Below are 72,089 nucleotides of genomic sequence, written 5' to 3'. Positions count from 1 at the left end.
TCTCCTATTCCAGTTTGTTCAGGCCAATGGTCGTGACTAATTTGCTGGCCTATAGCGTTATGGCTTTGCCTAAGCGGTACTACTTGTGGCACTGTCGCATCTCTCGACTTTGGTCAAGGGGGTGAGATTGGCGCGCTTATGCTAGAGAGATCCTTGATCTTGTCCTCTAAGATGGGCTTAGCATCTTTCAGGTGCCCTTGGGCCTTCTTTACCCACTTCTTCACCTTCTCGATGGCCTCTAGTTGGTGCTTCCAGTTGGGATACTCCCCGACCTTAGCACTTCCCTTCTCAGCCGTCTTTGGGGCTGACGTCTCTGCCTCAGTGTCAGTGACTTTCTTCCCAGCAAGTACCGTTGTGGCACTCTCAGTTTTGAGTGTGACTTTAGCATCGGGTCTCTTCTTCCTTTGACTATGGTTCTTCTTTCCTATCAAGGATGCGTCAAGATTGCTATGACCTAGCAATGATATGCCAGCCTGCTTCGTTTGTGCACGGGTCATGACATGCAACGGGATAGGTGTAGTCTCCCCATCGAGATTCTCGACACCGAACAATCCCAATGGGACAGATGGCATGTTAGCCAAACTCGAGGATGGTTTTCGCTTTGGACAGTCAACAAAGAGATGAGTGATTCCACACTCAAGGCATCTTAGGTCATCCTTGTCTCTATTTTGTTGCTCCCTTTCAGGATAGTGCGATGAGACGTGCCCTAGGTGATTGCAAGTCCAACACATGATTGGTTCTTGGGTCTGCCCTCCTAGGCCTCTACCTCATCCCCTACCTAATGCCATCACTGGTACTGGTCGATAGTCCATAAGGACTGCGTTGCCCTCATCATTGTGCAAGATGTAGAGGTATATGTAAGTCTCTTCCTCAGTTGGCTCTTCCACATAGTGGATTGGAGCATCGCTTGGTGGATGGGTCACATAGGGACCCGGCGATTTAGGTATTCCAGTAGGATTTATGTCCATTCTAGGAACAACCAGCTTAACGTCGTTTGGCACAGGAAGGTTCAATGGGGCTCTCCTTTCGAAGAATTGTTGTGCCTACTCGCTAGGTAAGGTTAACCGTATGGTTGTGAGTACGAAAGTCTTTTAGGTAGTCTACAATGCACAATGTCGTAACCAAACCTACTGCAATTATTGTAAGGTCGTGACCTGGGGTCTTGACACTTGACTGGTAAATGGTTTCCGCCATAGTACACACATTGAATGTGTGGGTGCATTGGTCATCTTAACATTTCCTGCATCTTGGCTATTTTCATTTTCATGTCAGCCAATTCCTAGTTAGTGTCTGCGGCCTTTGCCTTATCTTGGGTGCTTGTGCATGACTGCTTTGCTGGATGATGCTGAAGCTCTCTCCAAACTTCTAGAGTTGGTCTCTTCTTGGTTCGAGTTCCTATAACTCCTCTCCTTCAGCTAGTCATCTACTCGAATGGCTTCTTCGAACACCCTTGCTAGCACATCTCGCTGCAAGCTCAAGTTGCCTGCCAAGGCTTTATAAAGCTCCTCATTTCGTATTCCACTGAAGAATACCATCAATATTGCTCTTTCGTTTAGTCGTTCATCCATCGGGATTCTCTTGAAGAGACTCCTCACATGGGTTGCATAGTCACAAATGTCCTCTTTTTCTTTCTGCTTGACATTCATAAGTCGTACTAGCAGGTTGTCAAAGTATCCAAGCTCTGAAAATCTCTTGACAAAGAGGTTTTTGAGGCCATTGAAGTTTGCTCACTCTACAATATCTAAAATCGTGTACCAAGTCCGACCCTTGTCGCCTAAGCAAAGCCTAAATGTTTGAGAGCATTGAGTCAGGTCGATGAGACCGTTGGCCTCATAGACCTGCTTGAACTGCTCTATGAAACTGTATGGATTGTCGTGGGGCTGGTACTTATCAAGCTACTTAGCGACAACTAGTATCTTAGGCTGGCTCTTGGAGCCTTGGTTCACCCCCAACCCTGTTAGTAGTGACGTCGCTAATGTTGCAGTGCTCTGCTCTGTTGTTGTGTTGTCTAGCAATTGCTTCATGAGAAGCTCAATCAGCGTCAAGTCTTCTTCTAGTGCTCTCTCATGGTCAGTTTGATTCCTACCTGCTAGGTTCTCGCTGGATCTCTCACATCTCTATGTTCTACCTCAAGCTCCTAGTCAGCTGGTCTTGGTTGTATTCCACTATGCCGTGCAGTGCTTTGCAAGCTAGCTTCCTTTCCTCCTCTAGGTCAGTTATGATGGCTTCTGCTGTTCTACCGCGGTGCTCATACCAAGCATGAAAATCATAGTTGTTCACCAACTACTGGATCGCTTCTACGAACACTCCTAGTTCAAGTTTCTCGTTCTGCCTGTGGTCTAGGCTCTCTTTTGACATGGTTGCATTCTCGTGCTTCACCAAGCTGTCGATAAGGTTAAGCAGGTCAGGTAGATCCACATCTATGTCGCTGTTCACTTGGTCCTATTGGTGGGTTCCTTCAAGTTCTTTTATTTGAGTGAGTTCCTTAATTATTGCACACAATCCTCAAATTATCTCCACTCAGTGTGTGCATGTTCTTTTCCGTGCACTTGTGCTCAATCAGGCTTTTGGTTGTTCTTAAGTGTACTTTCAATTGCTGGAAGTCAATGTGAGTGTGAAGAACACGTGTCTAAGCAGCTTATGCACTCTCGTCTCGTCTTAGGCATGTTAGGCTTGTCCGATCAGTTTTTTGTCATCTTGATAGATTTTAGGGTTCCTTGCTATGTGGTCTTACTCATTTTAGGTTCGTTTCGGGGTCTACGACTCTACTACTGCTGTTAAGGTGTTGACTCTCTCAACAATCTACTCAAGCTATTAACTGGCTGCGTCTTGCGAATTTGCCCATTATTTGCGTCAAAATCGAGTTATGGGCGTCAAGATGGCTCACCAAGGTTTGCACGGTTGATATCTAGCTGGTCTAGTGCGATTTTCCAAAAATTTATAAAAATTTGACTCTGACCAACTCATCTGAATCGCAAGGGCCGAGTGATGGACTAGGACGGCCTGAGGGGCCTGAGGCCCCAATGGGAACAATGGTCGAATTTGCAGCTCAGATGATCGAATAGATGTGGCCGAGGGGGCGAAATATTAAGTTGGTTCGAATGGTTGACTCGGACAGGCCGAGTGATAATTGTTCGAATCATGTGGGCCGAGTGGGGGCTCAAACGGTGAGTCGAGGCGCGAGGGTCGAGGGCCAAATTTAAAGGTGTTGGCCGAGTTGTCCATTCGGATGGGCCAAGTGGTTGACTCGGATAGACCAAGCGATAACTATCCGAATCAGGTGGGTCGAGTGGGGGGTGTCCAAGTTGGGTGGGCCGAGGGCCAATTCTGGGACTCGGCCCAGAATCGCCATCACTTAAACGCACCGAGTGCGACACATTTTTCGTCGGACTCCACAGAATTCGTTGTGCCGAGCAATCAAGGTCTTCTTACTGGTCGAGCACCTCCAGATCCTAGCTACTCATGTAGGGCAAGTTGTAGAATTACCTGTAGTGGGCAAAGGACTCCTCAATGGCAAGATCGAATTGAATCACCAATGGAAGCTCCCTCTCTCTCTCTCTCTCTCTCTCTCTCTCTCTCTCTCTCTCTCTCTCTCTCTCTCTCTCTCTCTCTCTCTCTCTCTCTCTCTCTCTCTCTCTCTCTCTCTCTCTCTCTCTCTCTCTCTCTCTCTCTCTCTCTCTCTCTCTCTCTCTCTCAATGCTCGGGTGAAGAATGGGCTCTTCTATGGTCTCTTGGACCTTAAACCCCTTCCCGAGCGAGGTCTTGCTATCCCCAATCACTCACTTGCCAACATTAATCATCTCAACCACTCTTTTTTTTCGTTTATCTCGATTTGTGCCTTGTTTTTCCCTGTTTTACAGCAATAAACCCTACGCTTTTTCAATCCGATTTCTTAATCCTAACCTATGCTAAATGCAATAAGCATCGAAAGAAAATAACTAAAATGATTTCCCCTTCTTTTCCAATAATCAAACAACCAAAATCACCTAAATACTTACTTGTATCGAATATCAAAAACCCCAAACTGCCTACCTATCTCAAGCTCCATTTTGGGGATGAATCCCTTACTTCGATGCTCGATATGAGGCGCGCAAGTGCTCAAGCTTGAACCTGTGGTCCCGATAATGGAACCAAAATGTGGAGAGAGCTCACGCTCAACCACCAAGACCCATGGACTGCTTATTGCTTTAAGTGTTTCAACGAGCTCTAATGGCTATCTCTCACCTAGCCGATGCGCCTTCCAACCTACGAGTGTAGTGAGCTTACCTCGATGTCGAATTGAGTTGCCTCCTCCCTCGCACACGCTGGTAGCTCCACAATCCTAGATGCTAGCTCAAGCATCCTCAAGCCTCCTCCCTCGAGCTCCATCCGGCATAGCCGCACACGCACGAGAGAAGAGAAGAGAAGAGAATAAGAGAAGAGGAGACGGTGAAGAGCTTCACCCTCTTGATCCCTCACTCCCACACACTCATGTTGAGAAATGTACAATCACATCCACCATAGCCTCTTTGTATGGGACAAACAAGGCAAAGAAACAAACTGCAAATAAAGCCTTAGACTAGGTCATGTATGCACGGTTTATTAAAACCACGGTTGTTGAATACCATGGTCCCTTTTCACCTACCTTCACCTACCAATACCACCTACTGTAAGCCTATAAAAGGCACTCATCCCCACACTCATTCTATCAGTCATTATCAATCAGTTGTACTTGCATAATGCTTGGATGATATTAGTTGTTCTTCCTTGTCAATGCTTCTGCCTCATTATGATTGTCTATTTGCTCATCAGTGATCTTCCATAGCATGCATTCTCACACTCTCACACTCCCTCTCTCAAAAGCACACACACAAGCAAGGTGAAGAGAAGAAGAGAATAGAAGAAGAGAGGACTCTTGTTAGCCACACACCAAAGAATGAGCTTCCATTCACTTTTTGAACTTTATATACAAGCCCTAAAACCCCATGGGTACCCATCCCCTTTTTACATGATCGGTTGTTGTGGCAAGGTCCTTTTTTCTATTTCCCTCTTCTTGCCTCGTGTCTTAATCCTACACTCGCTTATTCTTTTACAATTGGCACAGGAGGGAGCCTGGTGCTCTTTTACAAGGGTTTTTAGAGTTTTTTGAGACACCTTCCATTTAGAATTGCGATTTTTGTCTCAGCTTAGCTTTAGGGGCCACCCCTGCGCCTTCTCTTTTTCTGTCCTTTTTTCGCTCTTTGCTTCATATTTCTGCCATCTCAAATTGAGGTTAACAGTGGATGTTGGCATATGAGTTGGGTATGGCACATCAAAGAAGTGTGTACTACTCTATTTCAAGTGGTTACAAAAATAGGAAAATCACTAACATATACTAAATAATGGATAGAATCAGAAGTGAAAAACCAAATAGACCATATGGACATCCATTTGACATGATAAAACTGAGAACTAGACCACCATAGCTCCAAGAGAAGATATCTACAAACAATAGGTAGCTTGCTATCTACTACACCCTACTTAGTAAAATTGGGATATCATTTGATGGGCATATCTAAAGCAAGTATGCTAGGAGTCAAAAGAAAACTCATTGGATGTACGTTCAGCCCATATATGTGTTGCTCCTCTGTAATCAAAGAAGAATTGAAATTGAGCCAGAATAGTAAATTGTCCACAAATTTTTTGTAGTAGAACAAGAGATAAAAATGACTAGTTTTCAACCAAATGAACCTCTAAAAGATAAAGATTTGAACCCAAATATGGGTGTTGGCCTAATGAAGGTGCAAAATCCTTCCCATAACCTCCTAGATCAAAAGGTATATCATCACGATAATGACCAAGAGGAGGAAAATTGTTATCCAACTCATAATCTTGGACCACCCTGGTCAAATGGGTAGAAAGAAAGATCCTCATAATCATAACCATAAGCATATCCATCATTCATCATATTATCATAGTGGCTAAAATGAATATCTTAGGCCTGAAAACTGGTTGTTCACCGTGTTAATTCCCCTAGGACCTAAAGAAATTAATCATCATTTATGAACCATTTTACCTAATGGATTGGTTTGATCCAAAAACTAAGAGAGCGGGTGTGTACCAAATAATTATTTGAAGGTTATTATTAGCCATCATGAAGATCATGTGCGTCCTCATTATCAGCATACCAATCATAACAAATCATACAAGTCTTCATAACCATAATCATATGCATCCCACTCATCTTCTAGTTGGTGTAGACCCTGATTGAGTCTGAGCTAATTCATTTCCTCAACTAATCCATCATAAGCATGATCAAAAACTTCAAAGTCTTCATTTTCAGCATGCTCATATTCTTTTGCAAATGGTTCATAAGGATGGTCACTTACCAAGTGATCTTCATACACATTGTCTTCTACTAGATGATCCTCTTGCTGATCACCTTGGTCTTCTTCATATGGTTGGTCTTCATGATCTTGAAGAAAAAAGAACTCAGCACTGCATTTGGTTGATTCCCATTGATTTGTTGTCTGAAATCTATGGAATAATCCTCTTCGTCATGGCTTTGTACAAGGTATACTTGCTATCCATGGTTTAATTTTGCAAATTTAGACATAAGACTAGCATCAAAATGTTCCAAAGGATTAATCACATCTTGTAGAGTAGGCTAAGCACTATCCTTGAAGTGATTGCACCAAATAGCAATCAATGCAAGCATTTTCTTTTTTCATGTAGCATGCTTCTTGCTTTCTATGGTTTAATTCTAGAAATTTAGACATAAGACTAGCATCAAAATGTTCCAAAGGAGTAATCGCATCTTGTAGAGTAGGCTAAGCACTATCCTTGAAGTGATTGCACCAAATAGCAATCAATGCAAGCATTTTCTTTTTCCATGCAGCATGCTTCTTATTGTCCATAGTTTAATTCTACAAATTTAGACATAAGACTAGCATCAAAATGTTTCAAAGGAGTAATCACATCTTGTAGAGTAGGCTGAGCACTATCCTTGAAGTGATTGCACCAAATAGCAATCAATGCAAGCATTTTCTTTTTCCATGCAGCATGCTTCAACAATAGATTTATAGCCATCTCTACACAATTGCGAAGATCCTCATGGTAGATACAAAGATGAATCAAGATGAAGGTAGCATATTCTTCTATCTTGGTAGAACATTTTCCAATAAGTTTGACCAATAAAAGCATACCAACATCCAAGATTTCCCATGTTAACTATCCCTCTAATGAAGCCCATGATTGCCTCCTAAACTAATGGAGGTTTACAAACCATTGTAGCCCATTGATTAGCATCAATCTCAACAAAGAGGGTGGAAAGCAATACCAATACATATTCTAACTGATAGTGAGATGATTGATTAAGCAATGATACTAACCAATGTAATACATCCCTACCTTGAAATGTAGTACCACTACTGTAAAAATAGTTCATTAATGCCCACAAATCAGCTTGAAACTCCAAAATTTCCATGGTTAGTAATCCCAACAACATTAGTTTAGCTTCAACATTACATATACATCCTTGTAAGACACTATTATCATAGAGATTGATAAGAGAATAAATTACACCTTGTTAAACCAATTGAGAAGTGTGTGGTCGCAACTAATGGATAAGTACTTGGTTAACGAAACTCACATCTATCAATTCCAATGCCATTTGAGAGTCATCCTAAGTCATGAAAGCACGTGCCAAGGTACCTATAATGTCTACCAAATGAATATCCATCCTATTAGAACCAACATCTCTAACTAGACCCATAATACTCAGTTTCCCTACCTATGGAAAGTGCAGTCTTGCATTGTCTATAGGTGCTAAATCAGTCATAACTTTTGATTGAAATCTATGATCGACAAATTTTTTTATTCAAACAGAAGCTAACACTTTTCTCTTCAAAGAAATCACTATTAAGTAAGTTTTGGAGTAGGTTAGAAAAAGATATGATAGCCCAAATTTTGCTAACTAAAACTATCCACAACCTACCTTGTTTGAATGAGCCTACAAGAGGTCTATAAATCCACTTTTGACAGTGTTGAGCCTTGCAGACTCACAAATAGAATTGAGGGAACTGTATAGGATACCAATACATCAATTTATTATCAACGAAAAGTAATCAAAGTCCCAGACCACCCATTTTAATGATTGCAATGAAGGAGTAATGTCCACCACTGCTAACAATAGCAAGACATTGTTGTAGGCATATCAACATAAGCATTTAAGTGTCTAATTGAAGATCCCATGCCACCACGAACATGTCATTAGCATAACCCATATACCAAGGAATGCTCTATCATCCAAGAGTTCAGAAAAGAGTAATGACTTTCCAGCTTGTTGCCATCAAAAGCCCCAAAATGTTGCTTGTAAATTGAAGCCCATAGCTCCATAATCTTCAATCTTACCAATTTTGAAGAGCCTTGTTGTAGATAGAATGCTTACTATTAGAGAAGCAAAAACCCTCTACTTTGAAGCAATTCTTGGTGAAAGATCAATGGTCCTACTGTTCATACTTGATTATAGAATATTGAAGCTCAAGAGATAGTATTTAGTCAAATCTTGACTTGAACAAATAGAATGAAGGATGTAAATGATCCTTAGTGACATTTAAGATGAAGAAGAGCTTTGAATCACTAAATTTGAAGAAATGTCTCACTGCTGGCCAAAATCCACCATAACTAGGGTTTATACTAGCTTCAAAATGGAAAGATTACTTGCCTTAGAGTAGAGTAGTGGAGTGTTGAAACTATAGCCATGGTTTGAGATGACATGTGACACTAGAAATAGTCTCTTAATGCTCCAAATGTTGTAAGAGAGAAGAGTATTTGATGCTGGCCTATTTTATTTAGCAAGAGAGATTCACTGATGATCTAATGGTAGAAGAATAACTTTCAATATGACTATAAGGATCTTTTCATATCCTTGTTTGAAGCTATTGACCGTTACCTCTTCAAATCATAAGCAACCAATAGACGTGGCTCCTTCAAACAGGCCAAGAAAAGAATGCAAAATGCATTGATTTCCCAACAGCCCACATGGCTTCAATATGGAGCATATTGGTGCTCATTAGCTTTCGTTTGACCTCAAGAATCCCAGGCAAGTGTCCATTGGCAGGATAGAAGTCAATAGGGCATGATAGAGGTCTTCCCCTTCATGGATATGGTGGAAACAAGCTTGAAGAGAAAAAGGGAAAAGTTATTTTGTTAAAGATAATAAGAACTTAGCCTTCCCTAAAGTCTATAACCATATTTACCTTAGGGTGCCTCCCAAAATGGCATAAATTTGACAAGGGCTTGCTATCTTTAAGTGCCATGCCTCTAACTTCTCCAAGGCTCCACCACGCTTTAAAGTACTTAAGTTACTTAAGTAGTGATGCATTAGTTCAAAAGATTAAGTAGCTACCCAATGGTGCTAGATGGAAAGACATTTAAAGCATTTTAGTATACCACATTAACAATAAATATAGAGCAAAAAGAGATGGATTATATCGGCCAATTTATACATAACCAACGGGTTGAAGGGACCAAACAATTTCCATTAGATCATAGAATAACCATTATTTCACATTAATTAGAAAGGGCTAAGCAAAGTGACCAAGAATATGGTCAATCCACTATCATTGCCCCTTGTTAACCAATGAAGGGTTATGAACTTGAGTTAATTAAGTAGCAACGCTTTAGATTAAGAGAATAAGTAGCAACCCAATGGTGCTACATGTAAAGAAAATTAAGCAGTGTTACAACATACCACATCTACAATAAATACTGAGCAAAAAGAGAAAGTGCCACAAGGACAAAAGAGAATCGTGAAAAAGAAACAATAATTTTACTAATAAGACTACATACGATCAAGAATTCCTATTACACAAGGCTAAGAGAGGCCAATTTATACATAACCCATGAGTTAAAGGACTAAACAATTGCTATCAAACCCAAAAATATATGTGATTTCTTCAAGGTACAAATACATTAATCAAAAGAGCTAAGTTGAGTGACCAAGAAGTTCATCAATCCGCTTTCATTTCCCCTTAGAACCAAAGAAGGGTTGTGAATTTAAAGGGGAGCATTATGAACAATTTTTGAAACATTTGAAAATAGATCAAGTATTGCAATTACTCCAAGTAAAGAGGGGTTAGAGCAACTTGTATAAAGAGAAGCATAATCATAGCAACCCCTCCAAAAGTGCCACAAGTACAAAAGAAAATCATGAAAAATAAACTATTATTTGACTAATAAGACTAGATATGATAAAGAATACATATTACACCAAGTTAAGAGGGGTTGAAATAGTGCAACAAATTACATATAACAATGCATAAGTTTTTATAAAAAGAATGCATAGAATCTACACAAAAATAAAGATTTAGTTGCAACAAATCAAATAGTATTTGCTTGCCTATTAATACTACTATTGAAATACCATTATTTTACAAACTAAAAATAGACAAGAGGGGATGGAGTTGAACAAAAATGATACAATCAACATAACCGAGTTATAAGAAATCAATTGGGGAGGTACTAGATTTTCCTCAACCACTCAAACTTACTGTATATGCAAAGAAAACCAAACCATGTCCAAAAATCAGGTGTGCAACCTACCATATACTAGGAAATGAAGGAGTTAAGTCAAAGATAGGTTACCATGACAAATGCACATATAAACATCACAAGAGAACCAAAACTCAACTAAAAAGAATGTGTAAAATGTGGGAAGAACCAAACACAAAAAAATAAGGGTTGAAACATATCAGCAAACCAAATCCAAGCCATAGAAGGCATACATATCTGGTTCATGATTGCAATCTAGCGCATTTCACACAGAGGTGTCTCCATAACCAAGTTGTCCTTTGTCAGGTGTCATGAGGCTACGGGTCATAAACAAAGAAAGGGAAAGCACCAATCAAATAGGTGGAAGACAAGCAAAGAATGAAGCTAAAGCGCAACCCTTACTAGCAATAGGAGTAGGAATGGGCATGTTACATTGCAGCCGAGGTCATCGTCCACACAACGAGAGAACCAAAGAGAGAAGGGAATTAAAAAATACCAAAGGGAAAGAATCTTAAAGTTGTAAGGAGCCTTTACACCAAGTCAAGTCCTACAATGAGAATCCAATGTTAGGGTAAAAAACAAAGGAGCCGAGTTACAAAACCACCCTAAGAAAGAAAGCTAATGTAAAATGGGCTAAAAGATAAAGAAGAGAAAATAGATGAAAGAGAGTGACCAAATTAGACAAATAAAGACCAAACATGAGATTAAGTCCTACAAGTTATATGATTAGTTTGCAAAGAGGACAGCATGCAAGTATACCAAGAGTAATTAATAAAATTCAAATCAAGAACTTGATAAAAGCATTTTAGAGCAAAATGTTGGCTATTATTAAAGGAAGATTAAGTGAAAAGGGACCTTTAAGAAACCATTAAATAATTGAATAAGGTATGAGCAATGCATATTGTTGTTGGAGTCAAGTCATAAAGCTAATAGAGATCAAATGCTTTACAAGATCAAATCTAGTTACTTAGATTAGGTAGACCGTTATGGTCTATCAAAAAAGCAAGTTTATAAATTCATGTTATGAGAGAAAGTTAAGTCAAAAATAACTAAAAAGGAGATCTTCAAGCCAAAAGGTATAGGATACACATTATCATAATGAGACTAACCTCAGAAGAGTAGATTACTATAACGAGTTACCAAGGAACAACCAAGTCAAGATGCAAGATAACACAAGGAGCTAATGATTTGATAACCACAAACCATATTTTATTTTCATAAGTGTTTTAAGCTTGAAAGAGTGCATCAGAGTGTATGTGTGTATATTTACATGTGTGTTCTCACTCTTTTTTGGTTTCCTTACGTTCACATATTGTTTTTGTGTGTCCATATATGTAGGACTAGAAAATATTGGATGTTTTGGTGCTAAGTATATTAATGGGGATCCAATGGAGCTTGCATGCTTAGAGTAGGCATGCAAGAACATATATAGGATATTGAATGTAAGTAATGGAGGGCCTATGAAAAAGTCACATTGTCAAGTTAGATGTGCTTTGCATGGCAATGACAAGTGCCTTAGTTGTTTTAGGTGCTTTAAACATCCTGAGAAAACTTACAAGTCCTTGGCCAAGGACTATGGAATCTTGAATCCATATGTGGAGACCATATTCAATATGTGGTCCTCTAAAGTCAGGTAGGAGGTAAAGGGGTTATGGGTCACAACTAGAGAAACCAATCGGTTTGCACATATCATCTTTGATTATTGGTGTACAACTATTGCCAAGGGAGGTTGTAGAGTTCAGGTTATTCATGGGGTATTTGATATATCTATTTTTGGCAATAATGAATAGTAAGTTGCACATGTCCACTACTGGGCATTAGGGGGTCCTTTGTTGGATGGTTGAACTATTTTATTACATTCTTTTGCTTGGATCTCCAATATTTGATATCAACTTTGTAGATTTTAAGAGTTTCATATTCTTCCTATTGTCATTTGCTTGATTTCACATGCATAAAGCACAATTCTATGTGTATGATATTGAGCATGAATTGGCAAATCGATTGCAAGCAATGCCTAGCTTGATTTAGAGCTTCAAGAGATGATACATGGTCATAATATCTATGCTTGGGATTTTCATTCTATTGGTGCACTTTGTTAGCAAAGTGATGCAATGGAGTTGAGGACGATGATTATATAAAGTCATTTGACATTGAGGCAATAGGCAGTGCTCATTGGAAATGAGGTTGTTGCAATCATGCTTGGGAATGGTGATGAGGATGAGCTTAGCCATCATGATCTCCATCTCTATACCCGGGAGGGCCAATGTGTGTCAAATTTACATTAGGTGTATATGCCAATGTTGTATGTATTGCTTTTTTTCAAGTGGAGAAAATGGATGGCATATAAGGATTCCATATAGTGATGTGGAGGACGATGTGCCTCTCAACCAATTAACAAATACAGTTTGTGTCATGTAGATGCAATTCTGTGCATACCATGCTCAAGTATGCAATGACTCAAATGCATGTCTACTAAGAGGAGGAAGGTTGTTACAACAATACATGGTGGATACATATTGCAATATTGACCAATGCAAGCTTGCATAATATCATTAGAATCAGTAAGCGTTGCATGCGAAACTTTACTAGGGTTTGGCTGATATGCTCCATAATATAGACAATGTAGATGTTCATGTCATTGGAGCAAATGTTGGTAAAAGAATTGTTCTTCCTTCCTCTTTCACTAGTGGCTCGAGGTTCACACATCGGCTATATTAGGACACAGTGGGAATTGTACATGCAAAGGGGAAGCCCAATCTTTTTATAACTTTTACATGCAACTCGAACTAGCCAGAGATTTGATAGCCATTGTCATGAGGGCAATCAACCCCATGACCACTGAAGAAAAAGTGTGGACATTAGGGGTAGTGTCATTGATAATCATTGGGTTGTACCCTATAATTCATACCTTTCAAATTAAAAAGCACACATCAACGTTGAGATATACTCCACCATTGCAACCATGAAATATCTTTACAAATACATTTACAAAGGCCATGATAGAGCTATAGTTAGACTTGCATCCACGTGACTATAAGGTGACAATACAAATGCTATGGTTCGAATGATTGATGAGATTGATAGATAAGTTGATGCTCGCTATGTCTCTACCTCCGAGACATGTTGGCATATTTGGATTTTTCCTTGCACAATGAGAAGCTTGACATTTAGAGGTTGTAGATCCATTTGCTAGGAGAGAACATAGTGCTTTTTGAAGATGGTGGCGATATGCAAGATGTGGTTGTTAATCATAATTTTAGGAAGAGTACTCTTACGGAGCGGTTTTCCTACAATCACCAATATTCAAAAGCAAGGATGCTGTTATATCAAGATTTCCCTTGCCAACGGGTTGGAATCTTAGGAAGGTCAATCATAAATATATGTATGTATTACGTGGGTTCAACATAAGGGGATTTTAAAATAGCATTTTTACACATTTTTTACGTGTATGAAGGATCCCATTTAAGGAGGTACTTACAGATTGAATAGAAAAGGGTTATGCTTTATTAAGGGAAAATTCACAGATAAGGATATTTATAAATAGGCCTTGAATGCACGTGATATAGAGGGTATACATATAGTGAATTATTTAACGTTGGAATGCAAGCAAAAGGGCTTGGATGAAAAGGAAAAAAGGTAATACCATTGGTTGGATGTATTTTGTGTCTCCAACATGTGATGAACAATACTATTTGCATGTGCTATTAATGGTTTGCAAGGGAAGCGCATCTTTTAAGGACTTGAGAATTGTTGGTTCTGTGTTGTATCCCACATGTAAAGGAGCTTGCACAACGATGGGTATGTTGGAGATGTGATGATGAGCAATGGGTAACTAGGTGTTGAGATATCGAGCTCCACTCGTGATACGCCAGGGTGACCATTGTGTATTTATGTCACCGACTTGTCAGTTGCAGACGCGGTTGGTACACCGCCCATGAATAATAGCTACATGATAGCTATCCTTATCTACTCTAGTTCGTGGCTCAGTTAGTATGCCACCTTAGTTAGTTGAGTTTGGTTTGAGACCCATATTTTAGGGTTCTTCTATTTCTTTGTAAAAGAGTTCTTTTGGCTTACACAACTAAGAAGAGGAAAACTGTTTTCAGCCTCCACCCTTGTGTGTATTCCCCCATTGTGCAAGCAAGAAAGCTTCAAGTGAGACTCCTTCCTTCTCTCCCACAATCTTGACATGGTATCAGAGCCTTGTTCGTGGTAAGGAGCTCAAGAAAGCAAGCCAAGCTCGCGGTGTTCTGGTAAGAGGAGCAGTGTTGCTTTCATTTTCTGTTTTGGGAGCAGATCTCTGCAGGTAGCACAGCCGAAAATTGCAAGAGTGCATTGTCTCAGGTTGAGACGCCCTTCGCGGTGAAGCAAGAGGGCAGTATATGCTGCGGGCGAGAGCTTTAGCTCTCGGCGACCCTGTTTTTTTGATTTGAGGCCATTTCGTGGCCTATTTTGAAGGCGGAAGTTTTCTGCACGCACTCAGAAAAAGGCCATGTTTTATGCTGTGCGACCACTGTTCTACAGGTCGGTGAAAAGTTACCACAGAGATTGCATCGTATGCTTGTGTGCAGAGACATTGGGAGTTACAGAATCATCCCTGTTGCCTGTTGATGCAAAATCGTCACTAGGAAGTGACTGTGTGGTCAAATACCACTTTCGTCAGTTTTGCAGATTTTCCCTTGTGAGGGTGAAGCTGTGGTTTTTGCAGTGACAAATTTTTTTGCAGTCTTCTGAAATGGCATCTGATTCTCTTTCACAGATTGTCACTGAAAAGCTTGACAAGAACAACTTCCAAGCATGGAAGTTTAGAATGACGAATTTCCTTATGGGAAAAGGATATTGGGAATTTGTTGCAGGAAATGAAGAAGAACCAGTTCTTCCTGATGTTCCCAATCAACAGCAAATGCAGGCATTTAAAGCATGGCATGAGAGAGCCAGGAAAGTTATGTATTGGCTGTCTATCAGCATTTCAGACTCTATGATTGTGCATATTCAGGATGCAAGTACGCCAAAGGAGGCATGGGATACTCTGTCAAAGATGTATAGCACAAATACGCAAGCCAGGAAAATGCAGCTCAAGCAAGAGTTGCACAATGTGCAAAGAGAAAATATGAGCATCAATGACTACCACATGAAGGTGAAGAAGATTGCAGATGCACTTGCTTCCATTGGGTCGCCAGTGGAAGATGATGATTTAGTTTCTGTGACCTTGAATGGTCTAGGAAAGGATTATGCACAGTTTCGGACATCCATTTCAGTCCGTGAAAGATTTCCTGATTTTGAGGAGTTGATTGCTCTTTTAATTTCTGAGAAACAGAGAAATGGTGGTGCATCTTCTTCATGAGGAACTTCAAAAGAAGCTGTCTTCTACTCAAATGCTAGAAGAGGTAGAGACAGAGGTAGAGGAGGCCGATTTGGAGGCCGTGGCAGAAATCAGAATATGCAGCAGACTCAAGAAAACCAGTCCTATGGAGGAGGACGTGGTAACTCTAGAGGCAGGGGGAGCCAAAGAGGTCGTGGTGGATGGCAAAGAGGCCAAAATGCAAACAGTAATGTTGAATGCTACTACTGTGGTAAAATGGGTCATATGGCTAAAGACTGCTATAAAAAGCAGAATGACATCATGAATGGAAAACTGTAACAAGGGAATTATGCATCTTCTAGTAGACAGGGTGATGACAGCAATGAGCACTTGTTTATGGTGCAGCACATGAACAATTCTGTGACAAGTGCAGAAGAAAGCAATGATGTATGGTATGTTGACTCAGGTGCATCAAACCACATGACAGGTCATGCAGAATGGATGGAGGATGCAAGGAAAATGGAAAAACCAGGATTTGTGGAGACTGGTGATGATACTGTACATCCTATTGTGCAGATTGGAAAAATTCCCTTGTCTATGCAGGATGGGAAAAAGAAATACCTGTCCGATGTATTTCATGTCCCGAATATCACCAAGAATCTAGTTTCTGTTGGTCAAATGGTTGAACAGAGCTTGCAGGTCAGATTTAATCCTCATGGATGCTTTGTTGAGGATATGAAAAATAAAGGTCGCTTGATAGCAAAAGGAAAGAAGAAGGGCAGAATGTTTACATTGGATGCAGACATGTCTGAATTGAGTGCAGCAATGTTTGCACATGGGACCGGTGTAGTTGCAGATATTGATATCTGGCATAAACGCATTGGTCATGTTAATGTACAGCGACTTAAATCAATGCAGGCCCAAAATATTGTTGCAGGTTTGCCGAAATTCAAGGTTGCAGAAATGCATAAGGTATGTGAAGCCTGTCAGTTTGGAAAACAGGCAAGGAAACCATTTCCTAGACATGTTCAAGAGAGTGAGAAGCCATTGGAATTAATCCACTCTGATGTGTGGACAACTAAAGCTGCATCTCTTGGAGGCTGTCATTATTTTGTCAGTTTTATTGATGACTATAGCAGAAAAGTTTGGGTGTATTTTATGAAAAAGAAAAGTGAAGTTTTTGGGCATTTCAAAACTCTTAAAGCGATGGTTGAAAAAGAAACAGGCCTACAGATAAAATGCCTAAGGTCAGATGGAGGGGGAGAGTACCTCTCAAATGAGTTTGCAAGGTTCCTGCAGGAGCATGGCATAAAGCAGCAATATTCATGCAGTCATACCCCACAACAAAATGGAATTGCAGAAAGAAAAAACAGGCATATTGGAGAGGTATCTCGTGCCATGCTAAATGAAAAAGACTTGCCAGATTTTTATTGGGCTGAAGCAGTTGCTACAGCAGTCTACATAATGAACAGGACTCCCACTGCAGCAATACATGGAATGACTCCAGAGGAGAGGTATACTGGTAGGAAACCAGATATTTCTCATTTGAAAATTTTTTGTTGCATTGCCTATGTACATGTGCCAGATGAGTTGAGATCCAAGTTGGATCCAAAAGCTGAGAAGTGCATCTTTATTGGTTACTCTCTGCAGCAAAAAGGGTATAGATGCTATAACCCTTCTACTCGTAAGTTTACAGTGAGCAGAGATGTTGTTTTTGATGAGATGAGTAGCTGGTATAAACCAGTAAATGTGATTGATGATGTAGATGCACAAAATGGTAATGCTGCACAGAATTCACAGCAGCAGTCACAAAATATTAGTGGACCTGGAGCGTCCTCTAGCAGTGGTTCACATTCTTCGCCATGGACAGACAGATTGAGATCAGGAGAATCTTCTCAAAGTAATGCAGATAGTGGTATGCAGGTATCACGAAAAGGAAAAGAGAAGGTTGATCAGCCCATGTTTGATGTGAATGCAGGTCACTCTTATGTGGATGGTGAATCCAGTGGTTCAGAACAGAGCATTGATGATGAGTTGGGTATTCCTTCTATTGTTACACCTGGAGTAAGGAAGACCAGGGATGTTTTGAGAGCACCTGGGAGTGAACCTACTTTGCGCAGGTCTACGAGAGCTAGGTATCCTGTGGATAGGCTGAAATATGATGGATTTACAGCCATTCACTATGCATATATGGTTAAAGTGATACAGGAACCAGAACCCACTTCTTTTGAGGAAGCCATGGGAAAAGAAAAATGGGAGAAAGCCATGGATGAAGAAATGGATGCCTTGGAAGCAAATGCTACATGGGAGTTAGTACCTTTGCCTAAAGGTAAGAATGCAATTGGCTGTAAGTGGGTTTATAAGGTGAAGCACAATGCAGATGGTTCTGTGAACAGATACAAGGCAAGATTAGTAGTCAAGGGGTATGCACAAACATATGGCATTGACTATGAAGAAACATTCAGTCCGGTTGCAAGGATGGCAACCGTAAGAGCAGTCATTGCTATGGCTGCATCAAAGGGATGGTCTTTACATCAGATGGATGTAAAGAATGCCTTCTTGCATGGTGATTTGCAAGAAGAGGTATACATGGAGTAGCCACCAGGTTATGTGCATGCTGTTCATCCTGAGTTTGTTTGCAGGTTGAAGAAAGCCTTGTATGGCTTGAAGCAAGCACCTAGAGCATGGTCTGACAAGATAGGACAGTATCTTGTCACTATTGGCTTTCAGATTTCCAAGGCAGATTTCTCACTTTATGTGAGAAAAACAGAGAAAGGTATTATGCTACTTGTCATTTATGTTGATGATTTGATTATGACAGGTGACAGTGATGAAGATATCCTTCATGTGAAAATGCTATTGAAGCAGAAGTTTGAGATGAAGGATTTGGGAGAGCTGCGTTATTTCTTGGGCATTGAGGTGATTAGATCACCAAGTGGGATACAGCTCTTGCAGAGGCAGTATGGATTGGACATGCTGTCCAAATATGGGATGACAGGCTGTAAGCCTATTTCAGTTCCTTTGGAACAGAATGTGAAGCTGAGCACAGATACAGGTGAGCTTCTAGAAGACCCTACTATGTACAGACGCATAGTAGGAAGTTTGATTTATATGACTATTACCAGGCCAGATTTGAGCTATGCTGTTGGATTGGTAAGTCAGTTTATGCAGGCTCCAAGGAAACCACATTTGGATGCGGCTAGACGCATACTCAGGTATGTGAAGTCCACATTGCAGTATGGACTATTTTATGAGACTGGGATTCAGATACAGCTGCATGGATACACTGATGCTGATTGGGCTGGTAGTATTTCTGATAGACGATCTACCAGTGGATATGTGTTCTCTTTTGGGAGTGCTGCAGTCACTTGGAGCAGCAAAAAACAGCCTACAGTTGCCTTGTCGAGCACAGAGGCTGAGTACAGGGGTGCAGCAATGGCTGCATGTGAGGTAGCTTGGTTGCATAAGCTACTTTATGATATGCATCAGTCTACAGATGGGCCAGTTGTCATTTATTGTGACAACATGAGTAGTATACACTTGGCAAATAACCCAGTCTATCATGCTAGAACAAAGCACATTGAGGTGCACTATCACTATGTGCGAGAGAGGGTTTTACTAGGTCTTATTGATCTAGTTTATGTCAGCACAGAGGATCAGGTAGCTGACATATTCACGAAGGCATTGGGCGCAGAGAAGCTGCGCAAGTTCAGAGACCTGCTTGGTGTGCAGGAATTGGGATTGAGCTTGAGGGGGAGTGTTGAGATATCGAGCTCCACTCGTGATACGCCAGGGTGACCGTTGTGTATTTATGTCACCGACTTGTCAGTTGCAGACGCGGTTGGTACACCGCCCATGAATAATAGCTACATGATAGCTATCCTTATCTACTCTAGTTCGTGGCTCAGTTAGTATGCCACCTTAGTTAGTTGAGTTTGGTTTGAGACCCATATTTTAGGGTTCTTCTATTTCTTTGTAAAAGAGTTCTTTTGGCTTACACAACTAAGAAGAGGAAAACTGTTTTCAGCCTCCACCCTTGTGTGTATTCCCCCATTGTGCAAGCAAGAAAGCTTCAAGTGAGACTCCTTCCTTCTCTCCCACAATCTTGACACTAGGTGTACAATTGAGGAATTTATTTGTGGCGATATCGGTGTTTTGTAAACCAATATCCCTAATATGGTTGTGGGAGATATTTGAAGAGTCTATTGTAGAGAATATCATTAGGAGATTTAGAATGGGGGGAATGGAAGGTGATCAATCAAGGGAAAAGACAAGGAATGTGGCCTTGAAACATCTGGAATCACTCTTGAAATAGCATGGTTGGACACTATTTGATTTCCTCAAGATGCTTGAAATACAATTACAAGGTGGGGTGTCACAATGAAATCCTCTTATGCTTGAGGAGCTTGAATATGATCAATGTAAAGAGGCACAGACTACTGAATTGATGAAATCTAACTCAATGATGGTTAGAGAACTACATTTCATGCTATCCTTAGTGCCTTAGATGTTTGTGAGGGGCAGCTCTTCTTCTTGGATGGTGCAAGGGAGATCAAGCAAGACATTCTTTTATAAGTGTATTTTGCCAATACTACGTGCAGGTGGTCATTTGGCTTTGCCTACTATATCGTCACGGATTTTGTTGCATTGTTATTACCAAATGGTCTGACAATGAACTCAAGAATTAAGATACCATTGTAGTTGGAAGGTCACTCTACATGCAATATACATGTACAGAGCGATGTGGCAAGATTATTAAGGGAGACTTGCCTCATTTTATAGGATGAAGCTCTGATGATGCATCATTACCCTTTTGAGGCCTTGGATAAGAGTTTGTGAGATATTCTGTCTTGCAATCAACCTTTTGGTGGAAAAATCATATTGTTTGGGGATGATTTTAGACATAGTTTGCTTATTGTGATCAAGGGAGGTTGTTAGGACATTGTGAGTACATCCCTTTGTTAATCTACTTTGTGTCAGCAAAGTGAGGATTTTAAAGTTGACATAGAACATGCAAGTGAGTGTCAAAATAATGATTCCAAGGGTATAGGATTCATTGGGTGGCTTCAAGGTAGTGGGGATGGTGCGGCCTTGATAGATAATGCTGAGATACATTGTCTACAGGCATGGTTATATAGGGGGGTGAGTGATGGATCTCATTGAACGTGTTTATAATGACTTCTCCATTTTGCATGATCAAGTAACTTTCTTTATGGAAAAAGCAATTCTTGCTCCAAAGAATGTGGAGGTTGAGCAATAGAATTTAGAAGCACCACGTTTGATGCTGGGAGATGTGGGGCAGTATTGTAGTGCTGATAGTATAGTTGATACAGATGAAACTTCATTTTTCTATTGTGTAGAATATTTGAATTCTCTTTGATCTCGGTGGTGGATTTCCATCATATTTTTTACTCTTGAAGGTCAATACACCTATTATTCCGCTTTGAAACTTGAATCCTCCAACAAGATTGCTCGAGGCAATGATAGTTTCCTATGTGACTAGCATTCATAATGACAATTAACAAGGCTCAAGGACAATCTTTAGTGGGGCTCTATCTTAAAAGCCTTGTCTTTACATATGGGTAGCTATATGTGGCATTTTCATAGGTGAAATCCTCTACTAGCCTAAAAGTCTTATTGCTTGACAACAATCACTATGCACCGTTTCATTGTCAATATTGTGTATAAGGAAGTCTTACAAAAAGTTTGATTGCATCTTGTTGCTTGAGATGTGGGTCATGCTTGATTGTTTTGAATATTATTTTTCTTCGTAGATTCATTTCATGTTTGTTTGTTTAATTGTTTCACTTTTAATTTGTAAGGACATGAGGATCCCAGTGTTTTGGCCACTACCGTGCATCTCAAACTCAGATGAGATTGCAAGAGAAATTCCTGCCTTTGGTAAAAGAATCTAAAATGCATATATCTCTTACACAGGTGGTTGAGCCACCTTTAGAATCTTCCACTTGTTCACATATGTGGAGGTATATTCATTGAGATTTTTTACAAGGGATACGTGCTGTGCTATTATGTGGCACCCCTTGTTTGCAATCACATTGCGTCTTGGTCTCACTCTAGGAGGATCCCCCCTCAATGACATCAATGGGAGTGCCATGACCTTTGTTGCTTGGTTGTGGTACATCAATTGAATATGGATATCGACCAAGGTATTTCTATGCCATTGATACAATTGCTTTTGTTGTTTTCTATGTTCATGTCATATACTCTTGCTAATGTTGTGTTATATTGTTGCAGCGCATCTCATGTTTTCTACTGAAGGACATTTAGCTTGTAATGACTCGACTATGATCATGTGACTCTTACATTACATTTTTCTTTTCCGTGTGTCTTTTTTTTCGGGGGGCGCGGGGCGCTGGCGAAGCTTTCGACGGACCGACTCGCAAGGAATAGGAACCGACTTACAACAACATTATAAAATCCCCCCTCTCCCTCTCTCCTTCTCTCTATGACAAGTTTGTCATCTTCCGGCTGTCTTGTGTATGCGCGCTGCCTGTTATTTCCGGGCGTTCAGACGCCATGCCTCCAGACAGAGCTTCTTTTGGGACAGACTTCCAGGCGGCGGCGAACGGATCTGATTAATGCTGCCTTATCTTTTTTCTGTAATTCCAGGTAGAGGTCTGTGCTAGAATACTAGGGTTTAAATCCGGTTTTGGAAGAAGGGAAGCTCTGAAGGAGCGATGATAGCGAAATCAGGACCCCCGCGAGCATACAGAGCAGATGATTAGCGACCAAAGGAGAGGTTTAAGTGCGCATCTATGCATTCGCGTCCATTGTTTTGTTGCGTTCTTTAGCGCTAATAGTTACCACTTGACGCCAGGAAGGAATAGTTTAAGGTAAAGTAAAGTTGATCGTCTAATATCTCGTTTTTAGATTGTGAGGTACTACCGATAGTCATATTGAAGTCTGAAGAACAAGAATCATAACGCGGCTGTCTACACGGAAGTTCTCCCACTCAGCGGTTGGCTAAACGGTTCCTTAATTTGGGATAATGGAGTATTTAGCAAGAAGCTCACGTATCTCTTTACTCTGGTTACATATGTCTGTGACGGCTTTGAAAAGGTTGAAGCAGAAGGTATTGAACATAATGTTTTAACTTGTGTGTACGATCAACAACTGGTGTTTTTGGGAGAATTGCTACGGTGGTGTTTTCTGCAACTTGCCGCAGCTCATTGAGCCAGTGCTTGTGCAATTGAATTGCATAATAGTATTCATCTGTTCGACAATTGAAAAGGCTTTTCCTTTAGCTCGAAAGCACACTGAGGTCAAGTAAGATGAAATATTGGTGTTTATGCAGTGCTGTCATCTGGACTGCAGCTTTCTAGATGGTGTGGCGATCAATTTTGCATCAATAATGATTGAGAGTCTGGAGGGCAGATCTGTGTATTGTCAACTCTGAAAGGCGTACTTATACATCCACAAATGTGTCCTCATATTACTACAAACATGATGCATGATCAAGCAGAGAGGATACAGTGGATAGAGTGTTAGATGTGCGCTTTTAGCCTCGTTAGTTTGAGTCTGCTTGATAGCAAGCAGCTTCATGTACAAGGTGTCTTACTTGCTTAATAGGAGCAGTCAAAGTTGGTGTCCGGTTTAAGCCCCTGACATTGGAGATGGTGGACATCACTTTTTGAACCTCTGTGAGGCAAGGTATGGTTTCTGGCAAAAGCCCCTCTGAATGCAGGAGACAGGTTTCATATCTGGTCTGGATGTTTCTTGATGTCCTGAATGCATAAGACCAGCTAAAATCTTCCTCGTTTTCCAATATACTTACTCGATTTGGACTGGTTTGTTCTATTTCCTTCCACGTTAATGTGTGCCCATATTTCAGCCTCTTTTTAAAGCTCATCATATGGTTCGAGGAACTTAACTTCTATGAATGTATTAGTTAAGGCACAATTGGACATGCTTCAAAGTCCCTGAATTTGTGGATCTTGTGTTTTGAGGTAAGTTCTTGAAAGTGTGTCTGCTGCCTTCTGTTTTGATTTCCCTAATGACAATTTCTGGCATACTATTGGATTTCAAGCCGAGATTTTATTTGAGGTCATGTGACTTCAAATGTTTCAGATGTCTACTGAGGCAGTTGGCTGTAGTGCTTCAATTGTGAGTTACATCTTGATGCAGTGCCATCTCTCCTTGAATAGTTGTTACTTGTTGATCACAAGGAAGACACATGGTGTGTTGATGCGATGCTCATCATTTTGGAAATTGGAGTACAAGCTTATCATTTTTGGAATCGGAGTACAAGCACTTGTTCAATCAAAGAGCATATTACCCAAGGGCTATCATTTCTCTCTATGTTTCCTTGGCAAAGTGAAGGGTGTATGATCCTGCATCTAGACGGAGGACAACAATGTACTACCAGTGGTAATTGTCACGATTAGGCATGCATTTTTATGTTTTTAATGTAGGCTACAAGTCAGGGCATAAAGAATCCAATATCACTATGAATTATATCTCTAGATGGTGCTGCTGTATTTGATGAGGTACTTTTGTGAGAAAACACTGTGAGCGACAATTTTTGGCTTAGAAAGTATGTTGTATGTTTTGTAACTATTTGTCCTCCTTGAGTACTAATCCAAGCAGAATTCTGGAATGGACTCCCAAATGCTCTCTAGGCATCCTGGTCAAGCAGGTTGGTCTTTTAAGATGGGGAGAATATACAAGTCTAGAGCCAAAGGTTATGAATGTATGCAAGCATATTAACATATTAAGGAGGGATCTGATACATTGTATTATATACGTGTATGCTGCTGATGGATGTTCTCTACTGCTCTTATAAGGCTGCTACCCTCCCCTTCATATGTCTGTCTCTGCTGCTAGTCTTCTTATTTGGCGCAGGTTTTCTAGCTCTCTATTATTGTGTAAACTGGTATTTCGTGGTAGCTGCTATGGGATTTAGCATATTCCATGAAACAAGTCATGCTCTCTTGTTTCGGTGGGGAGTAACATCTTGATGCACTATTCATCCTATTTGAATGGTTTTTGTCTTTTGACTGTGAGACTTGGTATGATAATCATCTTCTTTGAAGTGACGGAAAAATTTTCAAGCATCCCCGTGTGCCAGGAAAGTATTGATTAAAGAACTATCATATTACTTCCATTCTCTAAGCTTAAGCCACCTCACATCTTGATGCTTTGATGTAACATTCATCTCTTTGGAGATGGCTGCTAATTTCTAAGAACATGCTCAAGTAAGAGCAAATATCACTAAGAACATCCCTTGTTCTTTCATCTTCCATGGTGAAGGGTGAAAGTTCGTACTTCTGGCTATGCAGGGCAATGAAATACTAAGAGTGACAGAGACCTACATTATCCGGAATTCCTTTCTGTAACATCTGTTTTCTGATATGCCAGTAGGCAATGGAATCTTGTGTCTGATTTTAGATTGTTGATTGGATTAGAAGTCAGTCTTGAGTACTTTGTAATGGCTGGATGCAGGGTTTTGTGAGTGTCTTCATAACGAATGCAGGAGGTGGTTTGAAATTCTGGTTTGGTTGCTTAGCTAAGAAGTGTTTTGTCTGTGTATAAGCAGGATTTTTCAGACTGTGCTGAATGATCTCCAAAGAAATCAGTTCCCAGTAGTGGATGTTGTTGTTGAAGGCTAGAGTTGTGGGGATTGGATTCCATCATAAGGCTTGAGTTCAGAAAGTTATGTTGTTTTTGACATCTTTGGACATGGATAATTTCAGATATCTGCTGATCTGTGTACTGGGTGAACAACTATTATGTTCTATTGGATGCTGTTGAAGGTGATGTGTGGATTTAATGTCACAAGTTGTCAATTCACGTATTACATTGTTTTGACCTTGCCTGACATGGATGCTTGGAGACAACTGTTAACATTGTTTCCACTTTTGAAGACTGGGGATGTGAGTTGAAATGGGGCTTTAAATATGCAAAGCTTGATTTACAAGTTGCTGGCAATGTCTTCAATGGTACCATGTTATCTGGATTGTAGGGGCTTGCTGCCTGAGTTCTGAGTGTTCTGTTGTAAATTGAAGCTGTGTGCTGAAGTTGCCTTCAGTGGTCCAATGCATGATGTCTTCACTTTTTTGAGGTTGGCAATCGGGTGGAAGGGGCTCGCTGCTTGATTTCTTAGTGTTTTGTTGTAAACTGAATCTGGGTGCTGAAGATGCCTTAGGCTGATCGATGCATGAGGAGGTCTTCTTCTTTGGAGGTTGGGGTTTTATCCCTACTGGTGTGCTTGCTCTTTGTGTCTTTTTCTTCCTCTCTCCTTTTGTGCTGCATGCTGGTTTGTCCGAGCATATTTTAGCCTGTTGTTAAGCTAGCCATATGGTCTGAGGTGTAGCGATTCACTTTATATTATATGCAGACATGCAGTTCTCCACGTTAAGGTGGGGGTTTCCAGAATGACACGATGATGTGTATTCTCTGGGATTGCTTAAAGCCAGTCATCTTCGGAAGAGGGAAGCTGTCACATTTATATTAGTAAAATGTTGGTGCAGGGAATAATATTTGGCTGGAGGTTATTGCATTTTGCAGTTATTACGTATAGATCTTCTCTGTTTTATGCAATAACACATCAAATGCCTGTCAAGTTTTGTCAGCATGTGCCAGCTGTGCATTGAATGCTAGTCCTTTTAACTCTTTTGCTAGTGTTACACGTGCTATTGTGATGATAACATAGCATTCTTATATGCTCCGGGGACACACTATGATTGCATTGCCCCGATTGGCATGAAATCAGTGCATTATTATTGCATGAATGTGGTTGGATCTACCCTCTACAATATGCCAGATGATAGCCTGTGCCAAGCACTTGCGCCTTCAATGACCCTAACTTCAAGTAGGAAGTCCCTGAATTTGAGGATCTTGTGGATTGAGGTAAGTGGCTGAACATATTTCCATATTTCACAAGGTACAAGACCTGCTCTTAGCATCTCCATAAAGAGGTGCAATTTGAGGATCCCGTTGATTGAGGTAGGGATCATGTTTACTGCCTCCTTAAAAAGGCCATACCACTGTTAGATGGTGCCATTGTACTTGGGAGTACTAGAACAGCAGATTGATGAGGCTTGGAAGGTATCTTGTATGATTAACGATTTACCCTCATTGTAGATAAATCCAACCAGAATTCTTGAATGGACTCACAAATCTCCTCACTCGGCATCCTCATGAAGCAGGATGGTTTTTCAGACATAGTAAGCATTGAGTCGATATCTGATGATGATAAGGGGTTGCAGACAAAAGCTGAGTTAAAGGTTTGAATGCATGCAACAATATTTATACTGTTGCTGGGTTTCTACCACTTTTAGAGTCTTTGCAGAGGGTGCCCTTCCCTTTGTTTGTAGTAAGATGGTCTGATTCTACCCTTGATAATAGAGAGGTTGTGAGCATACCTTACAGTGGTAATAAGTGGTATGACTAGATATGTGGTGTATGCCCTTGTACAGGTCAGTGGTGGGCAGCAGACTTCTCTGTTCTGATTCAGAGTCGATTTTGTTTCAAAAGTGGTATGAGGCTGGTTTCCCGATCCTGCAAAACTCCCATGAGATCAAGTGAAAGTGGTGGAACTTCTTGTGGAAGGTGGACTTGAGGTGGGACATGTTTTATTTATGCAGTTTTGTTTGTACTTGGACGCACCTTTGACTCCCTTGCCATGTTAAACGGACTTGATTCTACCCTGAGGTTGTGAGCATACCTCACAATGGTAACTGGTATGATTAGAAGTGTTGTATGTCGTTGTACAGTTCAGTGAAGGGCAGACAACTTTTCTGGGTCTGATTCAAATAGTTTATTTTGTTTCAAAAGCGATGGTAATTTTGTTGCAAAACTCTCACAAAATCAAGTGCAAGTGGTGGAGCTTTGTTGAAGGTGGACTTGGGGCGCGACTAGTAGATAGCTTGAGACAGAAGCTACTGAGGACAAGCTGAAATATGGGGTTGCTGTATGAGGCTCTCTTTGAGGGAAATTCTCTTAGCTCTATAGTATATTTATTTAATTTGTGAGGTGTGCAGGATATTTATCAAGGTAGTTTCTTAATATCTTGATTTCTAGCACCTGGTCCAGGAATATGATACTTTATTTTCAACCATGGTGATCCAGGAGGAGTGTATTCCACTCGGAACATCTTACCTAAAATGGCTGCACGTGAGCAATTTTTTTTGATTTTGTCTTGCCATGGTGAATTGATATGATACTACCCCTGGTGGTGGATGGCACAAGTTTGTACGGTGATTTGAACCAGATGGATCATTTCTGTCAAATTTTCTTATTAGATGCAGTGCTGTAATGGGCTCTCTTGAAGAGAGATTCTGTGGAGTACTGTGATGTTTTTTAAGTTGTGAGGCGTCTTGTGATTTGAGTTTGCATTTTAATCCGATCAAAAAGAAGGAATGGATCTCCACATCTTACTCAGTATTTTCATCAAGGTGGGACGCTCTTCAAAATTAAGTGCTAAGGTATGAGATGAGCTGAGCCAAAGCAAGAAAGGTCATTGGTGCTGTAAGAGGGGCTGCAATGCACTTGTGATATATTTGTGGTCCTGTTCAACCCTTTTGCCCTTTAAAGGGCTATCCCTTCCCTTCCTTTTTATGTGTACATTTCCTTTGACTTATGGTTTGGCTCTTCCTGGCCATATTTTCAGCTTAGCAGTCATTTTTTGAAGCTGATTGATTGGTGGAGTTTATGTTAGTATCCAATGTATTATTGAGAGTGTTTTGAATAACTTGATGTTTATTCAGATTTTTGAAGCGCCTTGTTGAGGATGAGCATTTATCATGCCACTCTGATACTTTTTTGCTAACCATGGTGATCTAGGAGTTATAGATCCTGCTCAGAACATCTTCCGTAACATTGCTGCAATGGATATGATTCTACCCTTGGTGATAAAGATGTTGTGAGCAATGCCTTACAGTGGTATCTGGTATGATTGGATATGTCCTTCAGTGGTCTGCAGTCAATTCTCTGGTCTCATTCAGATTGTTGTTTTTATTTCAAACATGGTCTGAGGCTGGTTTCCTGATGCTGAAATTCCCACGAGATCATGTGCAAGTAGTGGACTCTCCTGCTGAAGATGGTCTTGAGGTGGAGATGTTCTATTTGTAAAGTTCTGTTGTTTTGGGAAAAGCTTTCTGATATAGATGCTCGAAAATCACTCCAGACTTAGCTTATTTCAGTGATGTTCGGTGTCATGTAAGATGGTGTTGTTGGATGGCTTAGGGAGTGGACAGTCACTTGCAGTGTCCAATGTGAATAATGCTTGGTGTCATGTGAGTTGCTCGCGGGAGGGCATTAGTCTGTATGATAACATGAACCAGATGGGTCAGTACTGTTAAATATGCTTATTAGATGCAGTCAATGTGCTGTATGATGCTCTCTTTTAGAGAAATTCTCTTTATTACTGATAATGTTTGTTAAAGTTGCAAGGCAACTTGTGATTTAATTTTGCATTCTAATCCAAGCTAAAAGAAGGAATGCATTTCCATATTTTCCTCCCTCAGGCATTTTGATCAAGGTGGTATGCATTTTCAAAATCAAGTGCTAACTCCTGAGAGGAGCCAGCAAGGAAGCTCATTCATGCTGTAAGAGGGGCTGCAATGAACTTGTGCTGTACTTATGGTTCTATTCAATCCTTTTTGTTCCTAAGGGGCTATCACCTCCCTTTCTTTGTTTATGCACATTTCCTTTGGCTTCTGGTTTGGCTCTTCCTGATCATATTCTCAGCTCCACAGTCGACTTTTTCAAGCTAATTGATTGCTGCAGTCTCTATGGAAGAAATGCAGGGTACTTATTGAGAGAGTTTCTTAGTGTTTGATTTTTGTTTAGATATTTGGTGCAGCGGGATAGCATTTTTCATGGAACTCTTGTAGCACTCCGATGATACTTCATGCCAACCATGGCAATCGAGGAGTGTATTCCACTCCGAACATCTTACTTAAAATGGCTGAATATTAGAACATGTCCAATGAGAGAACTTGCTTAAGCATTCCTTTGATTTTGTCTTGCCATGGTGAATGGATACGATTCTACCCTTGGTAATATAGAGGTTGTGAGTGTACCTTACACTGGTAACTGGTATGATTTGATATGTGGTGTATGCCCTTGTACAGGTCAGTGGTGGGCAGACAACTTCTCTGTTCTGATTGCGATCGTTGATTTTGTTTCAAAAGTAGTATGAGGCTGATCTCCCAATTCTGCAAAACTGCCACGAGATCAAGTGCAAGTAGTGGACCTCTTGTTGAAGGTGTACTTGAGGCAGACATGCCTTAATGTTAAAGTCTTGTTTTTTTTGCAAAACTATCTGACGTAGATACTAGTAACTAACTCCAGACTTGGGTGCTGTGAACAAGCTTAACTATGGGATTTTCCTTTGAAGGATGGGACCATGTGAAAAAGCTTATTTCGGTGATGTTTGGTGTCATGTAAGTTGCTGGTGGTGGATGGCTCAAGTAGCGTACAGTGGCGTGAACCAGATGGACCATTTCTGTGCAATGTGATTGATGATTGATGTATACGTTGCTGGTGGTGGATGGCATAAGTTTGTACTGGTGACTGTTTGAGGCCCTCACTGAGAGAGATTCTCGAGTACTGATGATAGTTTTTAAGTTGCAAGGCGTCTTGTGATTTAAGTTTTCCTTCTCATCTAAGCAAATATAGGAGGACTGGATCTAACATCTTAACTCCCTTGACATTTTGTAGGGGTGCATTTCCTTTGGCTGATGGCTTTGGCTCTTCTTGGTCATATTTTCAGATCAGCAGTCATTTTTCAAGCATATTAACTAGTGTGGTCTCTATAGTAGTAGTGCAGCGTAGAGAGAGAGTTTCTCGATCTTTTTGATGTGTGTTAGATTATACGACTCTTGTTCCAGTTTGAGCATTTTCTGTGGCTCTCATGGCACTCTGACGATGCTTCCTTGACAAGCATGGTCATCCAGGAGGAGTATATTCCATTCAGAATGACGTCCTTAAAATGGCTGGAAATCAGAACGTCCAGTAAGAGCAAATTTGCTAAGCACTTCTTTGATTTTGTCTTGCCATGGTGAATGGATGTGATACTATTTATTGTGATAGAGAGGTATTGAGCATACCTTACAGAGGTAATTGGTATGATTTGACATCTGGTGTATGTTGTTGTACAGGTCAGTGGTGGGCAGACAATTTCTCTGGTCTGATTCAGTCTGGTCAAATTTGTTACAGAAGTGGTCTGTATGGAAGTAATGCAGGGTACCTATTGGGAGCTTTTTGATGTCTTGTTTTGTATTAAGATTTTTGGAGCACCTGGTCCAGGAAGAGCATTTTCCATGGCACTCTGACAATATTTCCTTGCCAACCACGGTGATTCAGGAGGAGTATATTCCACTCACAGCACCTTCCTTGAAATGTCTGGAAATTAGAACGTGTCAGTAAAAACAAACTTGCTAAGCGCTCCTTTGGTCTCATCTTGCCTTGATGTGATGGATGGATATGATACTATCCTTGGTGATAGAGAGTAGTAGTGAGCATATCTAACAGTGGTAATAGGTATAATTAGACATATGTTGTTGTACAGGTCTGTGCTGGAGCCTGGGCAGATGACTTCTTTGGTCTGATTCACACTGTCCATTTCGTTTCAACAGTGCCCTCAGGCTGGTTTCCTGATTGTGAAAAATTCTGATGAGATCAAGAGCAAGTCGTGGACCTTGTTGAAGGTGGACTTGAGGTGATTGGACATGTTCTCATTATAAAGTTTGGTTGATTTTGGAAAAACTCTCTGATATGGATTCCAGTGGTGGATGGAAAAAGTGTCTGTGGTGACATGAACCAGATGGATCATTCCTGTTAAGTTTGCTTGCAGTCACAAGCGAGGACAGGCTGAAATATGGATTTTGTTTTCAAGTCCAGATCGATGTGAAAGGCTTATTTGAATGACGTTTGGTGTCAGGTAAGTTGCTCATGGTGAATGGCAGGAGTTTGTGTGGTGACATGGACCAGATGGATCAGTGGTGTTAAGTTTGCTTATTTGAGAGTGACTCTCTCTCGTACTGATGACGTCTTTTTAGTTGCAAGGTGTCTTGTGATTCAAATTTGCATTCTAATCCAAGCAAAAAGAAGGAATGGGTCTCCACACGTGACTCCCTTGGCATTTTGATCAAGTTGGGATGCTCTTTGGAATCAACTGCAAATGTATGAGATATGCTGATTCAAAGCAAGGAAATCTCATTGGTGCTGTAAGAGGAGCTGCAATGCACTTGTGACGTACTTTATAATACTGTTTGATTTCCTTTGCCTCCAAGGGGCTGTCCCTTCTCTTCGTTGGTTTTGTGCATTCCCTTTGGCTTTTGGTTTGGCTCTTCTTGGTCATAGTTTCAACTCAACAGTTGTCTTTCAAACTGATTGGTTGGTGTAGTCTCAAAGTAATCCGGGGTACTTCGAGAGAGGCTTTTTCAAAATCTTGATTTTATCTAGACTTTTGGAGCACCTGGTCCAGGAAGAGCAATCATCATGGCATTCATTGGGAGGATACTTTCTTCTCCCAAGCATGGAGAACCAGGAGGAGTTTATTCCACTTAAAACATCTTCCTTAAAATTGCTGCAGATTAGAAGATCTATGATAACTGCAAATTTGCTAAGTGCACTGATTTTGTCTTGCCATGCTGAATGGATATGATTCTACTCTTGGTGATAGAGAGGAGGTGAGCATACCTTACAGTGGTAAGTGGTATGATTAGACATGTGGTGTATGTCATTGTACAGGTTAGTGGTGGGCTGACAAGTTTTCTGGTCTGATTCAGTATTGTTGATTTTGTTTCAAATATGGTCCGAGCCTGCTTTGGCTGATGTTGCAATATTCTCACGAGATCTAGTGCAAGTAGTGGACATTCTTGTCGAAGGTGGACTTGACATGTGGTGTATGTCATTGTACAGGTTGGTGGTGGGCTGACAAGTTTTCTGGTCTGATTCAGGATCGTTGATTTTGTTTCAAATATGGTCCGAGCCTGCTTTGTCTGATGTTGCAATATTCTCACGAGATCTAGTGCAAGTAGTGGACATTCTTGTTGAAGGTGGACTTGAGGTGGACATGTTTAAATTCCCTAAGGCAGTACCCCTTCTTTCTTCGTATGTGTGCATTTACTTTGGCTTCTAGTTTTTGGCTCTCCCTGATCATATATTCAGCCTCAACAGTTATTCAAGCTGCTTTATTAGTGTACTCTCTTTGGAAGTAATCCAGGGTAGTCATTGAGATTTTTGGAGCACCTGGTCCGGGAAGAGCAGTTCGCTTGGCAATCCAATGGCACTCTGATGACATTTTTCGTGCTGACCAATGGTGATCCAGAAGAATTATATTCCCACTCAGAACATCTTTGTGAAAGATGGCTGCAGATTAGAACATGTTCAGTAAGAGCAGATTTGCCAAGTCCATCTTTGATTGTCTTGCCATGGTAAATAGATTTGGCTGATGGTTTTGGCTCTTCATGATTATATTTTCAGCTCAATAGTCATTTTTGAAGCTGATTGTTTGGTGGAGTCTCCATGGTAGTAATCCAGGGTAGCTCATTGAGAGAGTTATTGGATGGATTTGCTAAGCACTCCTTTGGTCTCGTCTTGCCTTGATGGATGGATATGATACTATCCTTGGTGATAGAGAGTAGTAGTGAGCATATCTAATAGCGGTAATAGGTATAATTAGACATGTGGTGTATGTTGTTGTACAGGTCTGTGCTGGAGCCTGGGCAGACAACTTCTTTGGTCTGATTCAGATTGTCCATTCTGTTTCAAAAGTGCCCTTAGGCTGGTTTCCTGATGGTGCAAAATTCTGACGAGATCAAGAGCAAGTCGTGGACCTTCTTGTTGAAGGTGGACTGGAGGTGGAGACGTTCTAATTATAAAGTTTGGTTGATTTTGGAAAAACTCTCTGATATGGATTGCTGTAAACAACTTCAAACTTAGGTACTGAGTACAAGCTGAAAAATGGATTTTGTTTTGAAGGCTGGGCCCATGTGAAAGGCTTATTTGAGTGACGTTTGGTGTCAGGTAAGTTGGTCTTGGTGGATGCCAGAAGTTTGTGTGGTGACATGAATCAGCCGGATCATTCCTTTTAAGTTTGCTTATTAGATGCATTCACAAGTGAGGACAAAAGCTGAAATATGGATTTTGTTTTGAAGGCCGGGCTTATGTGAAAGGCCTATCTGAGTGACATTTGGTGTCAGGTAAGCTGCTTGTGGTGGATGGTAAAAGTTTATGTGGTGACATGAACCGGACGGATCATTCCTGTTAAGTTTGCTTATTTGAGAGTAACTCCCTCAAGTACTGATGACATTTTTTAGTTGCAAGGTGTCTTGTGATTCGAGTCTGCATTCTAATCCAAGCAACCCTTGGTGTTTTGATCAAGCTGAGATGCTCTTCAAAATCAACTGCTAATGTATGAGATGTGCTGATGCAAAGCTTACTTTATGATCTCTTTTCCCTTCCCTTCCTTTGTTGTGTGCATTCCCTTTGGATTTTGGTTTGGCTCTTGTTGGTCATAGTTTCAGGGTTTGGCTCTTGTTGGTCATAGTTTCAGCTCAGCAGTATTTTTTCAAACTGATTGGTTGGTGTAGTCTCTAAGTAACCCAGGTACTTATTGAGAGAGTTTTTCAAAATCTTGAATTTATTTAGATTTTTGGAGCACCTGGTGCAGGAAGAGTATTTTTCATGGCATTCACTGCAAGGATACTTCATTCACAAGCATGGTGAAGTAGGAGAAATGCATGTGTGGATTTCCTTTGGCTGATGGTTTTGGCTTTTCCTGATCATATTTTCAGCTGAATAGCCATTTTTCAAGCGATACTATCCTTGGTGATAGAGAGAAGTAGTGGGCATATCTTACAGCGGTAATAGGTATAATTGAACATGTGGTGTATGTTGTTGTACAGGGCTGTGCTGGAGCCTGGGCAGACAACTTCTTTGGTCTGATTCAGATTGTTTATTTCGTTTCAAAAGAGACCTCCGGCTGGTTTCCTGATGGTGCAAAATTTTGACGAGATCAAGAGCAAGTCGTGCACCTTCTTGTTGAAGGTGGACTTGAGGCGGAGGTGTTCTAATTATAAAGTTTGGTTGATTTTGGAAAAACTCTCTGATATGGATTGCTGTAAACAACTCCAGACTTAGATACTGAGGACAAGCTGAAATATGGATTTTGTTTTGAAGGCTTGGGCCCATGTGAAAGGCTTATTTGAGTGATGTTTGGTGTCAGGTAAGTTGCTTGTGGTGGGGGGTGGGAGGAGTTTGTGGGGTGACAAGAACCAGATGGACTTTGAGTGATGTTTGGTGTCAGGTAAGTTGCTCGTGGTGGGTGGGAGGAGTTTGTGGGGTGACATCAACCAGATGGATCATTCCTTTTAAGTTTGCTTATTAGATGCAGTTACAAGTGAGGATGATCATTCCTTTTAAGTTGCTTATTAGATGCAGTTACAAGTGAGGACGAGCTGAAATATGGATTTTGTTTTGAAGGCCGGGCCCATGTGAAAAGCTTATTTGAGTGACGTTTGGTGTCAGGTAAGTTGCTCGGGTGGATGGCAGAAGTCTATGTGGTGACATGAACCAATATGGATCATTCCTGTTAAGTTTGCTTATTCGAGAGTAACTCTCTTTAATACTGATCATTTTTTTATTAACGTAAGGTGTCTTGTGATTCAAGTTTGCATTCTAATGCAAGCGAAAAGAAGGAATGGATCTCCACATCCGACTCCCTTGGCATTTTGATGAAGTTGGGATGCTTTTCGAAATCAACTGCTAATGTATGAGATGTGCTGATTCAAAGCTTGCTTGATGATCTCTTTTGCCCCCAAGGGGCTATCCCTTCTCTTCGTTTGTTGTATGCTTTTGGTTTGGTTCTTCTTGGTCATAGTTTCAGCTCAATAGTTGTTTTTCAAACTGATTGGTTGGTGTAGTCTCTAAGTAATCCGGGGTACTTATTGAGAGAGAGTTTCTCAAAATCTTGATTTTATTTAGATTTTTAGAGCACCTCGTCCAGGAATAGCATTTTTCATGGCACTCACTGCGAGGATACTTCCTTCCCAAGGATGGCAAATTAGGAGGAATATATTTATACTTAAACCATCTTACTTAAAATTGCTGCAGATTTGAAGATGTCCAGTAACTGCAAATTTGCTAAGCACACTGATTTTGTCTTGCCATGCTGAATGGATACGATTCCACTCTTGGTGATAGAGAGGTTGTGAGCATACCTAGAGTGGTAAATGGTATGATTAGACGAGTGGTGTATGTTGTTGTACAGGTAAGTGGTGGGCCGACAAATTTTCTGGTGTGATTCAGTGTTGTGGATTTTGTTTCAAATGTGGTCCAAGCCTGCTTTGCCCCATGTTACAAAATTTTCAGGAGATCTAGTGCAAATAGTGGATCTTGCTGTTTGATCTCTTTTGCCCCTGAGGGGCCATCCCTTTCCTTGCTTTATGTATGTCTTTCCTTTGGCTTCTCGCTTGGCTTTTCATGATCATATTTTCCGCTCAACTGTCGTTTTTACAGTGATTGATTGGTGTAGTATCTATGGAAGTAATCCAGGGTAGTGGTAGGGAGAGTTTCTTAATATCCTGATTTTGATTCAGATTTTGGAGCACCTGGTCCAGGAAGAGGATAATTCATGGCACTCTGATACTTCTTGCCAAGCACAGTGATCCAGGAGAGTGCATTCCACTTGGGGGACATGCATGTTTGGTGAGAGCAGGTTCGCAAAGCACACCTTTGGTTTTGTCTTACCGATTCTATCCTTTGTGAAAAGAGAGGTGGGCATAACTTAACAATGGTAACTGTATGATTAGAGTCTAGATGTGGCATATGTCATTGTAGAGGTCAGTGGTAGGCAGACCGGTTCTCTAGTCTGATGGTCTAATTGAGATGGTCGATATTGTTCCAGAAGTCTGAGACTGGTTTCCTGATGCTGTGAGTTTTCACGATATCAAGTGCAAGTAGTGACGCTCTTGTTGAAGGTGGTGGTTTCCTGATGCTGTGAGTTTTCACGATATCAAGTGCAAGTAGTGACGTTCTTGTTGAAGGTGGAACTGAGGCGAACTGGTTTTTATTATGAAGTTTTGTTGCTTTTCGAAAAACTATCTGATATTGAGTCTTAATTTACTCCAAACTTAAGGTGGATCTTGTTATATGAAGGCTGGGCCCTTGTGAAAAGGCTTATTTGAGTGACGTTTGGTGTCATGCAAGTTGCTGCTGGTGGATAACTTAAGTAGTGTACGGTGACATGAACCAGATAGACCATTCCTATTCAATGTGACCAATGTTTTTTGTCATGTAAGATGCTGGTGGTGGATGGTAAAGGTTTGTACAGTGACGTGAACCAGATGGGTCGTTCCTGTTAAATTTGCTATTTAGGTGCATTCAATGTGCTGTTGACGCTCTGTTTGAGATAAATTCTGGAGTACTAATGATGTTTTTTAGTTGCAAGGCGTCTTGTCATTTAAGATTGCTCCCTGGCAGGTTGATCAAGTTGGGTTGGTCTTCAAAGTTAAGAGGTGCTAATGTATGAAAGGAGCTGAGTAAAAGCAAGGAAGCTCATTGATGCTGTAAGAGGGGCTGCGATGATGTATTTATGGTGTTAACTATGGTGATTCAGCAGCAGCATCTTTCACTAAGAACATCTTTATGTTCATTATATTGTCTATCTTTTTGGAAATGGCTCAAATTTCCAATGAAAAGCAAAGACTTCTAAGGACTCTATGGAATTTTTCTTGGCACGGTGAAGGCCTGTATCTTCCTAACCATAAAGAACTATCAGTTTGTTTTGCCATGTTGGATGACACATTCATATTATTTTCTTAAGAGCGTGTTTTTTCTAAGAACATCTCGATGTTTTCAACATGATCTTCCTCTTTATGGAAGAGGGTACAAATTCCAAGGGATATGCTCAAGTAATAAATATCACCTTGAACTCTCAGGATTGAGTCCAATCACATGCTCGAAGAAGAACCAAGTACCTGGTTTGAAGATTTGGTCTGGTTGTAAGGTAAGCAGTTTGTCTGGATATATATGTTGTTTAGAAGGTGCTGATGTCTTGCCATGGCTTCTGAGACTCTAAACTGACATAGTGAAAGTTCTCAAAGAGATCAACTGCATGATTGTGGATGCAGTTGTTGACTCCATCGGTCTGGTTGTATACAAGCTCGTTCATGTTGTAAGAGGGCCTGGAATGCAGTTGTGATATAACCATGGGTCTGAAAGATGTCCTCTGCACTTGTTGGCATTGTTTTCTAGCAGACCATTGTTTTCAAATGAATAATGAAAATAATCGAACATTATTTTCAAATGAATAATGATTGGTGCTCTGTCTATGGAAACAAGTTTTTTAAGGATTTGTTTCAGTAATCAAATTATCTTTTGCTCCAGTTGTCAAACATATGTATATTTATCTTGCCAACAGAAGCACATTCCATACCGAACATGTTCATTTCTTAATAAGAACAAATTTCACTTAGAACATCTATGATTTTCATTATTTAAGGCCCTCATGTTACCTTCTTTATGACCTTAACTGACATGGATGTTGTGAAGTTATATTGACGAGATCTTGTGCAAGTGGTGCATGCTCTTGTTGTAGGCTAGAGTTTGTGGGGACCTGTACACCTATGATTTTCATAATTTAAGGCTCTCGTGTTACCTTCTTTATGACCTTATCTGACATGGATGTTGTGAAGCTATAATGACGAGATCTTTTGCAAGTGGTGCATGCTCTTGTTGAGGCTAGATTTTGTGGGGACCTGTGACTTGTTGAGAAACCTGAATCTACATAGTTATTTCTCAAAATACCTTGTCTGACGTGTACACATTCAAACATAAGAAAATTTATGTATTAAATGAACAAGCTATCTGTTATCATCTCAGTTATTGAATGCTTAGGTTCTGTGTTGAAGGGCTCAACTATTTGACGTAAGGTTGTGTAAAGTTATTTCTCAAAATACATTGTCTGACGTGTACACATTCAAACATAAGATAATTTATGTATTAAATGAACAAGCCATTTGTTATCATCTCGGTTATTGAATGCTTAGGTTCTATGTCGAAGGGCTCAACTATGCGACATAAGGTTGTGTAACTAGTTGTGACATGAACTTGGGATTTAGTAGTATGCGGGATTTTTAGTAGAATATAGGGGCATGACAACGATCCTATAGATTGTGGTCCGTATCAAAAGTGTGTACATGATTTGGTATAAAGAGTTGGTGGTTTTGTAAGGCATAATATGCCATGATATAGGTTGCTTATTATATCCTTGGAGTTAATAGCATACCTTGTCGTGACCATGTTCCAAGAGTTGGCATCTTGTACAACTTATAGGATCTCACTTTGTAGAATATGATGTGCACTTTAGGGCCTAGAATCTTAAAACAAGGGACAAGGTTGCCCTAACCCTTCAAAGTCCTAGTGCATCCATAATAAGGCAATTTAATAACCACTACAATTATGACTAATATATGGCATTAATGTCCATTTAGATGTAGATGTGTATAACGTAGACTTCATGTCGAGGATTGATTTACTCGGTGGTGTTTTCTTAGGCTTAGGTGTATTGTTTTGCATTAAAAGTTTTATTGGATACAAACAAGATTGTCATTGTTGAAACTCGTCTGATGTTTTGAGGTGTAGTCAATTTGACTTTTTGATGTCCATGAATATAGATGCTTGTAGGGTGATGTAAGCTTTCATAAAAGGATTTGGTGAATTGCGATGCTCGAATGAGAAGGCATGCTTATAATGGTTTTTGAATTAGCCAACATATTAGTGTCAAAGTTTTATATCTTCTTAATCTCAAAAGGTATTTGCATTCTAACATTTTATTTTGTGTGAGATTATTTTGCCTATTTTTAATAAGGGGCTTTTGGTATGACATCATGATGCACATAATGAGCATCTTTTTGCGATGGTGGGTAGTGATGATGCAATATAAGCAAGGTATTTATATTTGAACATTTTATTTGTTGTGATTATTTTGCCCATTTTTAAGGAGGGGGTTATGGTATGACCATGATGCATAGGGGGCATACTTTTTGTGATAGTAGATAGTGAACCATGATGATGTAGTATTCATACGTTCCACTTAAGAACGTGTTGGTATTTTGTTAAGTGGTGGTAAAGCTTACATGTTCATGAAAAAATACATATCCCACTAAGCCCCCTTTCATCGCTCCCCATGATATTGGTTGTGGTTGTGGTTGATGATTATGGATGTCTTGGCTACTTGAATTAGGATTATTCTTCTCCACTTGATGTGGCTACTCAAAAAATACCACATTAGGACTTATGGTGGTCTATTAGTAGGATTGTAGAGTTGGTAAGCCTTGAACTCCTTACTGTACCCAGGAAAGTTGCATTTTTGGATCTTTGTATCCCACTTGGTTCTTGAAGCATTTGGCACATGCACAATGCATTACTTCCAAAAATCTTTAAATGGGAAATTGAAGGTTTATTGCCAATAAAGACTTGAGGAGTGGCTCCTTTCATAGCTTTGGTTTGACAAATGCCCCCGTCACTTTTTAGAGCTAATGAATAAAATACTTCAGTCATTTTTATTCACATTTGTGTTGGTATTCTTTTATGGCATTCTCATCTACAGCCGTTTATTGGAAGCTTATCTATTGCACATGAGGGGTGATTTTATTTTTGCGGGCTTTCATTTTAGAAAAGAAGGGGGATTTTATTTTTGCGGGCTTTTATTTTCGTTCTTTTCTAATCAATCTATTTTTTTCGAGCTTTTTCGTGCAACATATCCATTCTGCATATAAATAGTCTTTACTTAAGGAGTATGACACATTGCATTTACATGAACACACATCAAGAAAACAAAACCGACGGAAAACTAGTAAAATATATTCGTGTCAAATAGTCGCAAGGTACATTCTTCCTAAAAACAAATCAAAGATCCCAATGCATGTAATCTCTTAGACAAAATCGGGCATAGTCACATGAAGTGTATAATAAACATATAAAAGTAGTAACAAAATGAAATGTCTAGTCTCTCGAAAAAAAACACACACACTCTCTCAGCATGGTACCGGTCTACACACTATGGTGGACAAACACTCCCCATAGAGCACATCATCTATTTCTAGACACATGCAATGTCTCATCTCCTCTACATTGGCCCGCGCCAAACCACTACACCCCGCAAACACATCCAAAACATAGTCGTAGCATTTCGTAAATGTAGCTAGTAACCACCTAACTATATCACCAATCACATATCACCAATCAAGATACAGAATCTTTGCGGCCATGCAAGTAGAAACAATGAAAATACCATACAAGGTAACCTGAGAGCAAAAACATGCAAGACTACTTACCGAAAGAAAAGATGAGACCTCTCTGCTTCGCCTCTGACAATGACACCATCAACGTCCATGGGAAAGACACAATCATCCATCATGTAGCTATGATACGCTGGAAACAATCTCTCTGAAATCTTCTCCCCAGCCTCTCTGTCGTAGCAAGGCACAACATGACCAGCACGATGCCAAAGACACAGTAAGATCAAGTATCTATTCACGAGTGGAAATAGAATAAGTGATCCATGTTTTTTTTTAAAGCATGTAACACACTTTATTTAGAACATACAACCATATGTTCAACGTATCCAACTTTGTTATCTTACCGCCTCTCTAGTAACGGGATGTCGATAAGCCTTGGAGTCACACATGAGTGTCCAAGTGCGGTGAAGCACAAGCCCCACTCTTGCCGCATCCGTAATAAACTCACCTATATGCTTTGCTAAGCACATAGTGACTAAGAATCCCTGGTCGGCCAAATACTCGCGAGCAAGGTCCATACAACCCATAACTAGACCCTTTGAGAACATGTTCCACTTGGGAATAGTCATGCCCTCTACAAACAACATTGGCATTATGATATATGAGAAGTGAGTTTGATGTAAACCTTGTGTGATAGAAAGCATAACTTACCCAATGGGATGGGACCTAGAGCATCCACAAGCAAGCTCGTAGGAAAATCCGCAAATATCAATCGAGCCACCTCTTGACATGGAACTCCATCTTTGCTATAAAGATGCATCTTTTGTGTTGCAAAAAACTTGTTGATGCTATACACAAAACAACATAGTCATTAATGCAAAGTAAACGATGATGCAATGCTATATGCAACATGTAAATTGATGATCTTGCAATATGTAGTTGTCATGTCTACCTATCAAGGGCAAATCTATCAATTTGGGTCACATCCACTAATAGAGCATCGACATATGTTTGATACTGGAACCTTGCAACAATTATTTCAAAGTAATTTATTTTTAATAATCATACACAACTACCTTCATGGGCGACCAATAAAGCACATGAATCTCAAGTTAATATAAGACTTCTCACCTACTGAACGGGTCATAGGTCGCCTCTCCCAATTCTCTCGACCAAGAGATGAATCTGCAACAAAGGAGGTGGTGGGCCCCATAGAGGATTCTGGCACATTTTTTCTCCCTGGATTACCTTAAGTACCTTGGGTGGCACCTTTGGTAGCCTTGGTTGCTTGCTCCTCTACAATGGTGGGTGCGGTAAGCGGTTTATGAGTATCAACTCCCTCCTTGAATCCTACATAGTATCATTCACCCTTAGATTCCCATGCATGAGCACAAAAACTATTGCTACAAAAGCGACGAGATGTTTACATAGATTGAAGTACTTACTCTCATGCAGATCTTTCTCTTGCTTAGGGATAACCCCCACAGGGTAATCCAGCCACCAAGGGCAAACACTTGCCTCCCATGCCGTCAATTTTCTCTCACGTAATGATGGAGAATACATAGTGTTCTCGTCACGAACATCAATCCACTCTCTTGTGAATTGCGGAGTTGCATCCAGCCTCTTCTCTTCTACACATTGTAGTATCCACCTGCAACATTCTTGCCAATTATGCAAGCAAATGCATGCAATCTAATATGAAAATCAAACACAATCTAATATGAAAATGCATGCTAACCTATAAATCACACGTTTGGCTGAAAACGTAAGCTCTGGCATATTCTCTGCAACATCTGAAGATTTCACTCCGTCCAAGAGGTGTACGAAAGCCTACACAAGTTTCACAAGCGCTTAACATTAGCACATATACATTTTAAGAAAGAACTTAAGAAAGCAATATGAATGCACTGCATTGAGTCAACCTGCATGACATGATTCTTCATGTTAAGCTTAAAGAACTCCTCAAATGAATCTGGTAGCTGTGGACCTTCTACTTGTATCCTATCAATCTGAAGTAGTGCCTCTGAATGCAAGTGAGCCCAATATGTCTCTTTCTTCATGTAAACCCGAAAGAGCTTATAATCACCAAAATGCGAGTATTGGGGGTCTTTGGCCTTTGTGAGACTCATAAGATGCAACAATATTTTTTTCCTGTGATGCACAACAATATACGCAAATAGAAAGCATTGAAGAAAAAAGCATCACATACACACACCTTGTGTTATATATACAAATTACCTTTCCGCAGGGATTTTTGAGCTTGTGAGACAATACAGCTTGTCTCTTGTGATCTTGAGCATGCTTGCATCATCCCACTTTAGCCCAAATAAAAACTTAAAGAACTCATCACCATTTTGGGGATTAGCAATGGATAGGTATTTGTAACCCCTATCCTTAAGGCGCTCCTCTTCCACCCTTGTAGCCTTCTCCAAACGTTTCTTCCTCTCTACCTCATCTAGACCAAGAGCCTCAAGCTTCGCAGTTTCTTTTGAGATGAAGACATGAAATTCATCCTATCATTCCAAAAAAAAAAACTAAATTAGAGATAGAAAAGCACATCTCATACAAGTGAGCCATAGAAAGAAAATCACCTTCCATACAAGCTGAGATATTAAAAAACCGCAAGGAGAGTTATACCATGGAGCAACACCATGATAATACCTTGCCTCTATACTCATCTCAACCTTAGCCCACTTCCTCATGGCCGGACTCAATCTATGTAGAATGGAGTCTTTGTTTGCAATACCAAACTTTTGAAACATATACACCTCATGCGCAATATTTGGAGTAACATGAGCTTTGGAAATACTATTGAAAACAAACAAAAGCATAATATGAGAATGTAAGTGTAACATATTACAAAGAGGAGCATAGTTAAAGGAAGAAGGCTTACGCGTTGGTGGTGTCTAGTGCGAGTAGTAGCTCTGTTTCCTTCGCCTTTGGCACCTCAATGAATTGGCACCGTACACTAACATGGTAGTGAGCACAGTCGGAGTACTCTGTAATTGAAAACCAACAAACATAAGAATGGGATACAAACATTCAATACTTGCATGTATAGTGGACAACTTTCTTTCTTTGATGCGTTTCCACCACATTTTAAGCCTATGGTTTCCATCCCAAACCAAGAACTTTTTACCCTTAAGGTCTTGCCACTCTCTTCCAAGAGCCCTCTCAAAATCCTCATTTCTTTGACACCATATTGGACCCCATTCATCTAGATTGCTAGCTGTCACAGACATGGTCTCCCCTCTCGGACCTTCAACTGACACAAGGAAGTGTCCCATAGTCTCAAGATAACCAGTGGAATCAAAGGAAGGAATCAACCACTGGGCATCATCCGTAGCAAATCTGACTGCCTCATGAGCCACTAATCTGCAAAGAGGCACAAGAGGAGGCAGCGTCCTCTTTTTTATATAAAATTGACTCAGCACATCCTTCGTCAGTCCTAGAGAGACTTGCTTGCCTAAGTTCCTTGAGTGCTTCTTTTCTTTTTCATCATCATTCTCCCCTTGATCACTATCACCACTTACCTCTTCTTTGTCATCTAGACTATCATGCTGCACATTAGTCTCTGTAGGAGCATATATTAATAAGTAACAATAAAAAACAGTAGCATTAAACCAATCATATATAATACATAACACTGAACAAATAGTCATATGTAAATGAAATGGACACATAAGTGACTACCTGTGTGCTTCGCAACCCCGTCAATTGTATTGGAGTCCCCATCCACTTGTGCTTCGTCATCAATGTAGACACATCTTTCCACATCCTTTCTTTGTTGAAGGAGTGTCCACTAATCTCAAACGTGATGATGCTTCTTGCTCTAAGATCCGCCCAGGAACACATCCTGAACGTAGCTTCATACAGACTTCACGGCTACTATGAGGTGACACACATTTCTTTCTCTTTCTAAGCACTCTTTTAGGTGCCATAACTTTCTCTACACACTTACAAATAGATACACAATCAACCTCTTTAAGATTAACAACACAATCAATCTCTTTAAGATTAGCAACAACACAATCAATCTCTTTAAGATTAATAACACAATCAACCTCTTTAAGCCACGGGACGAAGCCACATGCTTGTGCATAAGCCCACGCATCGTCCGCGCGGACGCGGACGATTGGGGGGCTTCAATCTCTTACCTTGGAGGCACGGACTCAACGGTTGTGCGGATGCGAGCATAAGGGAGAGAGAGAGAGTTCTCATGAAGCATACGGGACGAAGCCACACGCTTGTAGCCACGGGACGAAGCATAAGCCCACCCAACGGTTGCGCGGACGCGACCATAAGCCCACCCATCGTCCGCGCAGATGCGGACGATTGGGGGGCTTCAATCTCTTACCTTGGAGGCCCGTCGGACGGCATACGGGACGAAGCCACACGCTTGTAGCCACGGGACGAAGCATAAGCCCACCCATCGTCCGCATGGACGCGGACGATTGGGGGGCTTCAATGTGTTACCTTGGAGGCCGCACGAAGCCGTAGGAGCTGCACGCTTGGAGCTGCACACGCAGGAGTTGTGTGTCGCGTAGGAGTTGTGGGCAGGAGTTGTGTGTCGCGAGAGAGAGAGAAGGGAGAAGGGAGAAGGGAGAAGGGAGAAGGGAGAAAGAGAAGGGAGACAGAGAAGGGAGAAGGGAGAAGGAAGAAGGAAGAAGAGAGAAAGAGAAGGGAGAAAGAGAGAAGGGAGAGAAGGGAGAGAGAGAGAGAGGGAGAGAAGAGAGAGAGAGAGAGAGAGCAAAGAGAGGAGAGAGTTGAGGAAGAGAGTTTTTCCATACTTAATAACCCTAATAAAGAAGTTAGCTATTAATTACGTAATTAGGTAATTAGTTAGCCGTTAAATAATTAAATAATTAATACAACATAAATAAATTATGAGTGCATAAAGGTGAAGGATGGTGGGTGGTTGAGTCGTAACTTTTTCTTTTGATTTCTGATGATTATGCTTATTTGTTATTACTCTTAAATGTTGATGAATGACTCTTAAATATTCATTATTTAGTCATCTCTGCTTGTAGTGACGGTTGCTATAGCTCCGACGGTGAACTGTTGCCTTCTCTTCATCAAATACACATTGTGAGCTATATTCAGAGTTTTCTTCTCTTCATCAAATACTAACCCACCAGAGGGCACAACATGTCGAGTTTTGCTATTTTGACATGGAGACTAGCTAGTGATTACTTAGAGCACAGGGTTTCATTAAGAAATGGAGAGATTCTTTTGAGTGAGTACTACCTACAGAATCTATTGCCTCCAACACAAAAATTCCAGGGGTTGCAAGCCGTCATAGAGAATGATGGTGGAGCAAACAACGTCACTGTGTCTCCAAGATGGGATCATCAAGGGCATGCGCACTATCTGATTGATAGTACATTATCAGCCACCTACTCTATCATGCACTCAAATGACCATGTGTGCATCTCTAACAGTATTGAGTCAATAGAAGATGAGATTGACAACTACATTGATTGTACTCCTGGTTGTAGCAAATCAACTCTATTGTGTCTTGACGTACCCTCAGATAACAAGAAGGATGTTGATGACACAAATGTCGGGGAGGACCTATGTGTGGGCAGCCAAAGCAAGGACTTATCTTTCTATGATAACTCCATTGCAGCCTTCATTGAGGAGAAAGCTAGAACGGGTAGATTGAAAAAATTACTAGCGCTCTGTGGACCTCCACGAAGGGTGGATGAGCTCCCAATCGAGTATAATGGCACAATTGCTTTTGAGCTTCCAGCCACACATAGCAAGAAACGAATGATGGGTATGGAACAAAAATATGATGGTCACCTGTGGTCGCGGCCCTCACAAACAAATATGGCAATTGAGTGCACTGTGCGCTTGAGCTATTGTCTTGGAAGTCTTCAATGTCTCAGGATCACTTGTCCTTACTACATAACAGAGGGAAAATACAATTATGTTTTTTTCCATGGTCACTTGGATAGAACCGCGAGCATGGGTTATCCTGCAAGTGAGGGAAACTCCAAGATAACATGTCACTATTATCAAAATGTTGCTACTTGTGCAGCCATTTGCAAATGCATGATCTATTATGTGTTGCCACTGGATCCTACAATGACACGTTTGGTGATCCATGTTGGGGAGCATGCTCACAGTGTTCAACATGGCACAAAGAGGGCAACCCTTGACAAGGTGCGGAGGCTTGTGAGCACGGTCCTAAAGATCGAAAAGGGAGGCCCACGAAAAATACAGATGTTAGTCGCTCAGCAGATGTTGTTTGAATCTTTAACAAAAGAAGACGAGTCGGAGGCGACTGAGGTGGAACTTAATCATTTTCTAGAAGAAATGATGCCACTTGTGCAGAATAAAGGGTAAGCTTGTGCATTATTATTTTCTGCTTACAATGTATGCCCTGCATTTGAAATAACCCTCTAATAAACACATAGGTTCAAAGGCATTGTTTCACAAGAGAGAGCCAAACAAGATCAGGTGGTTGGTGATGGGTATGACAACATACTTCTTTTGCAAAAACGTTGTGTCTTCCCATTTTTCCATGGAAGTAGATTTTCGGGACAAGGTGATGCCAAGGAGAAGTGCTACTTGTTTAAAACGTCCACTAAGGGACCAGCATCAGGGGTGGACTTAGTGAATCGTATGAGGCGAATTGGGACTGGAGATTTACGACGTGCATGGGTGCACTTTGATCATACCCATAGGATTGATGGGTGGGCAACTATGTCTTGTTCAGTTTATGATCATGGGTATGTGGCAACATAATTAAAGCTTTTATTGAAATTAAATTGTTGTTAATGAACACTGTACTAATGTATCAATCATGAACTAGCATGAGAGCATTACAGGTAATTGCAATATGTGAATTTAAAGAGGAGGATGAAGAGTCTCAAATCCTGTTTTGGAGAAATTTGAATTCTGTCATGGTCCAATGTGGCCATGATCCACCTGACTTTGCTGGATTTATGTCCGATGAGGCAAGTGCGAATTGGATGGCAATAAGGACTGTGTACAATGGAGGGCCTCATAACATAATGGAAGGGAGGGAGCGTTCTTGTCTTTTTCATTGGGAGCAAAGTTTGCAAAAGCATACTAAGAAATTAGTCATTGTGGATAAACAAATGCACCACATTGAATTGTGTGAAGCATGGAGGCTAGCAACGACAACTCAACTAGCCTCACTTCAGGCCTCTGCTATCCGAGATTGGTGGGCACGAAATGTAAACAAGGAACACATCAAGGCTTTGGATAGGTGGTTGAAATGGTGGGAGCAAAGAATTGCCCACTGGGGAGGAATTGAATCTCATGTAAGTGTGACATTTTTTCCAGCTCATTAAGATTTGTTGCACAATGTAGCAATGGGGAGAGCTACTGATTCTATTTTTGGATTTGACTCTGCAGGCTAACAAAGTCCTTGGGAACATGCTCAAATTCCAAGCATAAACTTATCAGAAAGTGTCCATGCTAGTTGGTTAGCAGGTGAGGGTGGAAAACGAAAGATATCACTTTATGATGCATGTGTTAGTGATGTTTTGAATGCATATATTCAATGTGCAAAGAGGTTGGGCTATACCACAGGGAGGTTTATTGGATCTGGGCCTTCTATGGAGTCTTTTTTGGCTAGTGCTAGCAAAAGGGAATCCCCAAATCCCACCTCTGTTGCACATGCGTTGCAAGGTGTTGTAGCTGGAAGTCCTTTGTACGAGGAGCCTATAATGCAAGGTGATAAGGAGACTGTGCAAAGAAAAAAGAAGGGAGGTGGAGCAACTGTAAGTTCTCATAGACCGGGATACGTGATGGAGTCAAGGCAAAGGAAAATCAGGGGCAGGCCGCGGAGTATACAGTTTGACGATGGAAAGATGGAAGAGATATGTATCCAAGAGGATGAGGAGATACCAATCAAGCCCTTTGCAAGTGGAGTAAGTGCACCAAATGCGGAAATGTCAACCCACGTAGAAGAGGTAGAAGTGGCATAGGAGGAGTGGGCTTTACGAAGGACACCACCTAACTGTGTGAGAAAGTGTTTTGGTATGGAGGATAGAAAGAATTGCAGCAGCAAATTACAGAGTCGGCAAGTGGAGTTAGTCACGCCATGCTTTTGGTCTGAGAGAGCCTATAAGAACAAGGCCATTGCACAATGGATATGGTTATGTAATCATGATGTCAAGCATACAAATGCTGTGCAGAAACAAGTGATAGCATCACCAATTGTTCCATCTTTGTGGCCAGTTGATATAGGAACAAATATATCGAAGGAAGAGTGTAGCAGCCTAAGACAGGCTGGTTTCAAGTTTGCCTGCTTTACAGCACCACCAAGGAACGAGAAGAGCAAACCTCCTATTTCTACAGAATGTGGTTCAAGCGGGAGAAGACGCAAGTGGAGACATGGAATTTCCAAAGATGCACAAAAGAGAATAGAGGCAGCTGGTTGCATGGTTGTCACATTCTTGGAGGAGGTAGTGCAACTTGAGAGACAACATTCAGTATTTCGAGTCTTGACAAAGAGTTGTTATGATGTGCACATCAAAGAAGAGCCTAGGTGCACTTGTCCTGATTTTCAAAAAAGAGAATCTACCCAAAATGCATTTCTTGCTTGCAAACATATGTATTATGTGTACATGCACATACTTGGCCTTCAACCCAAGGAGCACATGGTCATACATCAGCCTGGACTAATGCCCACTGACCTTGCCTTTGTGTTAGGGCAAACACGTAAGATATGCCCTGTTATGTAGGAAGCCCAACGTAAGCATGGCTCATTCATTGTTCTGGAGGACTCATCATCATGCACTTCATTAGGGTGTGACATGTCCTTTTTGTTACATGAAGATCTTGGAACCTTTCTAGATATTGTACTCCTTTTGGGTAATGCAAAACTTTGGAATGTTATTATTTGTTGTGATTATTCAACACCATTGCTCCCTTTATTGTGAATGGTTTAGTATTCTCCTTGGGAGCTCCCAAGTGATGATGCATACATGATGCGCAATATATGTTTATGTTAAAGAATAGCAGTAGTGCATGACATGTCATTTGTAGAAAGCATCCAAGGTTGTTTCAAAAAGCTCTAAAAATCAATTTCAATTGCAAAAGCACGAAATCAAAAGCTCGCAAAAATAACACACTCCACATGAGATAGGTATTTACTGTACTTAGAAGACATCATAGACTCTTTGCCAAGGAGTCAAAATGTTCCTTCATGCAGACTAAGGTAGAGTATTTGGGCCACATTGTCAGTGAGGTAGGTATCAGAGCTGATCCAAAGAAAGTGCAATGTGTTAGAGATTGACCTACACTTGCAAATACTACCTCTTTGAGAGGAATCTTGGGTCTCTCTTCATTCTATCGTAGATTTATTTGACACTACGCCACTATTGCAGCTCCTCTCACTGATAGGTTGAAGAAAGAAGCATTTTTCTGGGATGCCATTGCAGATAGAAGCTTTAACTAGTTGAAAGGTTTGCTTACTTCAGCCCCTTTGCCCTAATTTCTCCAAGGAATTTACCATTCTGTGTGATGCTAGTGGGCGAGGTATTGGTGCAGTATTGCTGCAAGAACATGGGGTGATAGCTTTTGAAAGCCGAAAACTTGTTGAAAATGAGACGGTAATGAATATCTATGATCAGGAAATGCTGGCTATTCTTCATGCCATAAAGAAATGGCACTCAATCTAACCTTACTCCTAAGCAACATAGATGGGTGGCCACATTGCAAAATTATGACTTTGACATTACCCATACTCGTGGGAAAGACAATGTAGTGGTTGAATCCTTGTCTAGAATGTGGGCATGTAAAGTCTCTGCCATTATGGAATTGCATAGCGATTGTATACACGAGCTTCTGGAGTCTTACCTATTGGATGCTAATTTCAGCAATATATTTTAGAAATTATAGCAAGGTCAATGTATAGAAAACTCTCCATTTCAGCTAAAAATGGGCTTTTATGGCTTAATGGCAGGATTGCTATCCCTCACACTTTCCCATTTAAGCAGAAGATCATGCAGGAAATGCATTTAGTACCTACAGCTGGTCATTTGGGAGTGTTCAAAACCTACGACAAAATTGCCAAGAGTTTTCATTGGAAGGGCCTTTGGAGAGATGTTAAAGAATTTTCTTAAGCTGCGTGCCTTGTCAACAAAACACGGACAACACATTAAAGCAGGGTGGGTTGCTACAGCCATTGCCTATTCCCGAGGGCAAGTGGACTCATATAACCATGGATTTTATTACAGGTATACCTCTCACAAAGAAAGGGTGGAATAACATCTATGTGGTCGTGGATAGGCTCACAAAGGTAGCTCATTTTATCCCCACTAAAGCCTAATTTACTGCATCACAAGTAGCCAGCCAATTCATGGAACATGTGTTCAAATTGCATGGTTTACCGCAGGTCATTGTGCATGATCAGGACACAAAATTTATGAGCAATTTTTGGCAAGCAGTATTCAGTTCTATGGGCACCAAGTTGGCTCTCTCTACAGCTTATCACCCCCAAATTGATGGTCAAACAGAGAGGGTCAACAAATGGCTAGAAACTTATTTGAGACACTTTTGTCATGATGTTCAGCATGCTTGGGATGCATGGTTACATTTGGCTGAGTTCGCCTATAATTACTCCACCCATTCTAGCATTGGAGTCTCACCCTTCGAGGCTTTATATGGGTATAAGGTCCCTCTCCCCACGGTCATCTTCAATGACAAGATCGATCCTCAAAGCAAGGAAGAATTGGACAAGATTTAGGCCCTACTTCACCAACGTAAGCTGAGCTTAAAGAGAGCTCAAATCAAATGAAGCTTTATGCTGATGAGAAAAGATGGGACATTGAGTTCCAAGAAGGGGATTTGGTTTTGCTTAAGGTACCTAAATCTAGGTATGCCACTCTTAAGGATGTCTCCAACAAGAAGCTAGCTCACAGGTTTTATGGACCCTATCGGATTATCAAGTTGGTGGGTGACTTGGATTATCAGTTGATTCACAACGTTTTTCATGTGAGTCAACTCAAACCTTTCATTGGATCATCAGTGGATTACTTAGAAGAGCTCCCTCCTATGGATGAAGAGGGTATCATCTAATACATTCTAGAGGCAGTCCATAGGTCAAAGGGAAAAGAAGCTTCGCAAGATCAATCATGGAATACTCGATCAAATGGCAAGGATTACCCCTGGAAGAGGCCTCTTGGCGACCAGCTTCAATCATGGAAGAGTTCCCTCATCTTATGGATACTAACTTGACTAAAATGTAGTCAACGGTTACAACCTGCAGACAGTTCTCTGTTTTCAGCCAGATTTGATTTTGAATTATGGGCAGCATTTAATGCCAAACATGGGATGAAAGTACTCAAAGTAGGCTCCTTTTTACGTGACGAACTCCTCGATTGGAGTTATCTATCAAAAGTTATTGAAGATTTACCACAACAAGGTCCTGTAGTAGATAACATGCTGTCCACTATCTGCATCACTCAATTCCTCATTGAATATGGGTCAAGATTAGGATTTTCTTGTTCCCCAATCATGCCCATACATCATATTGTATCCATGACCCAATATACATACATAACACCCCCCCCCCCACATCATTTATTTAATAACCCCTTGTAATCATGCAGCATTGATACCAATTGTCAAGGAGGGGACTGGGGAGAGAGAGGACTGTAGAAGAGAGAGAAGAAGAGAAGCAGAAAAGAGACTCTAGTTTATTGACTCCACACTTTACCTCAAAACAGATGATTTTCCCACATCTGCAACAGCAGCAAGGTGTACTGAATCATGTGCTCGAGGGTTGCTTGGCCTCCCTCCCAGGACTAAAAGATTTCACGTACGATAATGTTATACCAATAACACCTTCGTTCCAATTTGAGATGGGGTACTCTTGGGTTTCAGGAAAAAAACAAAGCAGTGCAACTGATATGCACTCTATTGTGACCACAACAGCCAAAGAGGATCTCCATTCGCCTTCTTCATACTTTTGCTTTGTTGGCCAGTTATCGGGTCCTTTCTTGGGAATTCAGAATATGCGTGGGGTGAGTGGCTCTTCAACTCCTCTCAAGCCTGTGAATGCTCAAGACTATATCATGGTAGAATACAAAAAATGCGTGAAAAGCTTAGCCAATGCTTCATAGCACTATCTGCCATTGTCCCTACAAACCATCGAAGCCATTAGTATGTCCTTTCTTTGAAACATTTCTGAGGCATTTTCTGAGGGCAGCTTAGGCTTGCCATAAGGAAAAAGGCAAATTGGGATGCATGAAGCTCTTCAGTCGGCCCTTTGCTGTGCAACTTGCAAAGTGCTCATGCTTGGAAGGTGCAAGTTGCCCAACTTTTAGAAGAATATCTTATATGGGTGGCTTGTCAATTGGAGCTTTCCATGTTACAGAAGTGTACTTAGATTTCCGATGACACTGATAATGCTAGAGCCAGTTTTCAGAAGCATGTGAGAGAGAAAGTCAAACAAGAAAGCCAGAAGAGTTTAACAGAACATGGCAACTCTTTGAAGCTTTGGTGAAGACTAGTCGGAAGGCCAAGCTTTGAATGTACAAGATGGGGAATACATGGGAAAATACGAGAATAAAATAATGGAGGAAAAATACCTGCTACACGAGCGATATATAAGATGTAAGGGACGACATTTTTCCTATTAGATTATAATAACAAGTCTCCTTCATCTTCTCTTCCTCTCTCCAGCTTTCATAGCTTTCTTCCTTCTTTTTCTGTATTTCTCTCTCTCCTTCTAGTATCTTTCATAGCTTTCTTCCTTCTTTTTCTGTATTTCTCTCTCTCCTTCTAGTATTTCTCTCCTTGTCACTCTCTTTCTCTGTCTTTTGCTTCTCTTTTTCTCTTTCTTCTACAGTTTTCTCTCTCCCTAGTCCTCTCCTTGATAGGCACCCATTGAAAAGACTTGTAAAAATAAATCTTTTTGCTAACTCGATCAAGCTTCTTGACAAGTAAAGTAGCAAATTCCAAACATCAAAGTGTATATTCAGTAATAATAATACCTCATACACAAATTCATGTACTATAGAAACTTTGGGGAAGGAAGAGTTCACTTATATTAAAAAGGTATGATGAACTTCAAAAGGATCTTAGGTAGCTCTTCTTGAATGGGCATGTTTTGGTAAAATGTTAGATACGGTGTTGCGCGCCATTTGCAAAAACAATAAGAAGTGTGGAAGTGAGTATGGTGCCATTGGTCTAGTTAATGTACAACTTAGTTCAATTAAACAACGACAAAATTTAAAAGCACATAAATTTGTAGTATATATTCAAGGAATATGCAAGGGAAACATCAAAAGTCACTAGAAAAATGATTTGCAAAAGCAACAAGAAAATTCATATATTAGTGTATGTGTCTCTTTAGAGTAGCTTATTTTATTGTAAAACATATGTACATTTTCTCTATAATTGGAATTGTTGCACCATTGTGCTACCAAAAGCATCTCGACTTACATGTAAATAACAATAGGGCTATATCCATGTTTGTGTATTTTTTATTATACTATATAAGAAACAATATAGTCAATAGGGTCAAAGGAATGCCCCTTTTTTGGACTTTATATGATGAGCTAATAGATATTTTAGCCACACCACACGTTTATTTATGTTAGCTATTTATGGAGGCATAGAGCGCATGCCTCCTTTCTTGAGATTGATATAACAAATATGGTGAGTTTAGGGTTACATGGTGCATTGTTAGCTATATGTGGAGGCATAGACCACATGTCTCCTTTCTTGATATTGATATAACAAATATGGTGAGTTTTGGGTTAGAAGGTGCATTGATGGTGGCGAGAAAAGAGGATGGCGTCACTACAATGTTAAATGAAGGAAGCCCATCTATTACTAGTATGCGTGCACACACACACGCAAGCACGCATGCACGCATGCACGCACCCACACACCCACACACACACACACACACACACACACACACACACACACACACACACACACACACACACACACACACACACACACACACACACACACACACACACACAGAGTCTCAATACACCTTCATATCAATTCTAACTCTTGCTATAGTCCCTTTGCAAAGATCAATTTGGGCAAGATCGCATAGTACTCATCACTCGTTGACTCACTGTCTCTATTTTTTATTTTCTACTATTTTTATAGTAGGGGATGTTAATTATAACTTTAGAATTGGTTGCTTTTATGCAATCGATACAAGGTAGAGTAGAGATTCCATATTCTATTTTGCAAATCAATTTATAGGTAAAATTGTCCTATTTTGTGGTGTCAAAATTTATGTGTTTGAGTAGTTATGTTTGGTTAAGTAGGATTGATGCTTTCTTGTATCTATCATTTTCAATGGGTTTTGACGATCGCATGCCTTTGCAATCTTAGTGTTCTTATAGCAATCAACATAGGGTAGAGCAAGGATTCCATCTTATCTTTTGTAAATTATCTCATAGGTAAAATTGCCCTCTTTTGTGTTGCCTAAATTCATGTGAGTGATTTGTTGTTTTTGGTTGAGAGGGATCAATAATTTGAACAATTCAATCATGTTTTCCTCATATCCATCATTTTCAATAGGTTTCAATGATCATAACTTTAGAATGAATTGTTGTCGTATTAATCAAAAGAAAGCAATTCAAAAATTCTAGTTGTAGGTAAATATGTTCTATCTTATACTGTCAAAATTCATATAAATCATTAGTTATTTTGGTTTTAATTGAATTTCTATGTTTCTATACTATGTAGGTATTGTGTAAGATTTAGGCAAATCATGTAATTCTTGACCCACTCTGCTGTGGTGAGTAATTCCCTTATGATGGATGGCATGGGTTTATTCGAAGTCAAGGTTTAGAAATCCTTGTAAGTATCGATTCAGTGTATTTTTGGATGTCCATTCCATTTGGCTTCCATCTATGTAACACTAGTAGCATATCATTCATATAGCTCACAATGTGCTGAGTCATTGAATATCTTAGGTGTCAAATCAAAAGTATCTATTTGGATTTGCATGCCATCCTTGTAACAACTATTATGTAATACCCATGTATTCATGCAACGTCTTGAGTTAGAACATGCAATGTATAATGAATTTTATTTTTATTGAATTATCCAAGTATTTTTGTATTGTTCTTTCCATTCTCTTTCATGTAAATGGTATGATCAATGCGACACTTTGAAGTTGAATTTGCACTTTCTATTGATATACATATGTATATATGTTTTGATATTGATGTTTGTGTTTGATTACAGAGGTGGGAATATCTCTTGATACTGTACTTGATTCATAGGATATGTTTGTTATACTATTGGACTTAAAATGCTTATTGTTTAGGGTTTAATATATACTTCTTAAAATCTATTTCTTAGGTTATAATACCTAAGAGAAGACTGATCATTCCCTCAATACTAATGATATAACAAGAAAGATGAGGAAGATAATTGCATCATAGGTAGGAGTCCCCTCCTCAAAAATTTAACAAACCATGATTTAATGTTTTCAACAAGTAGATACCATGGTCAAACTACTCATACGTAGCTACAACTAGTATATATAGAAGCATTATAAGAGGATAAATCTCAAGTCATAGTTGTAATTAGTGGCTTGGAAAGAATTTAAACATATCTTATCAAACACGTCATAGTAGTGGAGAAGTGTAGGGAAAACTAATTGAGTCTTCAACTAAGAGTGCTAGACTTATACCCTCCTATATTACTAGACTCCTACAATCAAATGATGAAGAGGAAATTCAAGAGTTAGAGAAGAACATTGATGTCTATTTTTAAAGATGTGATACTCACTTAGACCTTCAAGTGAAACTATTAGAACACCAAACAACAAAGGACCATCAAAACTTTGAATATGACCCTACCTACAAAGCACCTATGTACCTCACAATGATGGTTGCTATACATACAATTACATTAAATGTTGATCTAAAACCACTATCATCTCCTTGAAAAAGTTTATGTCATCTACCTAGCTATGAGATCTCAAGGCTTTAATCTTTATGTGGCTCTTTACTAGCTTCATCAAACTACTCATTGACTTGTGTAAGCTTTTGGCACTTCTTTTATGGTTTGGGAATTTTCCAATAATATCTTTCAAAATATTCATAAAAGGCGATTGGATTCTTGGCTAAGTACCTATGGGGTTTCAATAGTGACCACTCTTCACTTCATGGACTTTGTCGTAGGAGTTCAAGAAGATATTGTAGACAATGTCATAGTTAATGGTGTATATGCATTGACTTGAGTCCACACTTCTTAACAAGCTCCTTTACTTTTGGATGATGGCCCACCACATTAACTAATTTCTAAACATTAACAAAGATGTAGGGGTACTAAACTAAAATTTGAGGTGAAGAGCTTTGAAGAAAGGCATGAGTTTTCCACATTGTGCTCTCTACTATGAGACACAATGCTCCTGTCCAAGAATCTTGAAGCATGGAATGCAGGATCTCCTACTTGGAAACATAGTCCAACAAAACCTCACTTGGAGGTAGTCCAAGTGGATGCTACAAAGCTTCAAGAGCTACCTCAAGAATTAGGAGGCGTGTGAAAGCAAAGGCTGCCATGATAAGATTTGCTAGAGCATCAACCACGGTTTTTGCCATGAGTAAATACATGCACTGTTTTGTATACAGTCTCACAAAATAGAGCCATACAATATACAACATTAGTGTTATTAAGACATGAGAAGGATGCCCAAACGACACAAGTACAAACTAAGAAACTTAGGGAAACTAGAAAAACTAGAGTGAAGTTAAGAATAAAAAGAACCAAAGAGATGTAAAGAGTTTGAGAAGGAGAAAAAACTAAATATTTAAAGATGAAAAAAATTCAAGTAGCCCTAAAAGTACAAGAAAAGAGAAAGAGGCAATCATACATCTAAAGGTTAAAGAAGAGAAAGATTATAAAAGAAAAATCAAGTTATCTTATGGGAAAAATTTTAGGAAAAAGAAGCCCCTCATGTAGCAAGGTTTTGAAGAACGAATACAACTTGGCCAAGAACAACAAGAAGCAAGTTAAGCGAATAAAAGGAATTAAAAGTTGCCACACATCTTGCCTACAAATTACAACCCAAAATCCTTTCCCTCCTCAAATACCAACCAACAATAGGAAAGAATAGAGCTATGTATGAGTCACCCATGATCCATCCTCCAAAGCCTTTGTAAGGTGAGGTTTGACAAATGTTAGGAAACCTTATAAGAGAGAAGGTCCTACAAGATATAGAATCTTATGTTCCAATTGTGAAAGACAAGTTACAACTAGTAGAGGACATCTGGAAGGAAGATAAAGACAAAGATGCTATTCCTTTGCTCTACAAAATAATACAAAAAAACCTTTGTAAAATAGAAGTCTTATCAGGGTTGGAGAATTTCTTTGTTATGCATAGTTTTTGTTGAGGATATCTATATTACAAAGTACTTCCAAAATCAAAATGGATCTATCCCAACAAAGGCCTAGGGTGTGTTAGAAAGCCTTCATGTAAACTTGCATTATCATGGAGTCCTACATTGTTTTGGAGCAGCCATGCATGGTTGTGAGGGGCTCTAATACCTTGTATTTTGTCTTTGGAATGGCTTAAATCTCCATCACTAGATAAATCTAGCTAATTGGAAGATAATCTAGGTATTTTACCTAAGTAGAAATATCGTTATATTACCCCAAGATAATCATTAGTCTATAGAGTCAACGTGAATACCCTATCTTTGAAGTGTGGCTTTGTAAAAATGTTCAATGTCTTGCATAAGGGGAAGAGAAATTATAATGATTTATAAGCCCTGAATATAGTGTCTCAATTGCCAAAAAATTTTGGGGTCATCAATTGGGGTATGGCAATAGAATTTAGTACATGAGTCACATATCCTCCTCAACCACAATAACCTTCACAAACATGTGACCCCAGAATGCTTTTAAGTACCATTCTCCCCACCCCCCAAATTTATATGGAGGATCATGATGTGCTTTCCATGACAAGCCATCTCAATAAAGGGTAGTCGCAAGCAATACCAAGGACTGTTTCTAGAGGACATTTGATTTGGCATAACCTCTACTTTAAAATTGCATCCCCCTTTGACACCTCTACCTCTTATAAGGCCTCCTCCAATACCTATATCTCTCATCATTAATCCTTTTGATAACATTTGAGAATACAATCTCATTTGTATCAATCATGACAAATAGAAGGAGAACAGCTGGCTCAATCATTTTGACCTGATTTATGATCTAAAGAGGATTGATGATGCCTACAATGTATGTAGCAATCATTGCCCCTATAGAGTAAGTGCTCCCTCATAATTGGATAAACTAGGATCTAAAAACCACCACCTACTAAAGCATGGATATGAGATCCGCAAAAACATGATTCTCACAAACTACAAGGTGGTTCAGAAGGTCTGCTAGGCATGTGGAAGATTCAAGAGTAGATAGATAACCTAATCATGATTGGTAGCCACCTTTGTTACATCTTTAAGTTCATCTTAAAAGGTATAAGATTGCTAAATTAGGCAAATAGATGATGATCAATAATTTGTAGATTCTAGAACTGAATCTCTAAGTTGACTACATTCATATTTCAATGCTACCACAAATAATTAGTGTAATCGGCTAATGTAGTTTGAATTCCTGAATCTCATTTCTTCTTAGCATTACAATCTTGAGATTCATGATCTTTACTTCACTAATATCCCAAGAAGATCTACTTCTAGCAAGTAGAAATTAAATTCAACATCTTGGCATTGGCATCTTGAGGTCCATCTTCACATACATCCTAAGGTTCAGATTGCTTAAATCACAAGCATAGCCGTGATTTCCCAAATGTAGTTTTATGCTCCTAATCTCCCTTGAAGTAGTGATTTGGGAAAAATGCAATTGTCCTTTGCATCAACTCTTGTGGAACTATTGTGTGGTAAAACATAAACTCATGTGTTAATCGTCAGACAAACAAGGTGGAAAATCTGAAAAAGGTAAAGCAGAAGACAAAGGCCAAGGCAAAGTGAAACGGAAGACGAAGGCGCGCCAAGAAAAATCTAGAAACACAAGAAGCATAGAAAAATCCTAAATAAGGAAAAAAGGCGCACAAGGAAAAGCGAATGTCAATACTTTTGTAAAAGAGCGCAAGCGCATCATGATTTAATTTAAGGAGTACTGGGCTCTCACCCGTGCAATTTGTAAATGTAGACGAGCAGTGGGAATGAAGCTAGGAAGATAGAAGGACAATGGGAAAAAGGGCCTAGGCCATGGCCGGCCATGTAAAAAAGGGGATAAGGGGATGACTGCCCAAAAGAGATTTAGGGTTTTGTATATAAAGTTGAAAAGTAAATGAGAAGCTCATTCTTGTGTGTGGCCAAAAGTGGCTCTCCTCTTCTTCTTTTTCTTCTTGTTCTTGCTTGCTTGAGCTTATGCTTGAGAGAGGGAGTGTGAGAGTGTGAGGGAGTGAGTGTGTGAGGGTGAGGGACCGGGGAGGAGAAGCTCTCCATCTTCTCCTCTCTTCTTCTCCTCTCTTCTCTTCTCTTCTCTTGCTCGTGGCTATGGAGCTCGGAGCGTGGAGCTTGAGGATGGAGCTTGCTTGAAGCTTGCACTTGGATCGTAGAGCTACTAGAGTGCGTGGGAGATGAGGTAACTCGATTGGCATGGAGGTAAGCTCACTACACCCGTAGATATGGATGGTTCATCGGCTATGTGAGAGGTAGCCATTAGTGCGGCTTGGAACGCTTGAACAATATGCGGTCCGTGGGTCTTGGCAATTGAGCGTGAGCTCCCACATTTTGGTTTTGTTGCCGGGACCAACGGATTCAAGCTGTTACTGTGTTTCCGCAGCACAAAGGAGCGAAAAATGGAAAGAAGGAAAAATAGCAAAAAAGACGCAGGATAAAAGCAGAAAAAGGTGCCTGGCAACCAATCCCTGAAAAATTCAAATGTTCGGACACGACCCACAAGAAGCTTCAATGTCGGGCCAAGGCAACGAAAGAGGAAAAAGGCGCACCATTAAAATGCGAAAGCGCCCCCGAATCTGTGTAAAAGAGTGCCAGGCTCGCTCCTATGCAAAGTGTAGGCATTAGTTGGGAATAGGATAAATTAGAATGGTGGGAAATGGGAAAAAGGGCCTTAGGCTACGGCCGGCCATGTAAAAGAGGAATGACCGCCCAAAAAGGATTTAGGGCTTTGTATATAAAGTTGAAAAGAGAATGAGAAGCTCATTCTTTGGTGTGTGGCAAAAAGAGTCTTCTTCTTCCTCTCTTCTTTTCTCCTTCTTGCTTGTATGTGCTCTTGAGAGAGGGAGTGTGAGAGTGTGAGGGAGTGAGTGTGTGTGAGAGTGAGGGATCAAGAGGGTGAAGCTCTTCACCATCTCCTCTCCTCTTCTTCTCTTCTCTTCTCTTTTCTTCTCTTGCGTGCGCAGACGGAGGATGGAGCTTGGAGATGGAGGAGGCTTGAGGATGCTTGAGCTAGCATCAAGCATCGTGGAGCTACCGAAGTGCAAGAGAGAGGAGGGTACTCTATCGAGCATCAAGGTAAGCTCACTACACTCGTAGGATTGACGGTGCGTCGGCTAGGTGAGAGATAGCCATTAGAGCTCGCTTGGAATGCTTGAAATAATAAGTAGTCCGTGGGTCTTGGCAGTTGAGCAAAGGCTCCCACATTTTGGTTCCGTTGCCGGGACCAACGGATTCAAGCTTGAGTACTTGCGCGCCTCATATCGAGCATCGAAGTAGGGTATTCATCCCCGAAACGGAGCTTGAGATAGGTAGGAAGTTGGGTGTTTGTGATCTTCAAAACAGGTAAGTATTTTGGGATATTCTGGTTGTTTGATGATTGGAAAACATGGAGAAATTAGTTCAGTGTTTTGCTTTCGATTTATGTTGTGTTTAGAGTAGGGTAACAGTAGGAAATCACAACCGAGAGGCAGAGGGTTTGTTGTTGTAAAACAGGGAGAAAATCAGGGAAAACAGGGGAAAAATGGAGGAAATGCGCATTTGAATGTGTAGGAATCACTAGGAGAGTGATCTGTAGCGTCCAAGGAATGACCAGCAGGGTATAAGTTTTGGAAGGGCAAGGGAATCCTCATTTGCAACCAGCTGAGAGAGAGAGAGAGCTTGGGCGATCGTTCGATCGATCAGGGCACGGAGTGACATTGCATTCGGCGATCCCCAAGTACATAATCTCTCCCTCACCACTCCAACATCATTACTGGTGAATTTTGTGGTCTATAGTAATAGATATTTGGAGATTTTGGATGAATCCATGCTCGAAAGTTCATCAGGCCGGCGGAATCGGACACCCGACTCAGTGTGTCCGATTCCCAGAATCGGACACTCAGACAACCGTCCGATTGGACCACCCCGTCCGATTCGAACACTCGGATACTCGGACACTCGGATGCCCCGATTTGGACTCTCGGACTCGGACCAACCTTGTTCGATCGGACGAATTAGAACACGTCAGCAATCGGACCACCGGTCCGGTCCGAGTCCCAGAATCGGACCCGCCCATAATCAGACCACCCAGAATCGGACACTCGGACCAACCCGTCCGATTTTAGAAATCAGACCATCCTGTCCGATCGGACCACTCGGACCAATCGGATCAGTCTAGAATCAGACCACCCTTGTCCGATTCATTGGACACTCGCCCACCCGATTTTGAAAATCGGACACTCGAACTCTGAGACTCGGACTACCCAACTCTGACCCACCTGGTCCGATTCTTAGAATCGGACCACTGGTAAATCAGACCATTGGTAAATTGGACCATCGGTAAATTAGACCACCGGTAAATCGGACCACTGGTAAATCGGACATCCGATTCCCAGAGTCGGACAAAAAAAAAAGAGGGAAAAAACATCAAAACTTGACCCCCACGAGCGACTGGAAGCGCAACCCGCTCTAGGACGACATAGCGAACGCCTTGTAGGCAGTTCCCGACGTAGGATTCAAGACCAAGGGACAATACTGGAGCACTCCCAGTGACCTAGCCCCTAGTGAACGGTGAGAAGCAGCACAAACCCTAGAACCCACTAGAACGGCCAGGACTTGAGTAACAAAGCCTATCAGGCCCGAAACAAGCGAGAGTGAGTAAGACGCCGGGAATTGCTTGCAGCACTCACATTGAATTTCTGCACTTGAAGTACACTTAGAAAAGCTGAAAGCCTGATTGGGCACAAGTGCACAAGGAACAACACACTCACCGAGTGACCATAAATTGAGAATTGTATTCAATAATCAAAGGAACTCACTCAGATAAATCGCTCAAGGAACCCACTAATAGGAGAGGACCCAAGACATAGACAAACACGCGAAGCGCAGGATAGAACCAAGCAAGGAGCGCCAACGACAAGGATCTGTCACACGACTAGTCAACCTGATCGACAGCACAGCGAGGCGCAAGAATTCGACCATGACGGAAGAAAGCTCAGACCATCGGTCTACCGTGGAGCTCGATGTGAGTGTATTCCCAGACGCTATACAGCAGATGGTGAGCAGTTACGATGCGCACGCCCGGTACGAGCACCGTGGCAAGACGGAAGATGCAATCATTGCAGACCTAGAGAAGGAGAGAAGGCTAGCCCGCAAGGCATTGCAAGGCATAGCTGATTATAATAGGGATCAACATGCTAGGAGCCAAAGGCAAAGCATGGAGCTGCATGAGGTGCAGCGAGAGTGCTGCTGAATTTGGCTGGCCGGAACTGAACAGACCATGAGAGGGCACTAGAGGGAGACCTGATGCTGAGCGAGCTCCTCATGAAACGGCTGCTCGATAACACTGCAGAAGAGCAGAGTGCCACTGCACTAGCGACGTCTCTGCTTGCAGGATTAGGGGCAAACCAGGGCTCAAAGAGCCAGGCCAAAATACTGATTGTTGCCAAGCAACTCGACAAGTACCAACCGCATGACGATCCATACAGCTTCATTGAGCAGTTTGAGCAAGTCTACAAAGCCAACAGCCTCAACGACCAGATTCAACGTTCGCAAGCATTCGGGCTTTGCTTAAACAATAAGGGTAGGACGTGGTATACAAGCCTGGATGCCGTGGAATGAGCCAACTTCAATAATCTCAAGAATCTCTTCGTCAAGAGGTTCACTGAGCCCGGATACTCCGATAACCTGCTAGTATGCTTGATGAATGTCAAGCAGAAAGAGAAGGAGGACATCCGCGACTATGTGACCCATGTGAGAGGTCTCTTTAAGAGAACCCCTCTAGGTGAGCGACCGACTGAAGAGCAGTTTCAACTGTATTCATCAGCGAAATTAGAGATGAGGAGTTATATAAGGCATTGGCAGGCAATTCAAGCTTGCAGCGGGATGTGGTGGCTAGAGTTTTTGAGGAAGCCATCAGAATCGATGACCAGCTGAAAGAGCGAAGCTCTAGGAGCTCAACTTTGGAAGAGACTAACCCGCGAAGCTTAGAGACATCAGCCTCTAGTGAGCAGTCAAACCCATCATCCCAAGATAAGGAGAAGGCCACCAAGACAGACCAAGGCTTGGCTGAGGTCAGGATGGAATTAGCCAAGATACAAGACATGTTGAGACGACCAACGCGCCCACACATCCAATGCGTGTATTGTGGCGGAAACCACTTTTCGGTCGAGTGTCAAGACCCTAGGTTAAGACCTTGTGCTAACTGTGGTAGGTTTGGCCACGATGTCGCACATTGCAGACTGCCACGAAGTCTTCCATACTCGCAACCCTATGGCCAGCCTTATCTAGCTAACAGGCCACAGCCATTCTTCGGAAGGGGAGCCCCGTTGGCTCTACCCGCGCCTAACAATGTGAAACCAGTTGTCCCTAGAATGGACATAAATCCTAACGGCCGCCTGGTCCTTATGTGACCCACCCACCGAGCGACGCTCCAGTACACTATGTGGAGGAGCCTAATGACGAAGAGACCTACATATGCCCTTACGTCTCGCATGACGACAAGGACAACGCGGTCCTCATGGATTATCGACCCATGCCGGTGATGGCGTTAGGACGAGGACGGGGTAGAGGCCTAGGAGGGCTGCCATAGGATCCGGTCACTTGTTGGACTTGCGGACACCCCGGTCATGTCTCATCACGCTGGTCACTTGTTGGACTTACGGGGTAGAGGCCTAGGAGGGTAGCCACAGGATCCGGTCACTTGTTGGACTTGCGGACACCCCGGTCATGTCTCATCACGCTGCCCTAAAACAAAGCAGCAAAACAGGGACAAAGCTGACCAAAGGTGCGCAGAGTGCGGAATCGCCCATCTTTTCATAGACTGCCCAAAGCGAAAGTCGTCCTCCGGCTCAGCTAATTTGCCATCTGTCCCATTGGGGCTGTTTGGTGTTGAAAACCCCGATGGGGAGGCCACGCCTATTCCTTTGCGAGTTATGACCCGAGCCCAAACGAAGCAGGCCGGCATCTCTTCTGCCAGGACCTAGCAATCTTGACGCAACCTCAGTAGGAAAGAAAAGCCGCAGGCGAAAAATAAAGAGATCGGAAGCTAAGGTCACATTAAAGACCGAGAGTGCTACGACCTTACCTAATGGGAAGAAAGTCTCAGACACAGAGGCAGAGACTTCAGCCCCTATGACAGCCGAAAAGGGAAGCGCTAAGATAGGGGAATACCTGCATCCAAAGCGACAATTAGAGGCCATAGAAAAGGTGAAGGAATGGGTGAGGGAGGCTCAACAGCATCTCAAAGATGTTGAACCCATCATAGAGGATGAGATCGATGATCTCTCCAGCATGAGCAGCCAATGTCACCACCCCAACCTAAGTCGGCCGAAGCCACTGCGCCACAAGCAGTGCCGCTAAGACTAAGCCTAGACACAACAGAGCCGCAGATCAGCCGCGGGCATTGGCCTGGACAGTCTAGGCTAAGAGAAGGACGAGTATCTGACAGCGAGTATCTGACGAACCTCTTGACTACGCTAGTGACCACGCCTGTAACACTTAGCCTGGGGGATCTGCTTAAGCAGCACCCTGCCCTATGGCAAGACCTTAAGCAGTGGGTCGAGGGATCGCAAGAGCAGGCCACAACAGACCCTCAAGACCAGGATGCAGAAACACAATTGCCAAGTCTAACATTGCACTCCGTGCCTAAATCCTTGCACGTCAATGCCTTTTGGGAGGGCTCTAAGATGCACGCAGTCTTGCCGGTCCTAGCCCTGGGTAACACAACAAGGAAGGGAATTGTAGACATGGGAGCCGGGGTTAGTGTGCTTAGCCACGCAGTGCTGCAGACTTTGTTGAGAAATAGACAAATGATGTATGCTCCAAGAGGAGCTGTCCTACATCCCATATGCACAGTGAGGAGAGTGGAACAACTCAAAGCCTATAAAGCATTGTACTTGACTATGAAATGAACACAATATCATGATGCTTTGTACTTTCAGTTAAGTGTCTGTCATTGTCGATTCTACACAAGATTGTGTTTATGAGTCCAAGCTAATCTATCTTGGAACCTAATTCACTTGTGTAATAGTTTGTCTCTACTTGTCCATGTCATTATGAACTTGGCTTACATCTTTGATCCACCATAGCTTGTGTCATGTCCTAGATCCACATCATTTAACAGACTTGGGGAAACCCGCCTGTCGAAGCTGCTCGGTTTAATGTCACGCTAGCAAACGGTATGAGAGTGAAGCCATTCGGGGTCTTGAAGAGTTGGCCAGTGAAGATCGCAGGTGTCCAGACTTTATAGTCATGAAGGGAGTGGACTATGATATCCTATTAGGCCGACCCTGGATGCGCAACGCTAGAGTCATCGAAGATTGGGGTAACGGCTTGATCTTCCTTGGCAATAGAACTAAAGCCGTAAAAATAGAGATGGACACTTGGAAGACCTCACCAGTCGACCTAGACGCCATCTCTGCTATACTCAAAGGGAACACTCAGGTCAGGGAACCCTATGGGCACTTGACTAAGTGTATCCCATGCCTAGAGGATGAGCGGGATTGGATGCACGTTCTCGCTACAATTGACCTTCCATTCTCAGACCATGAGGCATATGAGCAGGCCATCAAAACAATTGGCAAGACAAACGAAGCACTCTCTACACCAGTCTACATGATGGCAGCAAGCCTCCATGGAAGGCCTAAGCTTGTTACCTTCCAAGTGCCATCCAACAAAAGGGAACTCCAGGGGGTACTGGAATACCTAGCAGATCAACTAGCGGGCAAACTGGCTGTCAACTTCAAACCGCTCCAGAATCTCTTAGAGGATCCTAAGTGGCAATGGACCAGGGTGCACGAGCTGAACCTCATGTATAACTGGGCCCTGATTCCAAACCAACAACAGGGGGCATGCCAAGCCCTAGGAGACGATGGGCAGTCGAATGACAAGGATTCCTGCGATGAATACGAAGACTGTCAATCCTTCAGTGATGAGAGCCAGGGTGAAGTGGATACCATAGAGTACGACACTGATGGACGAGAAATTGAGTAGATACGAGCAGACGCCAAGCCGCAGAAAAGGCAGGCCCTTAGACTGGAGCAAGGAGTCATGCGCATGAAATGTGATCGTGCGTGGTTGGAATGTATGGGGGCCATAGACCTTGAGCAAGCAGGCCTAGCCCAATCAGGAACGACATCAATACTTAGATCCGAATCGCCATCCGAATTGCGGCCACCAAGGGAGACCACCTCTTCTAGCGAAGATGGAGGGTTTGACTCCGAATCGGAAGTTACTTCGGATAGCGACCCAGAGATCCCTAGGCCGCCCATGACCAGATACACCAAGGGGGACTTACCCGTCCACCTGAGACACAGACGGTCAAAGCAGGATAGGGCAAAGCACCCCAAAGATGCACGATCAGAAGAGCAGCAAAAGCCGCAGGACCTCCCTAAACGCTTCACTAAATTCAAAAAAGGGGATAGGGTAGTGGTTCTGTTAGGTGCCAAGCGTCAAGGGCAGATGAGCGAACCAATCGAAGGACCAGCCAAGGTCAAGGAGGTAGACCTAGCCCTGGAACGGGAGATACCCCGACCACTATTCATTGTCGATGACTTGACTGGTAAAGAAGAGTTGAGTCTTGTCACTCTCTTGCGGGAGTACATAGACGTATTTGCCTAGTCCTTAGAAGAGCTATGGGGGGTAGATTCGAGTGTTGTGACTCACAACATACCCACGACGTCGGACGCAACGCCGGTCAAGCAACGACCGTACCCCATGAATCCAAAACACGCTCATGCTGTCAAACAGGAGATTGACAAGCTAATGAGAGCTGTATTCATTTACGAAATTGAGCACACAGACTGGGTATCACCCATAGTCATTGTGATGAAGAAGAACGGCAAAATTCGAGTGTGCGTCAATTACAAGAAGGTGAACGTTGCTACAAAGAGAGACAACTATCCCTTGCCATACATCGAGCACATGCTTGAGAGGGTAGCAGGCAAGGAAGCCTACAGTTTTCTGGATGGCTTCTCAGGGTACAACCAGGTGCAAGTGCATCCTGCAGACAGGCACAAGACCGCCTTTGCCACTGAGTGGGGCGTCTTTGCACACATAGTCATGCCCTTCGGGTTGACCAATGCCCCTGCCACCTTCCAACGCCTCATGTGCACCATCTTCAAAGACATTCTTCGCAAGGAGTTAGAGGTCTTTGTCGACGATCTGTGTGTCCATTTGACTTGGATCAAACACCTAGACAAACTCCACGCAGTCTTTGAACGGTGTCGCTTATATCGTCTCTCCCTGAACCCCTTGAAATGTCAGTTTTGGGTGAAGCACGGATGCATCTTAGGGCACGTGGTGTCGAAGAATGGCATTGCCACTGACTTCTCGAAGGTCAGGGTTATCGTTGACCTTCCACCCCCAATTAATTACAAGGGAGTTCAATGCTTCTTAGGTCACACAGGATACTATCGGCGGTTTGTATTGAACTACACACTGATCGCCAGGCCATTGTACAAGCTGCTAATTGTCTTCGAGTGGACAGAGGCATGCCAACGGGCATACGAAGAATTGAAAAAGGCTCTAACAACGGCACCGATTCTACGAGCCCCAGACTGGGCCATTACCTTCCACGTACACATCGATGCTTCTAAGTTTGCCGTGGGGGCAATGTTGTGCCAACCTGGTGAGCATAACCTAGATTACCCAGTGAGTTTTGCTAGCAGGCAACTCACTGAGACGTAGATGAATTATTCGACAATGGAAAGAGAGGGATTAGCCATGGTGTTCGCCGTGAAGAAGTTCTGGCATTACCTGTTGGCCACCCCTTTCATCTTCTTCATGGACCATCAAGCCTTGCTCTATTTAGTGAACAAACCTTGTGCTACAGGACGTATAGCTCGATGGCTCCTCCTGCTCCTAGAGTTCGATTTCTCCGTGGTGGTACGCAAAGGAAAACAGCATTACATGGCTGATCACATGTCCCGTATATCCACAGGAGAAGCCGCTGGACAGGGCATCATTGACGAGTTACCTGATGCCCACTTATTCCACCTGTCCAATGAAAGAGACCTATTTAGGGCTGATCTGGCACCATACTGGGCAGACGACATAGTCCAAGTGCTCGAGCACGAACTACTGGAGCGACCAATAGAAAAGGCACGACTTAGGCGCTTGATCCTGAAGATCCAGTCCTACCAGCTGATTGCAGGCCAACTCTATAGGCTGGGGCAAGACGGATTGTTGCGTAGGTGCGTATGTGAGCATGAGATGCATGATGTGCTCTCAGAGGCGCACAACGGCATTGTAGGAGGACACTTTAGTGGAGACACGACAACACGGAAGGTGCTGCAATCCCAGCTATAGTGGCCCACACTTTTCCGCGATGCTAAGCAATTCATCAAGCATTGTGACGAGTGCCAACAGATAAAAGTCCCGATTCGTAAGGATCAAATGGAGTTAACCCCCGTTATTGCTCGCCAACCCTTCGAAAAATGGGGAATTAACTTCATAGGACCCATCAGTCCCGCGGCGCAATACTCACAAGCCAAGTACATCGTGGTGGCCACGGATTACCTCATGAAATGGGCAGAGGCGAAAGCCACAGGAAAAAACGATGCTAGGATGACTGCCAAGTTCTTATGGGAGCAAGTGATCTCGCGTTTCGGTTGCCCCATCGAACTGGTTAGCGACCAAGGCACACACTTCATCAACGAAGTGATAGCACATCTCCTATCCGCCTTTCTTATCATCCATTGCAAATCCTCACCATACTACCCTCAGGCTAATGGCCAGGCGGAATCAACTAACAAAATTCTCATCAATGTCCTGTCTAAAGTAGCCTCAGCCTCACGAAGCGACTGGGACAACAAGTTGATGGCAGCCTTGTGGGCCTACCGCACAGCTTATAAAACGGCCGTCGGTCAAACCCCCTTTAGGCTGACCTATGGGACTGAAGCAATTTTCCCATCAAAATTCTTCGTCCCTAGCCTGAGAATAGCACTCTAAGAATGATGGGAAGGGAAGGAAGCATGGACGCAACACTTGGTCGAGCTAGAACGCCTATCAGAAACTCGTCTTCTAGCCACCCACGCACTTATCTGCGAGAAAGCCCGACGCAAGAGCTGGTTTGACAAACATGTCAAGCAGCACAAGTTTGAGCAGGGTGACTTAGTACTCCTCTACTCAGTTAAAGGACATAAGCAAAAGATGAAATTCAGAGGTCTCGGACCCTTCAAGGTTCGAGCAATCAGCCGAACTGGTAATGTCGAGCTTGAGACCCTGGACGGTGAAGGAATAGGCCTCTTCAATGGCAGCCAGGTCAAGAAGTACTACCCTCCTACTCATCCTTTGCATGAGCCACCAATGTTAGAACCACCGGTCAAAATACAAGTAGCCACAATTACTGAAATCTACGAGAATGAGGAGGAAGCTGTAGAACCCGCCTACCTCCGTGTCACGGTCACTGCCAAGCAAACGTGCTCCTTCAACGCCTTGATTGATGAGGGAGCAGATTTCAATGTCTTAACGCACAAGCATTGGATCCAACTTGGCAAACCACTACTTCAACCCACAACTGCCAAATTAAGCCCATACGGGGCTCAATCTTATGCACTTCTCAGCAAGTACAGAGTCGTCGTTTCTATCGAGTCTGAAACTGTCCCAATGCTGTTTTACGTATTACCGAGTGCCACGGATGCAGGCATGGAGTCACTGCTCGGGCGAACCTTCAAAAAGTAGACTCACTGCAATGTTGATTATGAGTCGCAGCGCATCCACCAGGCAATCGGCAACGTGCGCATTGTCACAGCTTTCAGCAAGGGCCGCGTAACACCGTCACCGCCTGCAGAGCCACCGATAAAAACATCCGTAGGCAAGACTAAGGAGGGGGTAATGCGCGTCTGCCGCTCCCAGATTTCCATAAACCGCAGACCGCAGCAACCAAAGCAAGGGCCCAATAGCCTCGCTTCCAATGGGTGCCAAAACAGCCTCGAGAACTGCTTAGGACTAGACGCGCCTGTCTGCATAAGACCTACAACTCTAAATCTAGGAAACCAAGACGCAATCACCGAAAGCGCCGTGTGATTAAGCAAATATGGGTCCCTAAAACCCTCCTGCGTGCACAAGGCTACTATGAGGGGAATGCCTCGCTGTGGATCCCTAAGCCCCTACGGCCAAAGGCACTAGTCCTACGCTGACCTCAAGTCTGATCAGCCCATGTCCCCCGACACCTCAAGACCATAGGCCGCAGTGCTCTCCAGAGCCCCTACCATCCGACTTCACTACGCTTCGACCCAAGAGAGTCACACAAACCTATCGGCCCAAGCAACGGCCACTACCACAGGTGGTATCATTTGACCAAGTCAACCCGACTCTCCACAGCCTAGCTGACTACAGCAGCCCAGCTATTGTGATCGACCCTAACCCACCCCTCTTGCCAATAGCCAAGTTGCCGACTCAAAGGGACTCCCAGCCCGCAACTCTGTGCAGTCAAAACCTCTAGTTCTAGCAAACCTCAACCACCCGTCGGCCTTACGCCCTCCTATGAACGGAAGTCATTTCTAATGCTGGCCGCTGACCTTGCGGAGGACACCGGAGATGATGTGGTGGACTGCATCAAACAGCTCGATACCACCTTTGTATCGCTGGCCCTCAGCTATGACCGCTTAGACTTGGGTCTATTAGCAGAACCCTTTGCAACAGAAGTGCGCAATATGCCTTGCTCTTGGGAGACTTTTGAAT

At 41.7% G+C, this 72,089-nt stretch overlaps 1 protein-coding gene across 11 annotated transcripts; it reads left to right on the top strand.

Annotated features, from left to right (window-relative positions):
• Positions 1-22,169: 22,169 nt before the first annotated feature.
• Positions 22,170-38,172, top strand: LOC148015553 (uncharacterized). 11 transcript variants are annotated; one of them, XM_087664889.1, is made up of 4 exons: positions 22,170-22,444; positions 36,385-36,503; positions 37,726-37,793; positions 37,876-38,172. In XM_087664889.1, the coding sequence occupies exons 1-4, from the start codon at positions 22,281-22,283 to the stop codon at positions 37,876-37,878; spliced, it is 354 nt and encodes a 117-aa protein (XP_087521015.1). In that variant the 5' UTR covers positions 22,170-22,280; the 3' UTR covers positions 37,879-38,172. The 11 variants fall into 11 exon arrangements, 1 of the variants encoding a protein (XP_087521015.1); XR_015688284.1 differs by having other exon boundaries at positions 22,172-22,444; positions 36,693-37,793; XR_015688285.1 differs by having other exon boundaries at positions 22,173-22,444; positions 37,268-37,793.
• The last annotated feature ends 33,917 nt before the right edge of the window (positions 38,173-72,089 follow it).

This window comes from Lygodium microphyllum, chromosome 24 (genome assembly GCF_053477565.2).
Source record: "Lygodium microphyllum isolate KBCC chromosome 24, Lygodium_microphyllum_v1.1.10, whole genome shotgun sequence".
In the NCBI taxonomy this organism is placed as follows: Eukaryota; Viridiplantae; Streptophyta; class Polypodiopsida; order Schizaeales; family Lygodiaceae; genus Lygodium; species Lygodium microphyllum.
This window is presented reverse-complemented; position numbering and strand designations above follow the sequence as displayed.

Excerpts from the sequence above, each read along its gene's own strand:
- LOC148015553 (XM_087664889.1), top strand. The coding sequence starts at position 22,281 with ATGACAAGTTTGTCATCTTCCGGCTGTCTTGTGTATGCGCGCTGCCTG. Across the intron at positions 22,445-36,384 it reads TCTTTTTTCTGTAATTCCAG|ATTTTGGAGCACCTGGTCCA; the intron begins GTAGAGGTCTGT and ends ATTTTGATTCAG. Across the intron at positions 36,504-37,725 it reads TGCATGTTTGGTGAGAGCAG|GATTGAGTCCAATCACATGC; the intron begins GTTCGCAAAGCA and ends TTGAACTCTCAG.